At 42.0% G+C, this 72089-nt stretch overlaps 2 protein-coding genes and 1 non-coding gene across 3 annotated transcripts; 1 reads left to right on the top strand and 2 right to left on the bottom strand.

Annotated features, from left to right (window-relative positions):
* Positions 1–29932: 29932 nt before the first annotated feature.
* On the bottom strand, positions 29933–40729 carry LOC139381538 (hydroxycarboxylic acid receptor 2-like). Its single transcript, XM_071125160.1, has 3 exons — positions 40647–40729; positions 37415–37529; positions 29933–32421 (listed from the first exon to the last, which is right to left on the bottom strand). Exon 3 carries the CDS (start codon positions 32320–32322, stop codon positions 31315–31317), a length of 1008 nt encoding a protein of 335 aa, XP_070981261.1. The 5' UTR covers positions 32323–32421; positions 37415–37529; positions 40647–40729; the 3' UTR covers positions 29933–31314.
* A 9895-nt stretch (positions 40730–50624) lies between these two features.
* Positions 50625–62777, bottom strand: LOC139381905 (3-hydroxyanthranilate 3,4-dioxygenase). The gene is made up of 10 exons (XM_071125764.1): positions 62511–62777; positions 62131–62209; positions 61045–61128; positions 60749–60855; positions 59166–59255; positions 59019–59062; positions 52380–52525; positions 51992–52060; positions 51742–51824; positions 50625–51514 (listed from the first exon to the last, which is right to left on the bottom strand). Exons 1-10 carry the CDS (start codon positions 62597–62599, stop codon positions 51442–51444), a joined length of 864 nt encoding a protein of 287 aa, XP_070981865.1. The 5' UTR covers positions 62600–62777; the 3' UTR covers positions 50625–51441.
* Positions 62778–71037: 8260 nt separating this feature from the next.
* On the top strand, positions 71038–71131 carry trnai-uau (transfer RNA isoleucine (anticodon UAU)). Its single transcript has 2 exons — positions 71038–71075; positions 71096–71131. It is a non-coding gene; the product is annotated as a tRNA-Ile (tRNA).
* Positions 71132–72089: the final 958 nt, after the last annotated feature.

Below are 72089 nucleotides of genomic sequence, written 5' to 3'. Positions count from 1 at the left end.
TGATACTATCAATAACATTATTCCAGTTAGAATACCCAACTTGGGCCAAGGCCTTGTCTGCATTAGCATTGGACCCAACACACAACTTTAGATATGGGAAACGAAATCCCATATGCCAGCCACTTTCTTCCTCTGAACCAGGTGGAGGTGGAGGCCGCTGTGGAGCCATTATCCTGATGGTTCTAAAACTTAGGGGGCTCAAATTTGAACTGAGAGGGCTAAGCCCCCTTTAGCCCCCTTCTAGAGCTGGTCCGTTTATTGACACGAGGGGGGGGGGGGGAGAGATATAGTACCTTGTTTGAGTGTGTATTGATGGGGACAAAGTAGTAACATGTTGGCTAATCACTGATTACTGTGTGTTCTACAGACTAATCCTGCTGCTGTTGCTGACCTTGACATCAGCTTTAGTAGTACAGAGCCTGTAGACCCATTGGATGAACGCTTTCTGCTGTGAATAAGCTCAAGCGCCACATCATCTGACATTGAAACAAGCCAGGACAGCCAATGGTATTTATGAAACCACAATACCCTCTTTGAAGCAACAAAATCACCAATAAACTAAACTGTCTACAAGAGAAGTGCTCCTCAAACTTTTTAAACCCTTGCAGTCAGTTCTTTGTCATGGGGGAGAGGGGCTGTTGGTGTACTCTTCTAGCATATTCACTCAAATGTTTGGTTGTGTTTGTTTACTCAACAGCACAACTGTAGGTGCTCGTACACAGCAATACATGACTAGACTGTTTATAAGTCAAGTCCCTCCAAACTTTTCACATCTCAATGCTCAATTGACTCTGAGTTAGAGGTCTCCTAAATAATGTCACAGGTCTGAGCTTTCCTCGGGTTTAGCATGCTTCTTCTGTATTCACTGAACACATTTTTCGCAGTGGAAAATGTGGACGCCCCAAAAGTCAGTCCATGTTTCAGTGCAGGAAGCATGGTCGGCATACCACAAAGAATTGGCGCTGTACAACGTGACGGTCGGTAGTAGGCTACAGTACTTCGCCACTTAGCTAAAGAATCCCTGTGTTGTGCGGGCACACGGGAGACCGGGATCAATTACCAGACGGAGAGGAAGGAGTAGGCTGTCCTTGTAAATAAGAATTTGTTCTTAGAGTTGAAGTTGGAAGTTTACATACACCTTAGCCATATACATTTAAACTCAGTTTTTCACAATTCATGAAATTTAATCTGAGTAAAGATTCCCTGTTTTAAATCAGTTAGGATTACCACTTTATTTTAAGAATGTGAAATGTCAGAATAATAGTAGAGAGAATGACTTATTTCAGCTTTCATTCATTCATCACATTACCAGTGGGACAGAATTTTACATACACAATTAGTATTTGGTAGTTTTGCCTTTAAATTGTTAAATTTGGGTCAAATGTTTCAGTTGGCCTTCCACAAGCTTCCCACAATAAGTTGGGTGAATTTTGGTCCACTCCTCCTGACAGAGCTGGTGTAACTGAGTCAGGTTTGTAGCCCTTCTTGCTCCCACACATTTTTTCAGGTCTGCCCACATATTTTCTATAGGTTTGAGGGCTTTGTGATGGCCACTCCAATACCTTGACTTTGTTGTCCTTAAGCCATTTTGCCTCCATTTTGGAAGTATGCTTGGGGTCATTGTCAATTTGGAAGACCCATTTGCGACCAAGCTTTAACTCCTGACAGATGTCTTGAGATGTTGCTTCAATATAGCCACGTCATTTTCCTGGCTTATGAAGCCATCTATTTTGTGAAGTACACCTGTCTCTCCTGCAGCAAAGCACCAACACATCATGATGCTGCCACCCCTGTGCTTCACGGTTGGGATGGTGTTCTTCGGCTTGCAAGCGTCCCCCTTTTTCCTCCAAACATAACGATGGTCATTATGGCCAAACAGTTCTATTTTTGTTTCATCAGACCAGAGGACATTTCTCCAAAAAGTATGATCTTTGTCCCCGTGTGCAGTTGCAAACCGAGGTTTGGCTTTTTTATGGGGGGTTTGGAGCAGAGGCTTCTTCCTTGCTGATCAGCCTTTCAGGTTATGTCAATATAGGACTCGTTTTACTGTGGATATAGATACTTTTGTACCGGTTTCCTCCAGCATCTTCACAATGTCCTTTGCTGTTGTTCTGGGATTGATTTTCAGTTTTTGCACCAAAGTACATTCATCTCTAGGAGACAGAACGCTTCACCTTCCTGAGCGGTATGACGGCTGCGTGGTCCCATGGCGTTTATAGTTGCTTAGTATTGTTTGTACAGATGAACGTGGTACCTTCAGGAGTTTGGAAATTGATCCCAAGGATGAACCAGACTTGTCGAGGTCTACAATTGAGGTCTTGACTGATTTCTTTTGATTTTCCCATGATGTCAAGCAAAGAGGCACTGAGTTTGAAGGCAGGCCTTGAAATACATCCACAGGTGCACCTCCAATTGACTCAAATTATGTCCGTTAGCCAATCAGAAGCTTGTAGCCCTTCTTACATCAGCTGATATCTCAAAGTGCTGTACAAAAACCCAGCCTAAAACCCCAAACAGCAAGCAATGCAGGTGTAGAAGCACGGTGGCTAGGAAACTCTCTAGAAAGGCCAAAACCTAGGAAGAAACATTTAGAGGAACCAGTCTATGAGGGGTGGCCAGTCCTCTTCTGGCTGTGCCGGGTGGAGATTATAACAGAACATGGCCAAGATGTTCAAATGTTCATAAATGACCAGCATGGTCAAATAATAATAATCACAGTAGTTGTCGAGGGGGCAACAGGTCAGCACCTCAGGAGTAAATGTCAGTTGGCTTTTCATAGCCGATCATTGAGAGTATCTAAACCTCTCCTGCTGTCTATAGAGAGTTGAAAACAGCAGATCTGAGACAGGTAGCACGTCCGGTGAACAGGTCAGGGTTCCATAGCCGCAGGCAGAACAGTTGAAACTGGAGCAGCAGCACGACCAGGTGGACTGGGGACAGCAAGGAGTCATTATGCCAGGTAGTCCTGAGGCATGGTCCTAGGGCTCAGGTCCTCAGAGAGAGAGAGAGAAAGAAAGAAAGAGAGAAAGAAAGAGAGAATTAGAGAGAGCATACTTAAATTCACACAGGACACGGAATAAAACAGGAGAACCACTGAGGATACAACAGACTGACCCTAGCCCCCCGACACAAATCCATGACATAATTTTCTGGAATTTTCCAAGCTGTTTAAAGGCACAGTCAACTTAGTGTATGTGAACTTCTGACCCACTGGAATTATTATACAGTGAATTATATGTGAAATAATCTGTCTGTAAACAATTGTTGGAAAAAATACTTGTGTCAGGCACAAAGTAGATGTCCTAGCTGACTTGCCAAAACTATAGTTTGTTAACAAGAGATTCGTGGAGTGGTTAAAAAATGTGTTTTAATGACTCCAACCTAAGTGTATGTAAACTTCCGAATTCAACTGTAACTGACTTGCCTAGTTAAATAAAGGTCACACTAAGAGCATAACATTTCTACACCCTAATTGTATAATTCAATACCCAAACAGAGATCCAGTGAAAATAAAAAATCTCATTGATTTATCAAGACCAGTCCCCATGCTTGTCTCAGAGTAGCGCAAAACAGTGCTAAAATAGTTGTAGGCTATTGTTTCAAATCCTATTGCTTCTTACTTCAATATGCTCTTTAAATAAATGAGACCTACTCTACATTTTACAGCACATTACTCAACACTAGTGAGACTCATGTCACCTACGGTAGGCCTACAGTATATAGAAAAATATGACGTGACTCTCCGGCAATAATTATATATAGAGGATTGGAGGATTCTAAGTTAAAACCAAAAGCCGCCTCATGGGTCTCCCGGTGGCGGCCGGCACGGGTATCTGTAGCAAAGCATTTTGCATTGCGGTGACATAGACAGCTGCAACACTGGGGAGGCCCCATCCACAAAGTATTAAAATACAGAGAGGAGTTGGTAAAGGTATATTGTCCTGCTAATAGCCCATAATGTGCTAGGTCAGGATAACCAAAACATTTCTTTAATTAAGACTATCAGAAAGAATGTTTGGTACTTATTTATTTTGATCCAAAGCAATGAATGAGTGAGTCACTCAGCTTTATGTATGTGCCAGGCTATATGACTGTGCCATCAACTTGATAATGTATAACAGTATTTTGGAGGTTATTTCGTTTTCAATTTTTTTTTACGTGAGTGATTGTAACCTGAATAAAGGCCAAAATAATATTTGTAAAGGCCAAAACATATATTTCTGTTTTTAGAGGGAGAGAAACGCTGGGCCAATTTTGTGCTGCCCTAGGGGCCTCCCAATCACGGTCGGATGTGATACAACAAAAAGTATTATTATTATTATTATGTAATATTTGTTGTCTTTTCTGGTAGATTAAACTGAAATTGCAACCAATCACGGCCTGTTGTGATACAGCCAACCTAACTAAGAAATACATTTGATGATAGAATTCTCCCCCTTACCTTCCTTCTAGGCAAGTCTATTGTCTAGCTACCTGCTAGTAGCCATAATGGCGCTGTACAACGTGACCGTATGTTTGAAAGAGTATTTTCCAGTCAGCAACAATTTGTTTACCTTCATTAAACGACTTTGTTGCAATATTTCTGTAATTCAGTGGTATTTATTCCCATAGTAATTCGTTATGGATCCATAACTAAATCAACATCGGCATTGTGAAAGAGTATTTTTATCATTATTTTATTAATGAAAGCATAAAGAAGCCATTATTAGTTATATTGTTTTAGTTTGAATGTGCAGACAGGCGCTAAGAACAGCGGGAACATTTCCGTAGTCAGCGCCATTATTAGTGCAATGCCCCTTAAAGTGTTGCTCTGTGCTACCCAGTGTGGCAGGGTGGGGGTCCACCCCCCTCCCCCTTCCTCCTCCTCCCTTCCCCTTGGGCTAGGTCCGTCTTCTGTGCGCGGCTCTGAAGCCCATCTCGTGCCCCCTGCCCTCGTGCCTTGAACCTCGCAGGCTTTCAGTGGATACAGCTGGAGAACTGCAAGGCAGTCCCATTGTGCACCACTCGGGAGCCATGACCAATATGACCAATTAATATTGTCCTGCTAATAACAGGGTTAATAATATATCTGTGAGAATATCCAAGGGACTTTTATATAATTCTAAATTAATAATAATTCTAATTTTTTGTTTAGAAAATAACAATATTTTGGAGATGATTTTGTTTTCAAATAACGTAAAATGAGTGAGAAATAGACCATTCTTGAACATGGAGTGAGATATTGTTACTAATTTGTAAATAAAGCCAGTTTTTTGTTTAGAATTATTTATTTTTGTTTTTAGAGGGAGAGAAACCAAAAACCTACAGTCATCTCATGGGTCTCCCAGTCAAGCCCAGCAAAGGTATTAAACCAGTGTCTGTTGCAACAGACAGCTATGCAGTGTCTTAGACTGTTGCTCCACTCAGGCACTGTACATCATGACCAGTCGGGAGAGGACTAAAGTACTACAGTAAGAGCAAAATAATCGTAACAAAATAAAATAATAAAAACCTTAGTGTAACAACAGTTTTAGTAAGTAATAGTAGGTAAGCCGTTCATTGTCAGATAGAGACACAGTAGGACCCAAAAGCATAATCAGTGCTCTAACTCCCCCTTGCGCTGGTCTGGAGCAATGAAGTGGCGACACAGGGTAACGTACTAAACCACAAATGACCTCTAATTCCCGCATCATAATCACATCATTTTTAGTGGAGCAACCACTGTAAGCTAAAAGAGTATTAGAAATGACACACTATGTTAACATATTTCCCTCCCCCATATTTCCCTTATTGTGACAGTCTAAAAAGACGGATGTGTCACGTGTGCTCCCTCTACAGGTCACCAGGCTGCTCATTGTGGCGCACACCTGTCACCATCGTTACGCGCACCTGCACGTCATCAGACTCACCTGGACTCCATCACTTCCCTAATTACCTTCCCTATATATGTCACTCCCTTTGGTTCCTTCCCCAGGTGTCATTGTTTCAGTTTCTTATCTGTGTGCTGTTAGTGTTTCTTGTTTTGTATTATGTTGCATTTATTTATTAAAACACTCACTCCCTGAACCTGCTTCCTGACTCTCAGCGCACATCGTTACAGGATGTCAATTATTTACATGTAATATAATGCCTTATGCCAAAATACTGAGTGGAGGAATTTAGAACATGCTGCCGTCACGTCAGGTTACAACGATCACAACAACAGGGTCAAAGTTGAATGTCTCTTTTACCTTCCAGGAAAAATCCATACTATTTAAAATTCTGAGCACACTTGCAAGTCTCTACTTGGGCTCATGTCCTGGTCAACCTGGTCTCCAGCAGCTCCAGGTCTTGACGGTCCTCCATCGGGAGAATGAGATCATCAGGCAAGGTCAAAGCTCCAACCGACCCATTGGCCTGTTGATAGGCTAACAAGTTATACATCTTGTTATCCATCTCAAGCGTTGGATCATCCTCTGCTCCAATACGCTGCAGCAAAAGTGTGTTACCCAGACATATAGGGAGAGAGAGAGAAGTTAATCACCGTCACACTTCTGAAAACAATTACAGCACTGATGTTTAAGGATACACCAAAAATAGATGTGCAAGCTATGTTCTTACCTGATTGCCCACTTGCAGCAAAGGTCCTTAGTATGGTAGCAACCTGCACCACTTTTTCACTCAGTGATCTGAAACCACCTGGACCTATAGGACAAAAGGAGCAGTTAATCACTGCCACACTCCTGAAAACAATTATAGATGTGCAAATTATGTTCTTACCTGCTGGCCCACTCCTTAGCACCTTAACTTCTTCCCTCAGGGCTCTGTTTTCCTACTGGACTCTGCATTTCTGTCCTGTCTTCCTTCAGTGATTTGTTTTCCTGCCGGAGTCTTTGGATTTGTTCCCAGAAAAAATAAAAATAAATGTAAAAGGTTAAAAGTTAACCTTGTGGAAAATTACAGGTTCCTTCTTAATTGTTTTATTTTGTTATTTTATTTAACCTTTATTTAACTAGGCAAGTCAGTTAATTAAGAACAAATTCTTATTTACAACGACGGCCTACAAAAAGGCCTCCTGCAGGGACAAGGGGCCTGGGATTAAGAAAATACAAAAATAAATACAATATAAATATAGGACAAAACACACATCACAACAAGAGAGACATAACACTGCATAAAGAGAGACCTAAGACAACAACATAACAAGGCATAAAAACATGACAACACAGCATGGTAGCAATACAACATGACAACAACATGGTAGCAACACAACATGGTAGCAGCACAAAAACATGGTACAAACAGTATTGGGCAAAGTCAACAGCACAAAGGTCAAGAAGGTAGAGACAACAATACATCGTACAAAGTAGCCACAACTGTCAGTAAGAGTGTCCATGATTGAGTCTTTGAATGAAGAGATGGAGATAAAACTGTCAAGTGTGAGTGTTTTTTGCAGCTTGTTCCAGTCGCTAGCTTCAGCGAACTGAAAAGAGGAGCGAGCTTAATACAATTACATACTGTGCAAAACAGGACAGCATAGTCTCATCTGGGCACATGCTGCTGTGGTGAATATGATGCTGGAAATATGATGCATGTCCTAGTTGAAAGATATTACATTAATAAAGGGCCTTGTTTCTCCTGTGAAATTCCTTCAGTATTTAGCAGGACAGAATACATCCTCCAATGGATTTATTCATTAATAATGCCTCACGTCTTTTCCAGGTGCTGTCTGGTGGTGTACACACGATGGCTAAATTATTTATTTTGTACTTTTTCCTGAGGCTGAGTGGTGGCCAATAGCAGGTGTCATCTTTGATCCATACTGCATATGGTTCGTTCTTTTCAACCAGGACCTGAACTACGGCATACTTCATGATCTAAAGGCAGGAGAGAAAGAGTGAGAACTAAGCATAAAAAGCACTTGCAATTGAAAAATAATAATTTACACTTCAATCACACAATACGCAGGGAAACCCTAAGATATTTAGCTTGTGAGAGGCGAACAGAAACAAACAGGGCTATGCCATGTCTACAAGTGTCTCAATGGAGAGAACAAAATAATGATTAATTGTTTGCGATTTATAATGACATGGGCTTTGTCATTGAGAGAGAGAGAGAGAGAGAGAGAGAGAGAGAGAGAGAGAGATAATGAGCAGATGGGCTTCCGCATTTTTCATCATTTTTTACAAAAATATAGATTTAGAGTTAGATAAACTTGACTTTCTCCGCAAGGACATGTGCAGGATACTACCCTCCACAACACAACCTTCACTCCAAATTAAAATTCCAAACCTACAACCTGATTTTGGACAAAATTACCTGGAAGGATTCCTACTACAATAAATATTTATTTCCACGGTCTATACAGCAAATGCACTGGCAAACTAACGACCAGCAAAAAAAAGCACAATAGACCTGACCACACCACCAACCTAGAACTGAGTGAGTAAAGTTTAGTCTGAAGCTACTTTTAAAGCTAATAAGAAAAATAAATTACAGTGATAAATGTGACTTTATGAGGACTAAATGGCTACCAAGCTTGCTAGGACAGAACAGTTTTGGCTGCAACTTCAATTAGCACGGAGGTGTGAAGTGAGAGGTGTTAAAGCCCTTGAGCCAAACAATGGCAGGACAGTTTTACAGCCTCCCCCACCCAAATGCAGAGGCCTTTGAAGCCCCTTCCCTCTGTGTAGAGGTCATTACAAGACAGTACCCCTTGGTTTCATCTCTATTTTGAACTGATAAGCAGCCACGCCACTTAAATTGTAAATTGCCCCAATAAGAAACAATATTGTTTCTTTAATCATATCAGAAGGTATCCTCCTTGCAGTCTCCAAAATACAACAGCCACAGGACAACTTTGTTTGGACGTCGCAAAGGACCATTCACCGAAACTGAAGAGAAATAGTTAGCTAACGACCTCATTTTCCATGTGGAAAAAAACATTGGCCAGAGACTTGCTAGCTAGGTTTGAGAGCCTAGCTGGGATTTTCTACAAGGGATCTGCATCTGTAAAAAGCTTCTCCCAAGTGGGTGTGACACCTACTCCCATTGTCTGCTATACTGCTGCTTGAATTCCACCTGGCGATCTGTTCACCATCTGCCCTGGCCTGTCTCCCCCTGTCTTGTACAGGTACCCCCGTCACACTCCCCCCTCTCTCCCAAGGTTTTGCTCTCCTCCAGCACAAACGCACTATTGGGACTTGTGACTTTGAACTTACAATGGCTTACAAAAGTCGTTATATATATTTTATTGTGCTTTATGTTATTTTGCCTTGACTCCTGCGTGCTTTCTTGACTATGAACTTGCTTGTTTACCCGACCGTGGGACAGACTATGTTTGTTCCCACATTTGGGACTCTTACTCTATTGGTTACATGGACTCTTGGCATTCAATCCTATTCTAACCACCTCTTGACGGCATTGTATTCATGTCCCCTGATGAAATTGCTGTACAATATGATTTTGTTGCCATCTGATGCATATTCAAATGCCAAAAAGAAATCAACCCTGCAGAGCTTTCCTTGTCCTCTGCCATGGCCTGATTGTATTACTGCTGATGTTATCTGGAAATGTACATCCTGGCCCATCTACTGTTGCTATCCCCAATACTGACTTGTGCTCTGATATCTGCTTCACTAATTTCTGCTCTCGTAAAAGCCTGGGGTTTCTGCACATTAACACTAGAAGCTTATTACCTACAATTGATCAATTGAAAGTGTGGGTTTACAGCTCCAATCCAGATGTATTGGTCATTACTAAGATGTAGTTAAGAAAGAGTGTTTTGAACACTGATGTTAACATTTCTGGTTATAACCTTTTTTGGCAAGACAGACCTTCCAAAGTTGGTGGAGTGGCAATCTTTACCAAAGAACACCTTCAGTGCTCGGTTGTCTCCACCAATTCTGTCCCCAAACAATTTTATTTGCTGGTTTTAAGCATTAACCTCTTGCGACGAGCAAACCCGTATCCGGGAGCGTAATCATAGCCTCAAACGCATTAGCATAACGCAGCGGACATAAACTTTTCCTATTCATGAAAATCGCAAATGAAATGAAATAAAAATATTCAAACACAAGCTTAGCATTTTGTTAACAACACTGTCATCTCAGATTTTCAAAATATGCGTTACAGCCAACACTAGACAAGCATTTGTGTTAGTTTATCATGGCATAATGCTATGCTAGGCTCTGCTGGCAGCAGGCAACATTTTCACGAAAATAAGAAAAGCAACCAAATTATATAATTTACATTTGAAGAACTTCAGATGTTTTCACTCAGGAGACTCCCAGTTAGATAGCAAATGTTCCTTTTTTCCCAAAATATTATTTTTGTAGGCGAAATAGCTCCCGTTTCTTCATCATGCTTGGCTGAGAAATCGACCGGAAAATGCTGCAACTATAACGCCAAACTTTTTTCTAAATTTTCTCCATAATATCGACAGAAACATGGCAAACGTTGTTTAGGATCCATCCTCAAGGTGTTTTTAACATATATATTCGATAATATATCCATCGAGGCAATTGGTTTCTCATAAGAAGCGATTGGAAAAATGGCTACCTCAGTATTTTACGCGGGAGACACCATGTGACCACATGCTATATATGGTCCCTTACAGCCATTCTTCAATGGAAATGCCTAAAAAGACGTCACAGTGCTGTAGACACCTTGAGGAATACGTGGAAAACGTAAGCTCATTCGTAGCTCATTCACAGCCATATAAGGAGTCATTGGCATGAGGCGGTTTCAAAAAATACGGCACATCTGTTGGGGATTAATCAGAATTAGTTGGGTAACATAGATAAGATGTTTTATTTTCATGATATGCTTATGAGTTATTTCTCATAAGAATGTATTTTGTTGTACTGTAGTGGTGGTCATTTGCAATTATCTGTTCTCTGTCAAGACTAAGTTGCTTGGTCCGCAGAGAGGGGAGAGGTCAAGGTGTCATCATGTGTAAACATATATTTTAAACCATGTGAAGGGATGATTAATGGGGAACCAATTATCCCTTGGCTCCACTGTGTCTGTGTGCCAGTCACTCCCTACTTTTCCCATCGGGGAGAGGAGGATGGCAGTGTCTAGAACCATTCTATGTTCCCTCTCTCGTTGCCTCTATCTTGACCTAAAGGCTCACTTTCCTCTCCGTGAGCTTGTCCAGAATTGGTTATAATTAGGATGGGGTGTCTAAAATGACAATTTGATATATTTCATAGGGTGGGGGTAATGTCTTGGTACCATTTTGTACCAAGGATGAGATAAGAGCTTTGTTTAGGAGACCAAACTGAACGATAAGTTATAGCCAATTCTGCCTGGCTAGGGGATATTCCTCTCTGAAGTAAAGTCTTTCTTTGTGTAAGTTCCTAAGACATGTGGTTTGTCATGTCAACTAGGGGGGGTGGATCTTTGCTATAAAGGATCCCAGTTGCCATTATGTTGACCACTCTCAACTTTTCATTAGAGATACTGAACTGTTGAAAGTCAAAATGCTATTGCAAAAGCTTAATTATTATTAAAGGTGAAGATTAAGCATAACTCTGACTAGTGTGTGATTTGCTCTCTCATCATTTGGTAATTAAGGAAATTTCCACGACACTTCCTGGTTGGATTTTTATCTGGGTTTCACCTGTAACATCAGTTCTGTGGCACTCACAGACAATATCTTTGCAGTTTTGGAAACGTCAGAGTGTCTTCTTTCCAAAGCTGTCAATTATATGCATAGTCGAGCATCCTTTCGTGACAAAATCTCTAGTTTAAAACGGGAACGTTTTTCATCCAAAAATTAAAATAGCGCCCCCTAAATCCAAGAGGTTAAACTTTAAATATCTGTCATGTTCTGACCTTTATTTCCTTTGTTTTGTCTTTATTTAGTACGGTCAGGGCGTGAGTTGGGGTGGGCAGTCTATGTTTGGTTTCTGTTTCGGCCTAGTATGGTTCTCAATCAAAGGCAGGTGTCGTTAGTTGTCTCTAATTGAGAGTCATACTTAGGTAGCCTGGGTTTCACTGTTGGTTTGTGGCTGTTTGTTTCCGTGTGTGTGTTTGTCGGTTTTTGTAGATTTCACGTGATCGTTTATTGGTTTTGTTCGAGTGTTCATTTGTCTTGAATAAATCATCATGAACCCTTACCATGCTGCATCTTGGTCCGATCCTTACTCCTCTTCAGACGAAGAGGAATTCTTCCGTTACAGAAACACCCACCAACCAAGGACCAAGCAGCGTGGTAAAGGACAGCAGCAGCAGCAGCAGCAGGAGAGGCAGCGATATTTGGAGAAATGGACTTGGGAGGAGATTTTGGACGGCAAAGGACCCTGGGAACAGCCAGGGGAATATCGCCGCCCCAAAGCAGAGCTGGAGGCAGCGACAGCAGAGAGGCTGCATTATGAGGAGCTTGCACGGTAGAGCGGCTGGAAGCCCGAGAGGCAGCCCCAAAAATGTCTTGGGGGGGGCACACGGGGAGTGTGGGGAAGGCAGGTAGGAGACCTGCGCCAGAGTTTCCCGTCTGTCCTGAGCTGCTAGAGTCTCCCGTCTGTCCTGAGCTGTCAGAGCCGCCAGTCTGTCCTGAGCCGTCAGAGCCACCAGTCTGTCCTGAGCCGTCAGTCAGCCAGGAGCTGTGTTGGTCATTACTGAGATGTAGTTAAGAAAGAGTGTTTTGAACACTGATGTTAACATTTCTGGTTTTAACCTTTTTTTGGCAAGACAGATCTTCCAAAGTTGGTGGTGGCAATCAATATCTCATTGTTGACTGATGTTGGGTGTTATCATCCTCCATCAGCACCGGCCTGTACCCTAAATGCCCTAAGCTCTCACCAGGGCCATTACCCTAGGTCTGATTTTATCCTACAAGACTGGGACATGCTTAAACCACCTGATCAAGTCCTAAAGCAACTGGACTCCCTAAATATTTCTCAGCTTATTACCAATCCCACAAGGTATGACTCCAAACACCCAGAAAAAGCTACTCCTTGATGTTATCCTAACAAATAATGTATTTTCTGTAATGGCCTTAGTGATCACTGTTTTACAGTATTCGTAATGACTGCTCAGTGAAACGACCTGTCCCGATTCATCATAGACACTTGCTAAAAAACTTTAATGAGCAAGCCTTCCTTCATGACCTGGCCTCTGTAAACTGGTATAGATTCAGCTTGATCCCTGCTGTTGAAGACGCTTTGACCTTATTTTTGATATTTTCAGTGGTATTAATAACAAACACGCCCCATAAAGAAAATGAGAATAAAAAACAGGTTCAGCCCCTGGTTCGACCGTGATCTGGCAGAGTTACTCCACCTCAAGAATTCCATTTGACGAAAGGCTCGGCACACGGATACTCAGGCTGACTGGCTCTCGTTCAGGCAATTGAGAAATAAGTGAACTCAGGCTATCCGGAAGGCCAAAGCTAGTTACTTTGTGGAGCAGTTCTCTCTCTGTGGGTCTAACCCCAAGAAGTTTTGGAAAACGGTTAAAGACCTGGAGAATAAACCCTCCTCCTCACAGCTGCCCATGTCCCTTAATGTTGATGATGTGGTTGTTACTGACAAGGAGCACATGGCTGAGCTCTTTAATCACCACTTCATTAAATCAGGATTCCTATTTGACTCAGCCATGCCTCCTTGCCCGTCCAACATTTTCTCATCTCCCACCCCTTCTAATGCGACTAGCCCAGATGCGCCTAGCCCCAATGCGCCACCCTAAAGGGTGCTAAAGGAGATCCTTAAACTTGACCCCCAAAAAACGTCCGGGTCAAAAGATTTAGACCCTTTGTTCTTTAACTTTGCAGTCCCTATCAATGCCAAGCCTATCTCTGAACTTTTGAACCTGTCTCTTCTATCTGCAGTACACTGCAGTTATTCTGCAATTTCTGTGTCCAAAATACCACAGTTGACTACAGCTACTGCACTTTTACAGAAATATTTTTTTGTAAGGGGCAAGCTAGCTATGTAAGTCAGCTTGCAAGGACAAAAGCAGATAATAAGCTAGCCAACTTAACAACACAAGCTGCTAGCTAGCAAGCTAACATACAGCCACACTAATGTTAGCAAACCATCTAATGTTAGCAAACTAGCTAGCTAACTAATTCTGCTAGCAAGGACAAAAGAGCACCGACATAATTTAGCAAACGTAGTAAATTTAGTAGACATGCCAATGTTACCTAAGTTAGTAGTTCGAGTTTACCCTCCATTATCTGTGGTCACAGTTCAAAAGGCTGAAATCAGCCCAATTAAATAGCTATGGGTTCCTAAAGTTCAGCAGTGCAGGCTATTCATTGAAATTCACATTGCAAGTTGCAACATTGGCTGTGGCTTCGATTTGAACATAGTTTGAAGCAATAAACAGGCCATGGAATTAAATGTACATTGGAATGTAGTCTGTGTATTAATACAATAGACTAGAACTGGCTTCATTACCACAGATAATTCACCCTTAATGACAGTGATCAACACTTTGTTTGAAGTGGTTTAGGGGGTGGCGTCTCTTTAACAAAGCAACTGGAATAGTTTCTAGGAATAGTTATATAGACTAGTATATAAAATGAATGACACAAATATGGGCTATTAATGCCCTAAACTGTAAATTATTAGGTCTGTCACTTTTGTGTCATCCTCAACAATTTTTTATGCATTGTTTCCTTGTGTGTGGTTATTTTGCTTTTTAAAAATAAATCACATTTTAATAATAAAAATGTGTAAGCTAAGATTTATAGATCGCAACAAAAACAGCTTGCAGCCTCTGGCTGGCTGTGGTTAGCTGGAAGGTGGCTGGCCGAATTTGAGATTAGATAAATTCCTGCATATTGTCTTTCAAATGAACTCAAATCAAATGTAATTTGGCACATGCGCCGAATACCACACCGTGAAATGCTTACTTACAAGCCCTTAACCAACAATGCAATTTTAACAAAAAATAGTTAAGAACATGTTTACTAAATAAACTAAAATGAGGCTATATACAAGGGGGTACCGGTACCGAGTCAATGTGTGGGGGTACAGGTTAGTCGAGGTAATTTGTACATGTAGGTAGGGGTAAAGTGACTATACATAGATAATAACAATGAGTAGCAGCAGTGTAAAAACAAAGGGTCAGGATGGCTTGCCTACGGCGTATAGCTGTCATCTGAGTGGAGGCTAAATGCCAGAGATACAAAAACGTCCTGCAGAGGGTTTGTAGTGGTCCTCTGAATGAGGGCTACCCGCCAGAGATGCAAATCACATCTTGAGCGGCAAACTCCACTCTCCTGCTGGCAGTAGGAATTTATTGCCTTTGGTGTAGCGAGTGGGGGGACATTTTTTGCTGTCTGGGTTGTAGCTAATTATTTAGCTATCTCGGATAGACAGTGCACGGTAACATAGCTCCCGTGAACCTGTAAACCATTTTGAAAAGCCTGCCTTTGAGGGTGGGAATGTCTTGGCAGATAGGAACATAGGTGAGACATATCTACTCACTGCTATCGTGATCGTGCAATTGGAAAAACACAAAGGCCACAGTATCTGCTGCAAAACATGGCATCTTTAGATCAGACAGTAAGCTCAAACAACCAATGACGTTATTGGTTGAACTCTCCCGGGTTAAAATTCTGAAATACCGCTATAGTGTATAATTATGTCTGAAACACGCTCTCATCACTCATAATGATGTAGGAAGACTGGACAAACACCACAAATAGTGTCTAGTGGTTCCCTTTAAGTTATTGAGTTCCCTATCAAAAAATCAACCATGTGAGAGGTGATTTTATAATCTCAATACATGTATAGCTTTAAAGCACAGGCACTAAGGGGAAATGTTGTGTGACTGAAGAATTGCTATTCAGGGGACTTGAAATGTGCCTCGGTGCAGATAAATAATAAACCAACATTTGGCTTTGGATCATTAAAACCAGGGCCTAAGAGGTTTCCCTAGCCTCGGGCTCCAGCATTCAAGGAGAGGTTCTTCATAATCTGTGAAGTATAGAGTCAGAAAATTCCAAGAATATGGATCCCAAGAATACCGCGTCTGGCTCGCGAGACTAAGTCTTCATTAACTGTGCTGCTCTATCACCAGTGGTTAATGGTCATGGATCATTCTTGGGAGAGAGCTGGTACCCTGTCCGAGGTAGACGGCTATTACTGGTCAGTCCTGTTTACTTATCTGTAACAGTGGTGGCTTGGTGAACTGTGCTCAGGTGATGATGAGTAACCTTGGTGATCTGTAAACTGCCGTTAACTCCCAGAGCAAACATGTAGACTTTAGCTCAGTGGGCTAATATAGTCTTCTGGCTCATATTTGACTTGGGTTCAATACCAGGTTGGTTAGAAATCCATACTCAAACCAGCCAAAGAGCGAGACTGCCTCTGGTTGAAGTGTACAGGCACTGTTTATGAGAGCTTGGCTTTTATCAGTGTTTCTTAATCCTGGTCCTGGGGATGCAAAGGGGGACACATTTTGAGGTGTGTAGTGCTGGGGCAAAAATGTGCAACCCTTTTAAAATAACATGTGTAGTAAACCTAAGTTATCACTTGCTGTCTGTCATTTCTCCACAGTAAGATAATCAGTTCACCAACCTATTTCACTGCAAGTTGGTGGCTCCTTAATTGGTGAGAATGGGCTTGTGGTAATGGCTGAAGCGGAATAGGTGGAAATATGTTTCCATCCCAACTGTGAAGCACGGGGGTGGCAGCATCATGTTGGGGGGGTGCTTTGCTGCATTCCGTTTACTCCATTCCAGCCATTATTATGAGCCATCCTCCCCTCATCAGCCTCTGTGTTCTATACAGTTGAAGTCGGTGGTTTACATACACCTTAGCCAAATACATTTAAACTCAGTTTTCACAATTCCTGACATTTAATCATAGTAAAAATTCCCTGTTTTAGGTCAGTTACGATCACCACTTTTTTTAAGAATGTGAAATGTCCAAATATTTCTTTCATCACATTCTCAGTGGGTCAGAGGTTTACATACACTCAATTAGTATTTGGTAGCATTGTCTTTAAATTGTTTAACTTGGGTCAAACATTTCAGGTAGCCTTGCACAAGCTTCCCACAGTAAGTTGGGTGAATTTTGGCCCACTGAGAAGGTTTGTAGGCCTCCTTGCTCTTACACGCTTTTTCAGTTCTGTCAACAAATATTCCATAGCATTGAGGTCAGGGCTTTGTGATGGCCACTCAAATACCTTGACTTGTTGTCCTTAAGCCAATCTGCCACACCTTTGTAAGCATGCTTGGGGTCATTGTCCATTTGGAAGACCAGATTGCGACCAACTTTAACTTCCTGACTGATGTCTTGAGATGTTGCTTCAATAAATCCACAACATTTTCCCACCTCATGATGCCATCTATTTTCTATTTTGTGAAGTGTACCAGTCCCTCCTGCAGCAAAGCAGCCCCCCAACATGATGCTGCCACCCCCGTGCTTCACAGTTGGGATGGTGTCCTTCGGCTTGCAAGCCTCCCCCTTTTTCCTCCAAACATAACGATGGTCATTATGGCCAAACAGTTCTATTTTTGTTTCATCAGACCAGAGGACATTTCTCCAAAAGGTACGATCTTTGTCCCCATATGCAGTTGCAAACTGTAGTCTGGCTTTTTTACGGAGCAGTGGAGCAGTGGCTTCTTTCTTGCTGAGCGGCTTTCAGGTTATGTCGATATAGGACTCATTTTACTGTGGATATAGGTACTTTTGTACCTGCTTCCACCTGCATCTTCACAAGGTCCTTTGCTGTTGTTTTGGGATTGATTTGCACTTTTCGCAAAAATGTCCGTTCATCTCTAGGAGACAGAACGCGTCTCCTTCCTGAGCAGTATGACGGCTGCGTGGTCCCATGGTGTTTATACTTGCATACTATTGTTTGTACAGATGAACGTGGTACCTTCAGGAGTTTGGAAATTGCTCCCAAGGATGAACCAGACTTGTGGAGGTCTACAATTTTTTTCTGAGGTCTTGACTGATTTCTTTTGATTTTCCCATGATGTCAAGCAAAGAGGCACTGAGTTTGAAGGTAGGCCATGAAATACATCCACAGGCACACCGCCAATTGACTCAAATTATGTCAATTAGCCTATCAGAAGCTTCTATAGCCTATAGAAGCTTCATTTTCTGGAATTTTCCAAGCTGTTTAAAGGCACAGTCAACTTAGTGTATGTGAACTTCTGTACCACTAGAATTGTGATACTGTGAGTTGTAAGTGAAATAAACTGTCTGTAAACAATTGTTGGAAATATTATTTGTGTCATGGACAAAGTAGATGTCCTTACCAACTTGCCAAAGCTATAGTTTGTTACCAAGAAATTTGTGGAGTGGTTGAAAAACAAGTTTTAATGACTGCAACCTAAGTGTATGTAAACGTCCGACTTCAACCTTATATATTTTGCACATCTCTTGGGTTCCACACTGGTACTTCAATTTACAACAGTTTATTTCAGGCATACGTTTACTATACTATACTACCATGTCATACTGCTGTACCAACAGAAAAAGGTTGGTGAGCAAAACCCTCTTTGAATGTCGTACAAATCACAGTGATGGCATACATTTCCATGCGGGCACTTTGGCATCCCCAGGCAGATAGGCAGTGAATCAGGTTAAATTTACCGCTGTGCCCGGATGAACAAGAAGGGGAAGACAAACAAGCCAAGGTCAGGAGAGAGCAGAGCAGGCCTGTTTGATGAGGCTGTACCTGGTCAATCATTACTTACTGATTAGACACAGTGTAAAACTGATCTCGACCTGGCTGCTGTAGCTCTGCCTGACAGAGAGAGAGAGGCAAAGGCAAATATTTGTGTGTGGGGGTGGGTGTACGTGTGTGTGGATCTGTCTGCCCAGCATGGGAGGCATCAGAAATTCCCTTACCTGCTGTGCGAAGAGATGAGAATTCTGTATGTCTCTGGTTCCAAGATCATCTTCAGTTCAATAATTTATCCAGGTCTTTGAACTTGTTTTTATCTTGTCTAATGCCAGGAATACACTACACGATTTTGCCATGAGTTCACCATGATTAGTACGTCAGGACTTGCTTAGCTTGAGCTGGTCAAGGATGCACCAATGATGGTTGTTCCATTTCCAGACCCCTGTCGAATGGGAATGGAGAATGTTGGGGGGTCAGTGGGGGGCGGGCGGTTTTCGGGGGACAGTGGGGTGGTCTTGGATGGTTGGGTGCGGCGGGTGGCCTGGTGGTTGAGAGCATTGAACCGGTAGCCTTGAGGTCCCTGGTTTGGGTCTCTGTGTCAACTGGGTGGGGGATCTGTTGATGTGCCCTGGTTGCGCCTGTGGGTTGCTCTGGATGGGAGCATTTGTTAAATGACTGGAATGTAGTGTAAATGTTGATGGCTTCACTACAGGTGGAATCTATGTTTTAAAATAAAATAAAAAATATAATAATGAAAATCACAGTAAAAAAAGTGAGCACCCACGTCCTGGGGTTGAGGATGGATGGAATGAAAGATTTGGGACAAGGAAATCGAGAAATATCAGCACATCCAAGTAGTGTATGCCCAGTTGTTAATGTTGACCAGGAGCACATTGCACCCTGTCCCTGACCTCTGAAGTTTAAATATGAAATACATGACAGAATAACCCTCTTTGTGAACTCACATGCATAAAAAACACACAGACACACATGCTCAAACAAACACATATGAATGTAGTAAACACATGCAGACATGCACCCTTTCTGGTAATCTTTCTGAATGTACAGTAAGCTGACTTCTGTGCACGGTATTCTCATTCTTATTTAGGCTAACAAGAACGACGTCTGTGCTCAGCTCATGTATCTTACATGAACGTAACGTTCAGCAGCAGTTTTCAGCCATTTTAATTAATGTACTTATGTCAGCGAGAACCATACTGTTATTCCACTTCGTTTTTTTTTCTTCTTTCCAAAAAAGGCTTTGTAACTTACTTTGATTGGTTTAAGCTAGAACGGCTGACGCAAGAACATACCTTTTTCTAGTTCGTTTTGGAGATGACAGTATCTTTAGTAGATACTGTTATATCTACAGTAGCTTAGCTGTAGAAGACCGCACGTCTGCACGGTTTTACATTGTACATCACTCAGACGTTTAATGACGTGCCACTCATTCTGACAACCCATTCATACGTCCAGCACACTGGCGTAAACCATATCAACATACAGTACGACGTACAGCACATCGTACCATACAAAACAGATACAGTATATATGCTACAGTCTAGCTATGTGAAACCAGAGAAAAGAGTCAAGATCCAAATCAAATTTTATTGGTCATATACACATGGTTAGCAGATTTTATTGTGAATGTAGCAAAATGCTTGTGCTTATAGTTCCGACAGTGCAGATATATTTAACAAGTAATATCTAACAATTCCCAACAAATAGCTAATACACACAAATCTAAGTAAAGCAATGGAATAAGAAGATATGAATATATGGATGAGCACTGCCAGAGTGCATAGGCTAAGATGCAATAGATAGTATAGAATACAGTATACAGTGCCTTGCGAAAGTATTCGGCCCCCTTGAACTTTGCGACCTTTTGCCACATTTCAGGCTTCAAACATAAAGATATAAAACTGTATTTTTTTGTGAAGAATCAACAACAAGTGGGACACAATCATGAAGTGGAATGACATTTATTGGATATTTCAAACTTTTTTAACAAATCAAAAACGGAAAAATTGGGAGTGCAAAATTATTCAGCCCCCTTAAGTTAATACTTTGTAGCGCCACCTTTTGCTGCGATTACAGCTGTAAGTCGCTTGGGGTATGTCTCTATCAGTTTTGCACATCGAGAGACTGAATTTTTTTTCCCATTCCTCCTTGCAAAACAGCTCGAGCTCAGTGAGGTTGGATGTGAACAGCAGTTTTCAGTTCTTTCCACAGATTCTCGATTGGATTCAGGTCTGGACTTTGACTTGGCCATTCTAACACCTGGATATGTTTATTTTTGAACCATTCCATTGTAGATTTTGCTTTATGTTTTGGATCATTGTCTTGTTGGAAGACAAATCTCCGTCCCAGTCTCAGGTCTTTTGCAGACTCCATCAGGTTTTCTTCCAGAATGGTCCTGTATTTGGCTCCATCCATCTTCCCATCAATTTTAACCATCTTCCCTGTCCCTGCTGAAGAAAAGCAGGCCCAAACCATGATGCTGCCACCACCATGTTTGACAGTGGGGATGGTGTGTTCAGCTGTGTTGCTTTTACGCCAAACATAACGTTTTGCATTGTTGCCAAAAAGTTCAATTTTGGTTTCATCTGACCAGAGCACCTTCTTCCACATGTTTGGTGTGTCTCCCAGGTGGCTTGTGGCAAACTTTAAACAACACTTTTATGGATATCTTTAAGAAATGGCTTTCTTCTTGCCACTCTTCCATAAAGGCCAGATTTGTGCAATATACGACTGATTGTTGTCCTATGGACAGAGTCTCCCACCTCAGCTGTAGATCTCTGCAGTTCATCCAGAGTGATCATGGGCCTCTTGGCTGCATCTCTGATCAGTCTTCTCCTTGTATGAGCTGAAAGTTTAGAGGGACGGCCAGGTCTTGGTAGATTTGCAGTGGTCTGATACTCCTTCCATTTCAAAATTATCGCTTGCACAGTGCTCCTTGGGATGTTTAAAGCTTGTGAAATCTTTTTGTATCCAAATCCGGCTTTAAACTTCTTCACAACAGTATCTCGGACCTGCCTGGTGTGTTCCTTGTTCTTCATGATGCTCTCTGCGCTTTTGACGGACCTCTGAGACTATCACAGTGCAGGTGCATTTATACGGAGACTTGATTACACACAGGTGGATTGTATTTATCATCATTAGTCATTTTGGTCAACATTGGATCATTCAGAGATCCTCACTGAACTTCTGGAGAGAGTTTGCTGCACTGAAAGTAAAGGGCCTGAATAATTTTGCACGCCCAATTTTTCGGTTTTTGATTTGTTAAAAAAGTTTGAAATATCCAATAAATGTCGTTCCACTTCATGATTGTGTCCCACTTGTTGTTGATTCTTCACAAAAAAATACAGTTTTATATCTTTATGTTTGAAGCCTGAAATGTGGCAAAAGGTTGCAAAGTTCAAGGGGGCCGAATACTTTCGCAAGGCACTGTATACATATTAAATGAGTAATGCAAGATATGTAAACATGATTCAATTGGAATTATTAAAGTAACTAGTGTTCCATTTATTAAAATGGCCAATGATTTCAAGTCTGTATGTAGGCTGCAGCCTCTCTGTGCTAGTGATGGCTGTTTAACAGTCTGATGGTCTTGAGATAGAAGCTATTTTTCAGTCTCTCTGCCCCAGGTTTGATGCACTTGTGCTGACCTCGCCTTCTGGATTGTAGCGGGGTGAACAGGCAGTGGCTCAGGTGGTTGTTGTCCTTGATGATCTTTTTGGCCTTCCTGTGACATCGGGTGCTGTAGGTGTTGTGGAGAGCAGGTAGTTTGCTCCCAGTGATGCATTGTGCAGACCGCACCATCCTCTAGAGAGCCCTGCAGTTGTGGGCGTGGCAGTTGCCGTACCAGGCGGTGATACAGCCCAACAGGATGTTCTCAATTGTGTATTTGTATATGTTTGTGAGGGTTTAAGGTGACAAGCCAAATTTCTTCAGCCTCCTGAGGTTGAAGAGGCGCTGTTGGGCCTTCTTAACCACACTGTCTGTGTAGGTGGATGATTTCAGTTTATGAGTGATGTGTACACAGAGGAACTTAAAACTTTCCGCCTTCTCCGCTGCTGTCCCATCGATGTGGATAGGGGGGTTCCCCCTCTGCTGTTTCCTGAAGTCCACAATCATCTCCTTTGTTGTGTTGAAGTTGAGTGAGAGGTTATTTTCCTGACACCACACTCCGAGAGCCCTCACTTCCTCCCTCTAGGCTGTCTTATTGTTGTTGGTAATCAAGCCTACTACTGTTGTGTCGTCTGCAAACTTGATGAATGAGTTGGAGGCGTGCATGGCCATGTAGTGATGGGTGAACAGGGAGTACAGGAGGGGGCTGAGCACGCACCCTTGTAGGGCCCCTGTGTTGACGATCAGCGAAGTGGAGATGTTGTTTCCTACATTCCCCACCTGGGGGCGGCCCATCAGGAAGTCCAGGACCCAATTGCACAGGGCGGGGTTGAGATCCAGGGCCTCAAGCTGAGTGAATGCTGAGCTATAGTCAATTAACAGCTTTCTTACATAGGTATTCCTCTTGTCCAGATGGGATAGGGCAGTGTGCAGTGTGATGGCGAGACGTCGGTGTCCTCGACATGGCTGGTTTTCCTTTTGTAGTCTGTGATTGTCTATAAACCCTGCCACATACGTCTCGTGTCTGAGCCGTTGAATTGCGACTCCACTTTGTCTCAATATTGCCGTTTTGCCTGTTTGATTGCCTTGCGGAGGGAATAACTACTCTGTTTGTATTCTGCCATATTCCCTGTCACCTTGCCTTGATTAAATGCAGTGCTTCGTGCTTTCAGTTTTGCGTGAATGCTGCCATCTATCCATGGTTTCTGGTTAGGGTAGGTTTTAATAGTCACAGTGGGTACAGCATCTCCTATACACTTCTTGATAAACTCAGTGACCGTCTCGGTGTACATGTCCATATTATACCCAGAAGCTGCCTGGAACATATACCAGTGCGCGTGATCAAAACAATCTTGAAGCGTGGATTCCGATTGGTCAGACCAGCTTTGAATAGTCCTTAGCACGGGTGCTTCCTGTTTGAGTATCTGCCTATAGGAAGGGAGGAGCAAAATGGAGCTGTGATCAAATTTTCTGGAAGGAGGGCGGGGGAGGGCCTTGCATGCATCACGGAAGATATTTATTTTATTTTTATTTCACCTTCATTTAACCAGGTAGGCTAGTTGAGAACAAGTTCTCATTTAGAGTTAGAGTAACAATGGCCCAGTGTTTTTCCAGTGTGAGAGTTACAGTCTATAGGCAGATTGAATTTAGCTAGCCATTTCATCAAATTTGCTTTGTTAAATCCCCAGCTACAATACAAGCAGCCTCAGGATATATGGTTTGCATGAAGTTCCTTGAGGGCCATCGTGGTATCAGATTGAGGGGGGATGTTGGGACATTAAAACTATGAAATAACACATATTGAATCAAAAAAGTGTTAAACAAATAAACATATATTTTAGATTTTTCAAAGTAGCCACCCTTTGCCTTTATGACAGCTTTGCACACTCTTGGCATTCTCTCAACCAGCTTCACCTGGAATGCTTTTCCAAAAGTCTTGAATGAGTTCTCACATATGCTGAGCACTTGATGACTTATTTTCCTTCACTATGTGGTCCAACTCATCCAAATCATCTCAATTGAGTTGAGGTCAGGTGATTGTGGAGGCCAAGTCATCTGATGCAGCACTCCATCACTCTCCTTCTTGGTCAAATAGCCCTTACACAGACTGGAGGTTTGTTGGGTCATTGTCCTGTTGAAAAACAAATGATAGTCCCACAAAGCGCAAACCAGACCGGATGGCGTATTGCTGCAGAATGCTGTGGTAGCCATGCTGGGTAGTCATGCCTTGAATTTTAAATAAATCACTGACTGTGTCACCAGCAAAGCACACCCACACCATCACACCTCCTCCTCCATGCTTCATGGTGGTAACCACACATGCAGAGATCATCCGTTTACCTTCTCTGCGTTTCACAAAAACACTGCGATTGGAACCAAAAATCTCAAATTTGGGCTCATCAAACCAAAGGACAGATTTCCACCGGTCTAATGTCCATCGCTCGTGTTTCTTAGTCCAAGCAAATCTCGTCTTCTTATTGGTGTCCTTTGGTAGTGGTTTCTTTGTCACAATTCGACCATGAAGGCCTGATTCACACAGTCTCCTCTGAACAGTTGATGTTGAGATGTGTCTGTTACTTGTGAACTCTGTGAAGCATTTATTTTGGCTGCCATTTCTGAGGCTGGTAACTGAACTTATCCTCTACAGCAGAGGTAACTCTGGGTCTTCCTTTCCTGTGGCGGACCTCATGAGAGCCAGTTTCATCATAGCGCTTGATTGTTTTTGTGAATGCACTTGAAGAAACTTTCAAAGTTCTTGAAATTTTCCATATTGATCTTCATGTCTTAAAGTAATGATGGACTGTCATTTCTCTTTGCTTATTTGAGCTCTTCTTGCCATAATATGGACTTGGTCTTTTACCAAATAGGGCCATCTTCTGTATACCACCCCTACCTTGTCACAACACAACTGATTGTCTCAAACGCATTAAGAAGGAAAACAAATCCACTATTTCACTTTTAACAAGACACATGTTAATTGAAATGCATTCCAGGTGATTATGAAGCTGGTTGAGAGAATTCCAAGAGTGGCTACTTTGAAGAAACTCAAATAAAACATATATTTTGATATGTTTAACACTTTTTTGGTTACTACATGATTCCATATGTGTTATTTCATAGGTTTGAGGTCTTCTCTAATATCCAACGACGTAGAAAAAAAACCCTTGAATGAGTCGGTTTGTCCAATCTTTTGACTAGTACTGTAAGTATAGACTGATTAAGTGATGTCTGCTAAATGAACAAGTTAATGTGTAAAGCCAAAAAGCCTTGGCTATTAAGCACAGATAAATAAATAAAATCAAAAAAGGTTTAACGTATTTTCCAGACCTGAGCTATTTAATGTATGTATTTTATTTATTACATTTACTTGTGGAATTGTCACGATCGTCGTAAGAAGCGGACCAAAGCGCAGCGTGGTGTGAATACATCATTTAATAGATGACGAAAAACACGAAGTAAACTGTACAAAAACAATAAACAAATAACGACCGTGACGCTATCATAAGAACTGTGCTGACACAAGCAACTAACATAGACAATCACCCAGAAACAAACAGTGAAACCCAGGCTACCTAAGTATGATTCTCAATCAGAGACAACTAATGACACCTGCCTCTGATTGAGAACCATACTAAGCCGAAACATAGAAATCCCAAAATCATAGGAAAACAAACATAGACTGCCCACCCCAACTCACGCCCTGACCATACTAAATAACGACAAAACAAAGGAAATAAAAGGTCAGAACGTGACAGTACCCCCCCCCCCCACCAAAGGTGCGGACTCCGACCGCAAAACCTGAACCTAATAGGGGAGGGTCTGGGTGGGCGTCTGTCCGCGGTGGCGGCTCTGGCGCGGGACGTGGACCGCACTTCAACACAGTCTTTCTCCGCCTCATTGTCCGCCTCCGTGGCATCCTAAACACGGCGACCCTCGCCGCCGACCTTGGACTGGGGACCCTAGAAATGGGTCCCGAATGGACGGGAGATTCCGGCAGCGCCGGGGTGAAGGATGACTCCGGCAGCGCCGGACAGGCAGGAGGCTCCGGCAGCGCTGGACAGGCGGGAGGCTCCGGTGGCGCCGGACAGGCGGGAGGCTCCGGCAGCGCTGGAGACTCTGGCAGCTCTGGACAGGCGGGAGACTCCGGCAGCGCTGGAGAGGAGGTAGGCTCTGGCGGCGCTGGAGAGGAGGAAGGCTCTAGTGGCGCTGGAGAGACGAGGCACACTGTAGGCATGGCACTGGTGGTACTGGGCCGAGGAGACGCACCTCAGGGCGAGTGCGTGGAGGAGAAACAGGGAGTACTGGGCTCTGGACACACACAGGATGCCTGGTGCGGGGGGCTGCCACCGGAGGGCTGGTGCGTGGAGGTGGCACTGGATAGACTGGCCCGAGAAGGCGTACTGGAGGTCTCGAGCACTGAACCTGCCCAACCTTACCTGGTTGAATGCTCGCCGTAGCCCGCCCAGTGCGGCAAGGTGGAATAGCCCGCACTGGGCTGTGCAGGCGAACCGGGGACACCATGCGTAAGGCTGGTGCCATGTATGCCGGCCCAAGGAGACGCACTGGAGACCAGATGCGTAGAGCAGACTTCATGGCACCTGGCTCGATGCTCAACCTAGCCCAGCCGATACGAGGAGCTGGGATGTACCGCACCGGGCTATGCACCCGCACTGGGGACACCGTGCGCTCCACAGCATAACACCGTGCCTGACCAGTACGACACCCTCTCTCACTCCGGTGGGCACGGGAAGCTGGTGCAGGACTCTTACCTGCCTTGGCCACACTCCCAGTGTGCCTCCCCCCAAGACATTTTGGTAGCTGCCTCTCGGGCTTCCTTGCCAGCCGTGTTCCCTCGTTTCGCCGGTTCCTCTCTCCGGCTGCCTCTGCTCTCCTAGCTGCCTCCACCTGTTCCCAAGGGAGGCGATCCTTTTCCGCCAGGATCTCCTCCCATGTGTAGCAACCCTTGCCGTCCAAAACGTCCTCCCATGTCCATTCCTCCTTCTTGCGCTGCTCCTGCTGCCGCTGCCTGTCACCACGCCACTTGGTCCTTGGTTGGTGGGTGATTGCATATGTGAGTTGCTTGTGTCAGCACAGTTCTCATTATATCCTCACGGTCGTTATTTCGTTTATTGTTTTGTTTAGTTTCTATTGAGTGTTCAGTGCTTTATTTTATTAAAAAATCATCATGAACACATACCACGCTGCATTTTGGTCCGCTTCATACGACGATTGTGACAGGAATGTTACCAAATAAATAATAACAATAGCAATAAGCATCTGGTGGTAGAGAGTCAGGCTGAGAATGGAGTGAAAGTGTACTGTACTGTGCAACAAGGCTGTTGGCCAGGTGTAAATTGTTTAGCAGCCTTTCCAATAAATTGGAAATCAAAAGAATCCATCCACCCTTGATGAGCTATCAGCAGGACAATAGTCTCTTGCCAAGTTTATGGACTTTACATGTATTAATGGGTGTTTGCGAGGAATGTCGCTTTGCATGTCCCACCAAATGCGCTGTTTTCTAACCACATCTGGATTGATCCATAATAAATTATTATGGGAATAAATATCACTGAATTACAAAAAGATTGAAATAAAGTAGGCTAATGCAATTGAAGGCATCAAATGGTTCCTTACTGAAACACCCAAAGTCATCCAATTGTTATAATAGGATTTGAAGCAATAGCCCACGTCGACAACTATTTCACCACCACTTCGCGCTGAAAGAGAGACCATCTGTGAAACATTTTGTGTTGTTTGGCAAATCTAGGCTCTTTAACAACCTTGGAATATGCTCTTTCAGATAGGGTATAGCAATCAAAACGTCTGGCCTGCATGGATCTCTGTAGGATTATTTGGAAAAGTAGGCAAGGACCAACAAGCTCCATAAAGACGCCCTCAAAGATGCCCAAACTCGCATCAATGGCAACAATTTCCATTGGATTTCATTTGTGAGAAACAGTGGTTTAATTGACCCTGGTCAGTCAATAGGCCACTCTTCCCTTTGCCAGCCTCTAGCTGACTCGACGGTTAACCAATCAACTTCTAGTGAATCTGTTTTCATTTTAACATGTTACTTTCTGTGATGTGCTAGATACCTTGCTTAACATTGATGTAAAAAAAAATCCACTGGGGTTGATCTGCTTGATCCTTTTTTTATGCAGCTCTCTGAATCCCTGATTGCTGAATCATTAATAACCCATATTTTTAACCTGATGATTATATCTGGTACTATCCCCAAGGTTTGGATGGTGGCCCATGTACTCCACCTTCCCAAAAGTGATGACCCTTGTGACCTAAATAATTATTACCTTATTTCTAAACTTTACTGCCTAGCTTAAATATTAGAATCCTAAGTAATTCTCAGCTAAGATCTTTCTTATCTTTGAAATGTATTCTTAATGTGCATTGTTCAGGTTTTAGAGCAGGTCATACACCATACTATCTCTGCTGCATCCCTAGTTATAAATGATGTGATTGCATTGTGCTGCCCTCTTTATTGATCTGTCAAAGGCTTTCGATACTGTTGATCACTCATTGCAAAATCAGAGGCTGTCCTCAATTGGCGTAGACCAGCTTGCTGGTTTAAAAATTACTTGACAGATAGAACTCAATGTCTATCTGCTGCTGATGTAAAAAATCAGGTCTCCTGGATATTACAAAAGGTGTCCTGTATGGGTTGATTTTGGGTCCTGTACGTTTTACTGTTTCCAATCACAATATCGACTTGTCTGTAAAGAAATTGTAACCTGCACTTGTATGCTGATGATACTGTTGTGTATGCTATTGCCCCCACGGCCGAACCAGGCTCTATCTGAACTAGAGTCTGCATTCATTGTATAATAGAACACTTTATTGACCTGAAATGAGTATTGAACGCAGGTAAAACTAAGTATATGTTGTTCTCTAAAGGGCATAAAAGTAACGGATGTCTTAAGCACATGTACTTTGGATGGTTTCCATATTGCTCATGTCCCTGCTTAGACATATCTGGGCATCTGGATTAGATGAAAAGCTGTTTTTTAAAAAGCATGTTGATGAGTCAGTCAAGAAGCTGAGCATAAAAATGGGCTTCTTCTATCGAAAAAAGGTCCTGCCTCTCGCTAAATAGTAGAAAGGAGATTATTCAGTCGACATTCCCATCGGTCCTAGACTATGGCGACATCACCTGGATGAACACAGCTGCCACTTCAATAAAGCCATTAGATGCAGTTTATTGTAGCGCACTGCTTTTCATTGCGGGTGACAATTTTAGTGCTCATCACTGCATTCTCTACCAGAAAGTTGGTTGGCCCTCTTTGATGTCATGTATTGATCCGAAAATGGTATCACAGTGAAATGTATAACTGTAAATGTTCTACAGTAGTTTTACAGTGCAGTAACTAACACATGTACTGTAATTCTATTTTCTAACAAACATCCTTGTGTAGGTTTAACATGTTAATATGTTACATTCACTGATAAATTTAACTCCCACTACGTTGAACAATTCTGCAGTTCTGTGCATGGTGGTCCTCAAGAGCCTTTGATGGTGATCTGGTGGTCCCCGGAAAGGAAACGGTTTATAACCACTGCATTAAAATCCAAGCCTTTGGTTTTTGTGTCTATTAAAGACACACAGACAGTGTGCATGATCACAGTGGATTGTATTTGTTCTCTTGTTAAAGAGTTAGACGACAGCCTCCCAAATCCCCTGTATATTAGCTTTGGAGATATTTGAGCAAAAAAAAATCCTCTGTGAGTAATAATGGAAACTTGAGAGAAAGACATTTAATACCTCTGTTTGCACTGCCGTGTATCGTCCCAGTAAGCCACATGTCAGAGTCACATGTTGGCACAGCAGTGGTAGCTCAGCGGTAATTACACCTACAGCCATTGATTGAGTTCCCTTGCTGCTACCAGGTGCTGTGCAACAAAGGATGACATGCAGCACTTTTGTGTGGATAATGTGAGTCTTTGAAGAGAAGAGTCTCTCTCCCCCAGCAGCAATCAAGAGTTCCCCTTCATCTGTGGCTTCTGTGGCTTTGACAGGCTTCATCTGTGGCTTCATATGTATTTTACATAACATTCAGGATAATCTTTATTGTCATTTCATTCATCACAAATGAACAAAATATCTAGATTGAAAAATATACACTCAGTGTACAAAACATTAGGAACACCTTCCTAATATTGCGTTGTATCCCTTTTGCCCTCAGAACAGCCTCAATTTGGAGCATGGACTCTACAAGGTGTTGAAAGCGTTCGACAGGGATGCTGGCCCATGTTGACTGCAATACTTCCCTCAGCTGTGTCAAGTTGACTAGATGTCCTTTGGGTGGTGGACAATTCTTGATACACACGGGGAAACTGTTGAGCGTGAAAAACCCAGCAGCGTTGCAGTTCTTGACACACTCAAACCAGTGCGCCTAGCACCTAACACCATACCCCATTCAAAGGCACTTAAATCTTTTGTCTTGCCCATTTACCCTCTGAATCGCCACATACCCAATCCATGTCTCAATTGTCTCAAGGCTTAACAATCCTGTCTCAATTGTCTCAAGACGTACAAATCCTGCCTCCTCACCTTCATTTACTCTGATTGAAATTCATTTAACAGGTGACATCAATAAGGGATCATAGCTTTCACCTTGATTCACCTGGTCAGTCTATGTAATGGAAAGAACATGTTTTGTACACAGTGTACGGTATACTCTAAGCACAAACATCACATACAAATATATATTTTATAAAGAACTGAGTAACACATACACTTGATTAAACATCTTGCTGTATGAACACTGTATTTGGTAAAAATGATGGTGTGTTTGACAGACATATTAGTAAATCAAGACAAAAACATAATGTCATTCTACAACATCACATGGTTGTGAAAATAATGTCAAATTCAGATGGAATGATTGCATTCTTTTTCCTATCTTTGTTTCACACTAACTGGTATTCAGCCATTTCAAGTACGTATCCCACATAGCTACGAAATGTTTCTGAATATAACATATGGATTGTTAATTACAGCTGTAAAATTCCACTGTCTAGTCTCCATTCAATTCACTGCCATGAGTGTGTTCTCCTTATTAGGACCTTCTAGAAGGTGGGGCCTGTCTCTGGAGGAAAGGGTCAGAGTTGCCTCCCTCACCCATCGCTGGCCATGCTTCCCCGTCGACTCAGCCTCAACTCCACCAGGCCCATCTTATTGATGGAGCTCTTGAGGGAGTTCTGGAACATGGAGCTGGATAAGCAGTAGATGACCGGGTCCAGGGCGCTGTTAAGGTAGGTGAAGCCAATGGACAGGCTGAAAAGCTGGCCTGCCATTTTGTAGGATTCACAGTCCCAAGGTCTGAACTTCTTGATATAGAGCGAAACCAGGCCTGTGGCGATGCCAGGAAAGAAACACAGCACAAACACAGCCACAATTAGCCCCACCACCCGGATGGCCCGCCGCACCTTCTTCTCTTTGTCCAGCTGCCGTTGGCGCAGGATGCAGGCGATCCTGGCTGAGCAGAACAGCAGGAGCAGCAGAGGCAGGAAGAACTCCCCGATGAACACCATGTAGTGCAGCAGGATCGCCGGGGGAATCACGCTGTAGGTGCTGAAGCTGCGGCACAGGGAGATGTTGGCATGTTCATTTAGGAGGTTGGTGGCCAGCAGGGGGACCCGCAGGGAGATCACTACCGCCCAGATGCCCCCTGCCACCTTTCCCGCCTGGGTAGACGTCATGTGGTTGATGCGGTGGTGCGGATGGACCACCTTGAAGTAGCGGTCGAAGGCCACGCTAGTCATGAAGGCAATGCTTGCCGAACGGTTGACAGCCAGCATGAAGAGGTTGATCCGGCACCAGGCGTCGCCAAACACCCAGTGTTCCCCACGGAGCAGGTTGTCAATGCGGAAGGGCAGGCAGATGAGCAGCATAAAGTCAGCCAGGACCAGGTTGAAGAGGAACAGAGTGTTGACCCTCCAGATCTTCAGACGGCAAGTGAAGATCCACAGGGCCACTACGTTGCCTGGCAGGCCCAGTAGGAGCTCTATAATCAGGACAGGAGGCAATATGTCGGCCACCAGATCCTGAGTGGATAGGCAGTGCAAGGACTGGTTCTCTCTGCCAGTAGAGTTATCGTGTGCAACTGTACTCATTTCAGCCATCTTTGATTGAGTATGATTTAGTTTCCAGGAAACTTTAGATGTTGCCGTTTTTTCACAAAATCCACCTCTTCCTCTTTTCAAAGCATCTCAGGGGAATATCTGTAGAAACAAGGAAAATGTGAGAAAATGAAGTACATTTTTAACTGGGTCATGCTTTCAAGACAGACACACAGACAAATGTATTTTCTAAGAAATGTCTGTTCATTTTTATTTCTTAATTTAACTTTTATTTAACTAGGCAAGTCAGCCAAACCCGGCCAAACCCAGGCAAATTGCAGGCAGCCCTATGGGACTCCCAATCACAGCCGATGTGATTCAGCCTGGATTCAAACCAGGGATTGTAGCCTCTTGCACTGAGATGCAGTTCCTTAAACCGCAGCGCCATTCGGGGATCCCTTATTTGGTAAAATAAATAAATAAATAATGCATTCCCATGGGAAAGAGCTCAGCAAAACTAGCCTGGTTGAGCCGCGACCCACGTGACTATACGAGCTGAAGTAGAGAAGCTGGTGTTAGCAAGACTACAACAAAACACTACTACAGTATTATTCTAAATAGCTTTTTTCCATCATCAATCTACACACAATGCCCCATTATGACAAAGCAAGAACAGGTTTTTATAAATTTTTTGCAAATGTATTTAAAATAAAAAACTGAAATATCACATTTACATAATTGTTCAGACCCCGAGTTGCTGCACAGCTATTTTCAGGTCTCTACAGAGATGCTCGTTCGGGTTCAAGTCTGGACTCTGGCTGGATCACTCAAGGAAATTCAGAGACTTGTCCCGAAGCCACAAACCACAAGTCATTGTCCTGTTGGAAGGTGAATCTTCGCACCAGTCTGAGGTCCTGAGTGCTCTGGATCATCTTTCCCTCGATCCTGTCTAGTTTCCCAGTCCCTGCTGCTAAAAAAACATCCTCACAGCATGATGCTGCCACCCCCATGCTTCACCATAGGGATGGTGCCAGGTTTTCTCCAGGCGTGACGCTTGGCATTCAGGCCAAAGAGTTCAATCTTGGTTTCATCAGACTTGAGAATCTTGGTTCTCATGGTCTGAGAGTCCTTTAGGTGCCTTTTGGCAAACACCAGAGGGCTGTCATGTGCCTTTTACTGAGGAGTAGCTGCCATCTGGCCACTCTACCATAAAAGCCTGATTGGTGGAGTGCTGCAGAGATGGTTATCTTTCTTGAAGGTTCCATCACCAAAGAGAAACTCTGGAGCTCTGTCAGAGTGACCGTAGGGTTCTTGGTGACCTCCCTGGCCAGCTCTAGGAGTCTTGGTGTTTCCAAACTTCTTCCACTTAAGAATGATGGAGGCAACTGTGTACTTGTGGACCTCCAATGCTGCAGAAATGTTTTGGTACCCTTCCGCAGATCTGTGCGGCGACATAATCCTGTCTCGGAGCTCTACAGACAGTTCCTTCGACCTCATGACTTGTTTTTTGCTCTGACAGGCACTGTCAACTGTAGGACTTTATATAGACAGGTTCGTTTATATTTTAACCAGAGCTTGAGCATGTATAACTATTCCCCCCCCAAGGTCAATACTTTGTTGAATCACCTTTTGCAGCATTTACAGCTGCAAGTCTCTTGGGGTATGTCTCTAAAAATGTAAGTAATGTCAATAACAATAGAAAAATCTATATACAGTGTGTGCGAATGGAGTAAGGAGGTAAGGCAATAAATAGGCCATAGTAGCGAAGTAATTGAAATTTAGCAAATTAACACTGGAGTGATAGATGTGCAGATGATGATGTGCAAGTAGAAATACTGGTGTGCAAAATAGCAAAACAAGTAAATAAAAACAATATGGGGATGAGGTAGGTAGTTGGATGGGCTATTTACAGATGGGCTGTGTACAGCTGCAGCGATCGGTGAGCTGCTCAGATGGCTGATGCTTAAAGTTAGTGAGGGAGATATAAGTCTCCAACTATGGCGATTTTTTTCAATTCGTTCCAGTCATTGGCAGCAGAGAACTGAAAGGAAAGGCGGCCAAAGGGGGTTGGCTTTGGGGATGACCAGTGAGATATACTTTGGCGGCCAAAGGAGGTGTTGATTGGGAGAGCTAGCTAAGACAACAACAGTAAGACAATAACAGCTAATCAGCTAAGAAAACAACAGGTAAAATGGCAATGAATGGGCAGAGAGGGTCAGTTAACTACACACAGGGACTGAGTTTGAGGCTGGGGCCAACAGATAAACAAAATATACAAAATGGAGTAGCGTGATTAATGAACAGTCCAGCAGGCTACTACGCTAACAAGCGGGAGACACGGAGTTCTTTAAAATAGCAGGCTGGGGATAGCAGAAGTGTCCTCACCGACGTCCAGCAAAGGCCGGTTGAGGGCACAACGTACGGAATTACATCGGCAGACCAGTCGTGATGGATCGGCAGGGCTCCGTGTCGACAAAGGGTCCAGGCCAATTGGCAAAAGAGGTATTGTAGCTGGAGTAATTTCATTTGCTAGCCGGGAGATGCTAAAACTGTATTTTTTTTGTGAAGAATCAACAACAAGTGGGACACAATCATGAAGTGGAACGACATGCATTGGATATTTCAAACTTTTTTAACAAATCAAAAACTGAAAAATTGGGCGTGCAAAATTATTCAGCCCCCTTAAGTTAATACTTTGTAGCGCCACCTTTTGCTGCGATTACAGCTGTAAGTAGCTTGGGGTATGTCTCTATCAGTTTTGCACATCGAGAGACTGACATTTTTTCCCATTCCTCCTTGCAAAAGAGCTTGAGCTCAGTGAGGTTGGATGGAGAGCATTTGTGAACAGCAGTTTTAAGTTCTTTCCACAGATTCTCGATTGGATTCAGGTCTGGACTTTGACTTGGCCATTCTAACACCTGGATATGTTTATTTTTGAACCATTCCATTGTAGATTTTGCTTTATGTTTTGGATCATTGTCTTGTTGGAAGACAAATCTCTGTCCCAGTCTCAGGTCTTTTGCAGACTCCATCAGGTTTTCTTCCAGAATGGTCCTGTATTTGGCTCCATCCATCTTCCCATCAATTTTAACCATCTTCCCTGTCCCTGCTGAAGAAAAGCAGGCCCAAACCATGATGCTGCCACCACCATGTTTGACAGTGGGGATGGTGTGTTCAGCTGTGTTGCTTTTACGCCAAACATAACGTTTTGCATTGTTGCCAAAAAGTTCAATTTTTGTTTCATCTGACCAGAGCACCTTCTTCCACATGTTTGGTGTGTCTCCCAGGTGGCTTGTGGCAAACTTTGAACGACACTTTTTATGGATATCTTTAAGAAATGGCTTTCTTCTTGCCACTCTTCCATAAAGGCCAGATTTGTGCAATATACGACTGATTGTTGTCCTATGGACAGAGTCTCCCACCTCAGCTGGAGATCTCTGCAGTTCATCCAGAGTGATCATGGGCCTCTTGGCTGCATCTCTGATCAGTCTTCTCCTTGTATGAGCTGAAAGTTTAGAGGGACGGCCAGGTCTTGGTAGATTTGCAGTGGTCTGATACTCCTTCCATTTCAATATTATCGCTTGCACAGTGCTCCTTGGGATGATAAAAGCTTGGGATATCTTTTTGTATCCAAATACGGCTTTAAACTTCTTCACAACAGTATCTCGGACCTGCCTGGTGTGTTCCTTGTTCTTCATGATGCTCTCTGCGCTTTTAACGGACCTCTGAGACTATCACAGTGCAGGTGCATTTATACGGAGACTTGATTACACACAGGTGGATTGTATTTATCATCATTAGTCATTTAGGTCAAAATTGGATCATTCAGAGATCCTCACTGAACTTCTGGAGAGAGTTTGCTGCACTGAAAGTAAAGGGGCTGAATAATTTTGCACGCCCAATTTTTCAGTTTTTGATTTGTTAAAAAAGTTTGAAATATCCAATAAATGTCGTTCCACTTCATGATTGTGTCCCACTTGTTGTTGATTCTTCACAAAAAAATACAGTTTTATATCTTTGTTTGAAGCCTGAAATGTGGCAAAAGGTCGCAAAGTTCAAGGGGGCCGAATACTTTCGCAAGGCACTGTATATACTGTATTCTATTCGACTGTATTTTAGTCAATGCACTCCAACATTGCTTGTCCTAATATTTATATATTTCTTAATTCCATTATTTTACTTTTAGATGTGTTTGTATTGTTGTGAATTGTTAGATACTACTGCACTGTTGGAGCTAGGAACACAAGCATTTCACTAAACACCCGCAATAACATCTGCTAAATATGTGTATGTGACCAATAACATTTTATTTGATTTAAATAGTGACTTCCCATTTTTCCAATTAAACAATGTTCTGTTTTAAATTCAAATATTACACACCCTTTCACTTCTTTGTATATCCCAGCCTCACTTGCCATGCATTCAGAAACACACAGTGTAGAATTAAACAATGTGTGTTCTAAGCTCAAAATGGACTCCTCCCTTCAGTGCATGTTCACTGGAAATGCTTGCTACGTTTGCTTTTAAACACTGTATTTCTCATGAACAGCTGATGAATTTGCCTTTTGATGTAGAATAAGCCTTTGATGAGAAACATGACACAGACATGAGAAACAACATTTAGAAACAACATACAGTTATAAATATATTGTTACGTTCCCCACAAGGAAAACCTAAAATGTCGCTCAAACAGAAGGGGAAACTGACAGAGTCGCTGACCAACAACCAAAATTAAACAGGTGGGGCTTTAAGCAGGGTTCTGAAAGACATTGGATCCTAAAAGACAACCATCATGAGCGGCCACTACATTTGCCCAAGAAGAGGCAAAAAAAATAAACACAACAAACTTAAAGACAGGAATCAAACCAACAAGTTGGAGCAAAACAAAATCTGGGGAAATCAGATAAAGGATTTGTTTGTCTAGAAATCAAAATAGGGAAAGCCAACTAAAGGTCAACTAAAGACAACTGCTAGCTAATATTGCAAGTTATAGCATTGTAATAGTGTATGAGTCAGTTGTCTAAGGAGGACATTAAACTCAACCATCTAGTTACCGGTCGTGTCGTGGCATCCCTTTCACCCACACACCTCACAAGTGTAATCACAACAATGTTATAACATTTTAACATGTTTAGAATATGTATCCACTACTCACCAGTTGAGGCATGCATTTGGGGTCAGTGTGACAACAATTGGGTTTGAAAGGCAGTCTATGCTCCCCTCAACATATTTTATCTCCTCTCCTGTGTGTCTCCACTGTTCAGGCGTTTCTGTTGGTTTCAAGAGGAACTTATTTAGATTGACTTTGAGAATGACTTCCTCTGAGGACTGGCCAGAGCCAGTGTGACATCACAAACAACAAGATCTCTGAGGTAATTCAGGAAGTTTTGCAATCAACCTTCATTTCAATGTCCTCTTCCTACACCGCTTTATCTTTGTCATTGTTTTGACATGCAACTGCTTGTTCACAGCAATAGGGGATTTTGTTCCAAACACCAGTGAATCATGATATAGACGTAATATGAGATACGAGAAGGTGAAATGTGCTGGCCTTATAAGAAGAAAACTAGGCATACATCTGGGGGGCGACTTTTTGCTGAGGCACACAGTTCCGCTTTTACCCAAGAGTCATCAAATCAAATCAAATCAAACTTGATTTGTCACATGCGCCGAATACAACAAGTGAAACAACCGTGAAATGCTTACTTACAAGCCTTTAATCAACAGTGCAGTTCAATAAGAGTTAAGAAAATATTTACCAAATTAAGTAAAAAAATAAAAAAATAACATAATAACATAACAATAACGAGGCTATGTACAAGGGGGCACCAGTACCAAGTCAGTGTTTAGGGGTACAGGTTAGTTGAGGTAATTTGTACATGTAGGTAGGGATGAAGTGACTATAAATAGATAATAAACAGCGAGTAGCAGCAGTGTACAAAACAATGTAAATAGTCCGGTGGCCATTTGATTAATTGTTCAAGCAGTCTTATGGCTTGGGGGTAGAAGCTGTTGAGGAACCTTTTGGTCCTTGACTTGGCGCTCCGGTACTGCTTGACTTGCGATAGCAGAGAAAACAGACTTGGGTGACTGGAGTCTCTCACAATTTTATAGGCTTTCATCTGACACCGCCTATTATATAGTTTGTGGATGGCAGGAAGCTTGGCCCCAGTGATGTATTGGGCCGTATGCACTACCCTCTGTAGCGCCTTACGGTCAGATGCCGAGCAGTTGCCATACCAGGTGGTCACGCAACTGGTCAGGATGCCCTCGATGGTGCAGCTGTAGAACTTTTTGAGGAACTGGGGATCCATGCCAAATCTTGAGGTCTCCTGAGGGGAAAAAGGTTTTGTCGTGCCCTCTTCACAACTGTCTTGGTGTGTTTGGACCATGATAGTTTGTTGGTGATGTGGACACCAGGGAACTTGAAACTTTCGACCCGCTCCACTACAGCCCCTTCGATGTTAATGGGAGCCTGTTCAGCCCGCCTTTTCCTGATCAGCTCCTTTGTCTTGCTCACATTGAGGGAGAGGTTGTTGTCCTGAGACCAAACTGCGAGTTCTCTGATCTCCTCCCTATAGGCTGTCTCAGCATTGTCTGTGATCAGGCCTCCCACTGTTTTATTGTCAGCAAACGTAATGATGGTGTTGGAGTCGTGTTTAGCGACGCAGTCGTGGTTGAACAAGGAGTACAGGAGGTGGCTAAGTACACACCCGTGAGGGGCCCCAGTGTTGAGGATCAGCGTGGCAGTTGTTGCCTACCCTTATCACCTGGGGGGTGGCCCATTAGGAATTCCAGGATCCAGTTGCAGAGGGAGGTGTTTAATCCCGGGATCCTAAGTTTAATGATGAGCTTCGGGGGCTCTATGGTGTTGAACGCTGAGCTGTAGTTAATGAACAGCATTCTCACATAGGTGTTCCTTTTGTCCAGATGGGAAAGGGCAATCTATGATTGAGATTGCGTCATCTGTGGATCTTTTAAGGTGGTATGCGAATTGGAGTGGGTCTAAGGTATCCGGGAGGATGCTGTTGATGTGAGCCATGACCAGCCTTTCAAATCTCTTCATGGCTACCGACATGAGTGCTATGGAGCGGTAATCATTTAGTTAGTTACCTTTGCTTCTTTGGGCACAGGGACTATGGTGGTCTGCTTGAAACATGTAGTTATTACAGACTCGGTAAGGGAGAGGTTGAAAATGTCAGTGAAGACACTTGCCAGTTGGTCCGCGCATGCTTGGAGTACACGTCCTGGTAATCCGTCTGGCCCCGCAGCTTTGTGAATGTTGACCCATTTAAAGATCTTGCTCACATCGGCTACCGAGAGCATTATCATGCAGTCATCCAGAACAGCTGGTGCTCTCGTGCATGCTTCAGTGTTGCTTGCCTTGACGCAAGCATGAAAGGCATTTAGCTCATCAGGTAGGCTCGCGTCACTGGGCAGCTTGCATCTGGGTTTCCCTTTGTAGTCCGTAATAGTTTCCAAGCCCTAACCACATCCGACGAGCGTCATAGTCGGTGTAGTAGGATTCAATATTAATCCTGTATTGAAGCCTTGCTTGTTTGATGGTTCGTCTGAGGGCATAGCCGGATTTCTTATAAGCCTCCGGATTAGTGTCCTGTCCTTGAAAGCGGAAGCTCTAGCCTTTAGCTCAATGCGGATGTTGCCTGTAATCCATGGCTTCTGGTTGGGATATGTACGTACGGTCACTATGGGGACGACATCATCAATGTACTTATTGATGAAGCTAATGACTGAGGTGATATACTCCTCAACGCCAATGGATGAATCCCAGAACATATTCCAGTCTGTGCTAGAAAAACAGTCCTGTTGCGTAGCATCCGCTTCATCTGACCACTTCTGTCTTGAGCGAGTCACCGTATTGAGCGAGTCACTGGTACTTCCTGGAAAGCTTTGTATGCATCTCTGTGTATGGAGTAAAGGTGGTCTAGAGCTTTTTTCCCTCTGGTTGCACATGTGAAATGCTTGTAAAAATGTGGTAAAATTGATTTTAGTTTGCCTACATTAAAGTCCCCGGCCACTAGGAGCGCCGCTTCTGGATGAGCATTTTTTGTTTGCTTATGGCCTTAAAGAGTTGAGTGTGGTGTTAGTGCCAGAATTGGTCTGTGGTGGTAAATAGACGGCTATGAATAAAATAGATGAGAACTCTCTTGGTAAATAGTGTGGTCTACAACTTATCACAAGGTACTCTGCCTCAGGCAAGCAATACCTCGAGACTTCTTTAAAATTAAACATTGGCAGCTGTTATTGACAAAAAGGACAACACAGTCAAATTATTGGAGTGGCCATCACTAAGCCCTGACCTCAATCAAATGGAACATTTGTGGGCAGAACTGAAAAAGCATTTGCGAGCAAGGAGGTCTACAAACCTGACTCAGTTACACCAGTTCTGTCAGGAGGAATGGGCCAAAATTCACCCAACTCTTTGTGGGAAGCTTGTGGAAGGCTACCTGAAACGTTTGACCCAAGTTAAACAATTTAAAGGCAATGCTACCAAATACTAATTTAGTGTATGTAAACTTCTGACCCACTGGGAATGTGATGAAAGAAATAAAAGCTGAAATAAATAATTCTCTCTATTTTTCTGACATTTCACGTTCTTAAAATAAAGTGGTGATCCTAACTGACATAAGACAGGGAATTTTTACTAGGATTAAATGTCAGGAATTGTGAAAAACTGAGTTTAAATGTATTTAGCTATATATACATTCCAAATACATATATACATATATACAGTATATGTACAGATGAAATCGTAAGTTTACATACACTTAGGTTGGAGTCATTAAAACTCATTTTTCAACCACTCCACAAATTTCTTGTTAACCAACTATAGTTTTGGCAAGTCGGGTAGGACATCTACTTTGTGCATGACACAATTCATTTTTCCATCAATTGTTTACAGACAGATTATTTTACTTATAATTCACTGTATCATAATTCCGGTGGGTTAGGAGTTTACATACACTATGTTGACTGTGCCTTTAAATAGCTTGGAAAATTCCAGAAAATTATGTCATGGCTTTAGAAGCTTCTGATAGGATTATTGGGACCATGGGACCACGCAGCCGTCATACCACTCAGGAAGGAGACGCGTTCTGTCTCCTAGAGCAAAAAGTGCAAATCAATCCCAGAACATGTATTTTGCTAAGGTGTATGTAAACTTCCGACTTCAACTGTATATGTATATATGTACAGTACCAGTCAAAAGTTTGGACACACCTACTCATTCCAGGGTTTGAGTCGGTGTGTCCAAACTTTTGGCTAGTACTGTATATTTACGCTACTGGTCAAAAGTTTTAGAACACCTACTCATTCAAGGGTTTTTCTTTATTTGTACTATATTCTATATTGTAGAATAATAGTGAAGACATCAAAACTATGAAATAACACATATGGAATCAAGTAGTAACCAAAAAAGTGCTAAACAAATCAAAATATATTTTCTATTTCAGATTCTTCAAATAGCCACCCTTTGCCTTGGTGACAGCCTTGCACAATCTTGGCATTCTCTCAAACTTTGAATGGAATATCAGAGAGGCGTTCAATAGGAAAACATGTGTTGAAGTTGTGTTTCCCGTTTGAGTCAGCAGGTGTTTCCCCTTTGAGTCACAGCTTCAACATTCATTGCACTTGGTAAGGAGCGTCAAAAGATTGGCAAATAATTGTATTTTTTACCAATATAAGACATGCGACATACATACAATCAAACATGGGTGGTGCTACAAATACAGTAGTAAGCATATGTTTAACTATATACTGTATAACTGCAGTGGTAGAATGTTTTTAGAGTGTATTCTTACAACCATTTAGCAAACTTTACTCGGTGTAAGAGTCACACTGGATGTAAGGGTTAAATACAAGTCGAGAAGTAAGTTGATGATGCAACAAGTGGAAAAAAAACTATGTTCTAAACACAAGTGGAAATGATTTGGAAATAATAAGGGTGGTATACATTTCCTTCTCAATCTGTCTTTGAATGTTTTGGGATCTTTTTTATATTGTAATATTGCACAACTAAATGGTTAGTAGGTTTCACAAATAATTGGTCCAGTAGCCGAGCTGTAAATGAAAATGAAAATATGCGGAGAGAATCATATCAATCCGTCCCACTTGGACATGGTAATGAATCATAACGGCAACAGATTATTAAGAAAGAAGCATAAATGTGACAGAGATTAATAGAGTTGTCTCCTGATATGCACTGGCATGTGTCTACCATGACTATGTGCACTAACCCCATACCATACAGATATATGGAGAAGTCAAGAAAATGTATTTTGTGAAAATGATTAACTGCTCTGTGTTGCATAATACCATAACTGTCCACATCACTAAGGAACCTGGGGTTAACATGGTCCACACACACCCACACAGTTGTAAAGAGGGCACGACAGCACTTCTTCCCCCTCAGGTGGCTGAAAAGATTTTGGGATGGGCCCTCAGATCGTTCTACAGCTGCACCATTGAAAGCATCTTGGCTGGCTTCATCGCTGCTTGGTACGGCAACTACGAGGCATTTAACCACAAGGCGCTACAGAGAGTGGTGAGTATGCCCCAGTACATCATTGGGGCCAAGCTCCCTGCTATCCAGGACCTCTATCAAATCAAATCAAATGTAATTTGTCACGTGCGCTGAATACAACAGTTGTAGATCTTACAGTGAGATACTTACTTACAAGCCCTAACCAACAATGAAAAAGTATACAGTTAAATAAAAATAAATAACAATAACAATTAAAAGTAACAAATAATTAAAGAGCAGCAGTAAAATAGCATTAGCGATTCTATGTACAGGGGGTACTAGTACAGAGTCAATGTGCAGGGGCACAAGTTAGTCGAGGTAATTGATGTAATATGTACATGTTTTTAGAGTTATTAAAGTGACTATACATAGATAATAACAGAGAGTAGCAGCAGTGTAAAGAGGGCGGAATGCAAATATTCTGGTTAGTCATTTGATTAGATGTTCAGGAGACTTATGGCTTGGGGGTAGAAGCTGTTTAGAAGCCTCTTGGACCTAGACTTGGTGCTCCGGTACCGCTTGCCATGTGGTAGCAGATAGAACAATCTATGACTAGGGTGGCTGGAGTCTTTGACAATTTTTAGGGCCTTCCTCTGACACCGCCTGGTATAGAGGTCCTGGATGGCAGGAAGCTTGGCCCAGTGATATACTGGGCCGTATGCACTACCCTCTATAGTGCCTTGCGGTCGGAGGCCGAGCAGTTGACATACCAGGCAGTGTCAGAGGGATGCCCAAAATATTGTCAATTTACTCCAGCCATCCAAGCCATAGACTGTTCTCTCTGATACCGCACAGCAAGAGGTACTAGTAAGTCTGGAACCAACAAGACACTGAACAGCTTCTACCACCAATCAATAAACCAGACTGCTTAATTAATAGCCTATCAAATGGCTTCACAGTCTACCTGCATTGACCCTTTTTTGATCTAACTCTCTTGCACTGACTCTATGCGCACAATTGTCTCTACCCCCACTCACACATGTAATGGTTACACTGACACCCTAACAAACACACACACTACATACACCCACACACACACAAAACATGCGTTCACATGCATAGCCGTGGGAAGATGTTTGGGGGTGTGTGTTGCATATATCGGTCTGCTAATACAGGACTAGTAAAGGACCAGTGCACTACTTTTGTGAAGAAAAAAGTCATATATTATTCATAAATACAACAACAACAACAAAAAATTCTGGGGATGCAGCAGCACTCTCAGCACCCCTACTTCCTGTGTTTATGCATGCATGCATACTGATGCCACACACACACACACTTTCACAATCACCACATACGCTGTTGCTACAGCTCATTCTATTATCTATCTTTTCTGTTGCCCTGTCAATTTACCCCTACCTATATGTACATAGCTACCACTATTACGTCGTACCCCTGCACATCGACCCGGTTCTGGTGCTACCTGTATATAGCCATGTTATTTTTGATGAACAGTCTGGACTGTTCTCACGTTGAACAGTCCAGACTGTTCAAAGGACAGTACCATCAAACCAGACAGGCAAATTCAGGGCAGCTAAGACAACCCAAGTCAAGGACAAATTACCTTAAATCTACAGTTTTATATAGAGCCATAGCTGAATGGAACGCTTTACCAATCCATATTTCTCAGGATAAAAAGTAAATCTACCTTCAAGATAGACCTTATGACTGGACAGGAAATAGAAAGCATCAACTGAATGTTAAATGTCAGGTATTTTAATTGTCTGTATTGTCTACTTGTTGAATGTTTGTGAAGTCTTGGTTTGTAATGCCTTGTTAATTGGTGTTGGACCCCAGGAAGATTAGCTAACGTTACGGCGTTAGCTAATGGGGATCCTAATAGAAATGACAAAAATGACAAATCAGTACCATAGACAGCCACATGATATTTAGCAACATTGATTGCAGTAAATAGTTTTTGGTATCTTTAAGTTTTGTTTTCAGTGTATTAAACTCAGCATATATAGCCTTGTTGATTTGATGATGTTTAAATGTTTAAGTTGAAATGGTGCTGGAATGGCAGAGGCAGATCTCCTGTTGTCTTTGGGCTGACTTACGGTACCTCCATGGTTCTAAATCAGTAGTTGTTTAGTAAACTGTCAAAAACATTAACTTGCTTGACCATGCTACAGGTTATATAACTATTTGTTAGACACAATATTTGCTTTCTGGTTTTGTGATGTATTTTTTACTGGCTTGGCTTCCCCAGAGATTTTACCCACGCAAAGCTACTGCCTCTATCCCATAATATGCACAGCATACGTAGAAACACAATACACCATGTCATTGACAGCATGCTCACAGATCCCCTTAATTCCATCGTTTTAAGTAAGCATGGTAATAAACTGTTACTTTAACTCTACCTACATACTCTACCTGTACATATTACCTCAATTACCTCGACTAACCGGTGCCCCCGCACATTGACTCTGTACGGTACCCCCTTTATAAAACCTCGCTATTGTTATTTTACTGCTGTTCTTTAAGTGTTATTCATTTTTACTTAACACTTATTTTTTGTTCAAACTGCATTGTTGGTTAAGGGCTTATAAGTAAGCATTTCACTGTAAGGTTCTACACCTGTTGTATATGGCGCATGTGACAAATACAATTTGATTTGATTTGAAACTGTCAACATGGTAAGGTTTAAAAAATCATCCTAAAATGTGATATTTCCACTTTCAAATGTCAGACTTGATTTGCCCTAATGAAAAATGTATCAACCAAAACCCTTACCATTTTTTTTAAAGAATCCAGATAATAATTCACGTTTCCTGTTTCTGCATGATTCTTTTCCTGCTGTGAAAGTCAAATGAAGATAACAGATCTGTATCTTACATATATCCGGTTGGGGCTTTACACTCGGGGGTTAACTTGGTCTTAATTAAATTAATATAGTGCAGCATTGCATCAATGTTATATGTGTCACGACTCCCTCCGAAGTTGGCTCCCCCCGCCTGTTCGGGTGGTGCTTGGCGGTGGTCGTCACCGGCCTACTAGCCTCCACCGATCCCTTTTTCTTTTTGGTTAGTTTTGTCTCATTAGTTACACCTGCTCTTATTTTGTGTGTGTTGATTTGCTTCCCTATTTAGCGTATGGAACCCACCCCTTTGTTGTGCGGGATTATTTTGATGTTCACGTTTCTGTCGTTGGTGTTGTTTGTGCTCTGGACCGTGTTACCCGTTGTTTTGGGTTGGTCAGTGTTTTGCGCCCTGCTTGTTTGGGGATTTAATTTTGGTGCCGCATTAAAGTGCATCTTTCCTCTGGACCTCTCTGCTCTCTGCGCCTGATTCCTCTCTACACACCTAGTCAGCCGTGACAATATGGAAGATAACAAAAGTCATGCCTCAATGTGGGGTTCACAGTAAGGGAAGTATCACAGGAAGTAAACTGAGTGTACAAAACATTAAGAACACCTTTAATATTGCGTTGCACCCCCACCCCCTTTTGCACTCATTCATTGGGGCATGGACTCTACAAGGTGTCGACAAGCGTTACACAGAGATGCTGGCTCATGTTAACTCCAATGCTTCCCACATTTGTGTAAAGTTGACCGGATGTTCTTTGTGCGGTGGACCATTATAAATACACACGGGAAACTGATGAGCAGGGTTCCCCAAATTTCGGCCCGCGGGTGGTTTTATTTGGCCCCCCAAGTTTTCTGAGAACAAAATGTAAATTCGTGTTGAAAAAACTATTTTCTTTTCATTGTTGGTCATAAGACTGTAAAAACACGAGGAAATCAGACACAATTGATTTTAATTTTGGAAATCAGTTCACAAATATTCGCATAATAGAGAGACATGCAGTTGAAGTCGGAAGTTTACATACACCTCAGCCAAATACATTTAAACTCAGTTTTTCACAACTCCTGACATTTAACCTGATGAGGAGTTAGGGATCCCTTTTGGGAACATCCCCTCCCACGTTCAGCTGGAACGTGGCGCATGGAACGCAAAAATATTCTTAGAAATATTTAACCTTCACACATTAACAAGTCCAATACCTCAAATGAAAGATAAACACCTTGTTCATCTACCCAGCATGTCAGATTTTTTAAATGTTTTACGGCGAAAACACACCACATATTTATATTAGACCACCACCGAAACGAAGACAAGAGGCAGCCATTTTGTCCCAGAAAATATAAAATTATAAAAGCAGGATTAAAAAATAAATCATTCACTAACCTTTTGAAAATCTTCATCAGATGACAGTAATAGGACATGTTACACAGTACATCTTTTTTTTTTTCAATAATATGCCATTTATATCCATAAATGTCCATTTACATTGAATTCATGTTCAGAAAATACTCAAAAATGTCCGCAGAAAATATAGGTAGCGTCGCAAGATAACGTAAATAGACATCATAAACTTTGACTAAATATACATGTTCTACATATAGTTAGAAAGATACACTGCTTCTTAATGCAATCGCTTTGTTACATTTCTTTTTAACGTTACAGAAATCGCTCACTATTCAATATTCTGAGACGGCGCTCAGATATAAGCTATATTTCTCCGCTATGTTGGAGTCAACAGAAACACAGATTTCAGCATAAATATTCCCTTACCTTTGATGGTCTTCGTTCAGAATGTACTGGAAGGGTTCATACTTACCCAAAACATCATTTGGTTTCAAGTCTTGTGTCTTTGTATTAGCTACTGCTAACAATATCAGCTGAAATGCACCCAAAATGTCCTCTGGTCCGGAAAAGTTGCGCATCAAAACTTCAAAATTACATATTATATGTCGACTAAACAGGTCCAACTAAGTGCAGAATCAAGCTTTAGGATGTTGTAAACATACAAAACAATTTTCAATTCAACCGGTCATTGTTATTCGTCATCCGGAGTGCTGGAACAAAGGAATGGCTGAGACAAATTCGCGCCCTAACGCACAGGTATTTTCTCGCGGCACTCACTCAATTCACTCCCATAGGGCCAATTCTCGCGGGATTTGAACGATTAAACGCTCTACTGAATGAGGACATCTAGTGGAAGACATAGAAAGTGTCCCCAGATCCATAGCTGGTTGGGAAGGGTGGGGGCGATCACGTCAAAGTTGCCCCAACTTTCATGACCACAAAACTAGTTTGGAAGAATGCCTGCCCTGTGAGTTCTGCTATACTTACAGACATAATTCCAACGGTTTTAGAAGCTTTAGAGTGTTTTCTATCCAATAATAATTATTATATGCATATATTAGCACTTTTTGACAGATTTTTTTTCAGTTTACTATGGGCACGCAATTCCTCCAAAGGGGGCAGTATTCTGCCTAGCCTTAATATTAGTAATACTAGTAAATATTTCCTGTCTTAGGTCAGTTAGGATCACCACTTTATTTTAAGAATGTGAAATGTCAGAATAATAGTAGAGAGAATGATTTATTTCAGCTTTTATTTCTTTCATCACATTCCCAGTGGGTCAGAAGTTTGCATACACTCAATTAGTATTTGGTAGCATTGCCTTTAAATTGTTTAACTTGGGTCAAATGTTTCAGGTAGCCTTCCACAAGCTTCCGACAATAAGTTTAGAGAATGTTTGCCCATTCCTCCTGACAGAGCTGGTGTAACTGAGTCAGGTTTGTAGGCCTCCTTGCTTACACACGCTTGTTCAGTTCTGCCCACACATTTTCTATAGGATTGAGGTCAGGGCTTTGTGATGGCCACTCCAATACCTTGACTTTGTTGTCCTTAAGCCATTTTGCCACGACTTTGGAAGTATGCTTGGGGTCATTGTCCATTTGGAAGACCCATTTGCGACCAATGTCTTGAAATGTTGCTTCAATATATCCACATAATTTTCCCCTCTCATGATGCCATCTATTTTGTGAAGTGCACCAGTCCCTCCTGCAGCAAAGCACCTACACAACATGATGCTGCCACCCCCATTCTTCACGGTAGGGATGTTGATTTTCGGCTTGCAAGCCTCCCCTTTCTCCTCCAAACATAATGATGGTCATTATGGCCAAACAGTTCTAATTTTGTTTCATCAGACTAGAGGACATTTCTCCAAAAAGTACGATCTTTGTCCCCATGTGCAGTTGCAAACCGTAGTCTGGCTTTTTTTATGACGGTTTTGGAGCAGTGGCTTCTTCCTTGCTGAGTGGCCTTGCAGGTTATGTCGATATAGGACTCGTTTTACTGTGGATATAGATTCTTTTGTACCTGTTTCCTCCAGCATCTTCACAAGGTCCTTTGCTGTTGTTCTCGGATAGATGGCATCATGGAAGTTGTTCCTGATTTGATTTGACTCTGTGCATTTATCACACATCATTGACTGTACTGTCCTTTGAACTGTCTGGACAGGTGCTAACATTTTTGATGGTGTGCGACAAGTGTTCATCTTGTCCTCTTGTGACAGAGGCTGATGAGAGTAACCCATCATCCCCTGTCCCCTCAATCCCGCCTCTTTGTTTACGCCCTGCACGGCTGCCTGTGTGAGATGGGCTGTACCACTTTATGTGACTGGTGGAAGACTTAGGACAGGAGGCTGGCAGGACACACCAGCCTTTGGGCCCACCCCATCTATTCCTTGGCCATCTTCTTCATGGAGGGCCAGCATGCCAGGCTGTTGGCCCAGCGCCAACTGTAGCACCAGCTGTAATTTACAAATATATATAGACCGCCACCCCTTGTCTTACCAGAGGCTGCTGTTCAATCTTACCGATACAGTGTATAACCCGCCAGCTGTATGTTATTCATGTCGTCGTTCAGCCACGACTCTGTGAAACATAAGATATTACAGTTTTATTGTCCCGTTGGTAGGATATACATGCTTGTGGTTCGTCCACTTTATTGTCCAGCGATTGTACGTTGGCCAATAGTACCTACGGCAAGGCAGATTAGCCACTCGTGCCTGCCCTCACAAGGCACCCCGATCACCTTCTGCGATACGTCTGTCTCCTTCTCCTGCGAATGACGGGGATGAGGGCTTGTTCTGGTGTGTCTGGAGTAAATCCCTCTCGTCCGACTCGTTAAAGAAAAATTCTTCATCCAGTTCAAGGTGATTAATCGCTGTTCTAATGTCCAGAAGCTCTTCTCGGTCAGAAGACACGGTAGCAGCAACTTTATTTACAAAATAAGCTAAAAACAATGCAAAAAAATGTCAGCCATCCCCTCCGGCGCCATCTTCAGCAGGTGTAAATTTGTCAGTTATTGTGCACTCTGTCACAATCAGAAGAGAGTGCTCTGAAATCGGAGTAGATAGCCAGAGAGAATTTACCAGCTACGTCTATCAACAGTTGTCACAGTGACATCTGGAACAAACATTATTTTGAAATGGTTACTTGCATAGTGGAGTCTTTTGTTAAGACATGTAGCTATCTAGCTAAACAATGAACCATAATCCCAACTCATGACGTTTCTACCGTGCATGAATCAGGTTCAATGTTAGCTAGCTACCTTTAGCCTATAACTAGCAAAGCAAATGTCTCTGCGATACGAATAATATTATTACACATATCATACACGTAACATTAACTAGCGAGCTAGACAGCTAACGTTAGCAGGCTAGATAACACTACACTTTAACTGGAAATGAAATCAACTTTCTGACAAAATTTGAAATGTGTAATATCTGAAAATGTAGCTAGCTAGACTATCTTACCCATATACATGGATGGACGCTTCTCCCTCTCTGTCACGGATGTCATGGTTGCCCTTAGTTTGAAGATATAATCCCCTTAGCTATCGTACTCTAATTCCACTGATTTCAAAACTTGGTCCTCTAGAAAGTGGTGAGCAACACTTATGCAGTTCTACTACAGGAAATCTTTAAAAAAAAGCTGTGTTAGAATTTACAGATGGCATACACGTTTGTTGTTAAGGCACATTAAAGTTTATATGTTCCAGAAGGCATTTCTGCCAAAAAAAATGCATTTTGATTAAAAAAAGTTTACATTCAAATTGATCTCCTGTGAATTAGTGACGCGCAACATATAACTAGTTTCCTGAAATGAGTTACAAATGTACAATTCAGTTTCAATTAAATTCAGTTTCAAAATAATTCCGAAAGTATACTGCAACTTAATCAAGTTTATTATTTAAATTACGTTTGTGAAGATGTTCTATTATAATTTGTTCTGAAAATAACAAATAGTTTTACTCCCTGTTTTACTCTACCTCTCTATATCTCTATATCATCGACTGCATCCTTATGAAATACATGTATCACTAGCCACTTTAACTATGCCACTTTGTTTACATACTCACCTCATGTATATACTGTACTCGACACCATCTACTGTATCCTGCCTATGCTGCTCTGTACCATCACTCATTCATATATCCTTATGTACATATTCTTTATCCCCTTACACTGTGTATAAGACAGTAGTTTTGGTATTGTTAGTTAGATTACTTGTTGGTTATTACTGCATTGTCGGAACTAGAAGCACAAGCATTTCGCTACACTCGCATTAACATCTGCTAACCATGTGCATGTGACAAATCAAATTTGATTTGATTTTATTTGATTTGATATCTGATCTTTGAGTTCATTGCAGAGTTATTCTTCAACATAATTTATGACAGGGTTATAATCATGCTCTCTGTAGCAAAAGAGCATACAATCTCTTTTGCTGACCCTCCTTTTTCCTTGTGTGTCACAGAAGAGAGTGGGGTCATCAGAGGTCATGCACGCTTTCTCTCTGGGTTCTGAGCAACAAACAGGGAAACGCTCCCCTCAGCCCGACTCCATTGGTACCTGCAGCATAGAAATCAGACAAATACAAAGTCAAACAGATTCCTCTATCGAACCACAAAATAACAGCATCTACTGTATCTGACAGACAGTTGCCTAACTTCTCTTTGTGTTGCTTGAATTCAACATTTTTCCTCAAAGGCCATTTCTTGGGGTCATTCACAAACATGCACACATCCCCTCAATCGTCTTTTTCCTTCTCTTATTATCATACTCATCATCCCACTCACTGGCTGTGTCCAGGAATGAGTAGACTGTCTCCTGTGGATAGAGGGAACTCTTGGCCATCCAGAGTCACATGGGAGGATCCCTCCTGATAGAGGAAGAGAGGGTGAGTGTGAGACAAAGTGCAAATAGACAGAGGGAAGCAGATAGATGTAAAGGAAGAGAGAGAAATAGCACAAATTGAAATAAATACTGAAGGCATGATAACATGAAAGAAATGCAAATACTCTAATAGAGCAGTAATAGCAGACATACCTGCTGCCATATCCAGACATCAGTTTCTCGTTCACAAGCCTCTGTCTGCCCGGGCCCATACAGGAGGGTCTGTCACAGAGTAGTAGAAGAAACATCATTATAGTCACCATCATCATCATCCTCACCACCACCACCTCCATCATCATCTATACACTCACTAAACTGATAAACCAGTCCTAATTTAATTATAGCTCACTTCCCTCCTACTACAACAATGAGCAGCATAATCAACACACAAATGAGCCACATGTATTCAACTTTCAATATTAGCGAGTCATGAGTTTGATTCAGTGGGGCGCTCAGTCTAGACTGATCGCTTTGAAAGGTCTCAATCGATGTGAAAGGTCAGAAAAATAACAAAGTCATAATTGGGATATGTCAGGGTCACCTCTGTCTCAAACTGGGCCCCAAACATGTCTATGGGGCGTCCACTGGCCAGTGAGGGTTGCTGTTTGTCCACCCAGTCTCTAAAGTGGAAGGGGGTCATCACATGCATGGTGTTCATGGGGAAGGGAGGCTGTCTGAAGACCTCATCTAGACAAACAGAGGCAGGAATGCATCTCAGTGCGATACAGTATGCACAACGATAGCACAAAAAATGATAACACATAGGACAGGGATGGGTGTAGCGGAAGAATCAGAATTAGTTAGTTAACATAGATAATTAAGACGTCTTATCTTCATAATATGCTTATATGATATGCTTGTTATTAGAATATATCCCTTTGGACTCTGGGTTTGGCAGTTGCACTTCCTCCCTCAGCTGGGGCTCAGTCACCTGAGGCCCAGAGAGGGGTGAAGTCAGGCTTGTCTTTCACATGTCTCTGGTGCTATGCAGAATATCAGAAAGAGAAGAGGACAGGAGGGAACATTGTCTTCGTATGTAAACATGTTTTACATATTCTAAACCGTGTGAAGTGATGGTGTGATTAACGGGAAACTAATTACTTGTCTCCACAATGTCTGTGCAGCAGTCACTCCCTCCTTTGGCCTTGGGGGAGATAATGTCTGAGACAAGATGTGTGGGATAGTGTCTGGAACCATTGTATGTCATCTCTGATGTTGCACCTATCCTGGGGTAGGTGACCTAGAGGCTCACTCCCCTCAGTGAGCTCGTCAAGGCGTGTTGTCAAGAAGGGGTTTTGCATGAGATGGGAGTATCTGGAGTTGACAATTTATTTATGCCATAGAATGAATTGGTGTTTCTGTGCTATGAAGTACCGGGAACGGGATCGGAGCCTCGTCTTAGGAGCCAGACTGAACAATAAGAACAGTCATCATAGCAAATGCTATCTGGCTGCGGGATACTCCTTTCTCAAATATCAAGTTTCACCTTGTGAACCATTCCATACATCTGTTGTTTTTCATGAAGACTAAAAGGGTGTATCTTTTCTATAAAATATATTTGTATTCTTCGTATGTCAGAGCTACTCGCCACAACACTTGGATGTTTTGAGCCGACCAGCCTGATCATTATGGGAGCAATTACTCTATGCTTTCCTTATTAATAATATTTGAATAAAGTAATATCATGATTGGTAATTGACCTTGTCTCTCATCATTATTGATTAGAATTTCCACAACATGGGCAACAGTTGGCAAACTTTTGTAGGCCTGCGGACCAATTTCACACACTCCAAAAATATACAGTACCAGTCAAAAGTTTGGACATCAAAACTATGAAATAACACATATGGAATCATATAGTAACCAAAAAAGTGGGCAAACATTTTATATTTGAGATTCTTCAAAGTAGCCACACATTGCCTTCATGAAAGCTTTGCACACTCTTGGCATTCTCTCAACCAGTTTTTCCAATAGTCTTGAAGGAGTTCCCACATATGCTGAGCACTTGATGGCTGTTTTTCCTTCAATCTGCGGTCCAACTCATCCCAAACCATCTAAATTGGGTTGAGGTTGGGTGATTGTGAAGACCAGGTCATCTGATGCATCATTACATCATTATCCTTCTTAGTCAAATAGCCATTGCACAGCCTGGAGGTGTGATGAGTCATTGTCCTGTTGAATAACAAATGATAGTCCCACTAAGCGCAAACCAGATGGGATGGTTAAGCGTGCCTTGAACTCTAAATAAATCACTGACTGTGTCACCAGCAAAGCACCCCACACCTCCTCCTCCATGCTTCACAGTGGGAACCACACATGCAGAGATCATCTGTTCACCTACTCTGCATCTCACAAAGACACGGCGGTTGGAATAAAAAATCTCAAATGTGGACTCATCAGACCAAAGGATAGATTTTGACCAGTCTAATGTGCATTATTCCAAGCAAGTCTCTGCTTCTTATTGGTGTCCTTTAGTTGTGGTTTCTTTGTAGCAATTCGACCATGAAGGTCTGATTCATGATTCACAGGCTCCTCTGAACAATTGATGTTGAGATCTGCCTGTTACTTCAACTCTGTTAAGAATTTATTTGGGCTGCAATTTCTGAGGATGGTAACTCCAATGAACTTATCCTCTAAACAGAGGTAACTCAGGCTCTTCCTTTCCTGTGGCAGTCCTCATGAGAGCCAGTTTCATCATAGCGCTTGATGGTTTTTGCGATTGCACTTGAAACTTTCTTGACATTTTCCGGATTGACTGACCTTCATGCAGTATTTTGACAAACGTGCCAAAAGTAAGCTGCCTGTTACTCAGGCCCAGAAGCTAGGATATGCAAGCATTGGATAAACAACACTCTGAAGTTTCTAAAACTGTTAAAATATGGTCTGTGGGTATAACAGAACTGATTTGGCAGGCGAAACCCCGAGGACAATCCATCCAGGGATTTTTTTTTTTTAGGTCATTGCAATTTCAATGCTTTTCTATGGGAAAGTCTATTATTTAGGACCCAGATTGCAGTTCCTATGGTTTCTACTAGATGTCAACAGTCTATATAAATTGTTTCATGCTTGTTTTTTGAAAAATTAAGAAGTATTCGTATTCTTTCTAAGTGTCACTCAGAAGGACTCTAGTCTTTTGGCACGCGTGAATGAGTGCGCGTTCCTCGTTCTTTTTCTCCGATATTGAACACTGTATATTCCGTCTTAAATTTTATTGATTATTTACATATTAGGGTACCTGAGGTTGGATTAGAAATGTTGTTTGACATTTTTAGACGAAGCCACTCCTGCGTTGTCTTGGCTGTGTGCTTCGGGACGTTGTCCAGTTGGAAGGTGAACCTCCACCCCAGTCTGAGGTCCTGGGCTCTCTGGAGCAGGTTTTTATGAAAGCTCTCTGTACTTTGCTCCGTTCATATTTCCCTCGATCCTGACTAGTCTTGTAGTCCCTGCCGCTGAATAACATCCCCACAGCATGATGCCGCCGCCACCACCATGCTTCACCATAGGGATTGTGCCAGTCAGGAACCATTACACACAGTCAGCTAACTTTTTCAAGCAGAAATGTGCATCCTGTAGCTCTTGAAGTGTGCCAAATCGTTATGGCACACTTTAAAGTCCATGGAGAACAAGAGCACCTCCTCCCAGCTGCCCACTGCACTGAGGCTAGGTAACACGTTCACCACCGATAAATCCATGATAATCGAACATTTCAATAAGCATTTCTCTACGGCTAGCCATGCTTTTCTCCTGGCTACCCCAGGAGAAAAGATAGCAGATGGCAGATGTCCTGAAAGAGCTGCAAAACCTGAACCCTTACAAATCAGCTGGGCAAGACAATCTGGACCTTCTCTTTCTAAAATGATCAGCCGCCATTGTTGCAACCCCTATTACCAGTCTGTTCAACCTCTCTTTCGCATCGTCCGAGATCCCTAAAGATTGGAAAGCTATGATGCTGCGGTCATCATCAAAAAGCGTTGACACTCAAGACCCAAACTGTTATAGATCTATATCCATCCTGCCCTGCCTTTCTAAAGTCTTCAAAAGCCATGTTAATAAACAGATCAATGACCATTTCGAATCCCACCGTACCTTCTCCGCTGTGCAATCTGGTTTCCGAGCTGGTCATGGGTGCACCTCATCCACTTTCAAGGTACTAAACGATATCATAACCGCCACCGATAAAAGACAGTACTGTGCAGCCATCATTCATCGACCTGGACAAGACTTTCGACTCTGTCAATCACCGTATTCTTATCGGCAGACTCCATGGGGGTGCCACAGGGTTTAATTCTCGGGCCGACTCTTTTCTCTGTATATATCAACGATGTCGTTCTTGCTGCGGGTAATTCCCTGATCCACCTCTACGGCACCATTCTCTATACATCTGCCCCTTCTTTGGACACTGTGTTAACTAACCTCCAAACTAGCTTCAATGCCATACAACACTCCTTCCGTGGCCTCCAACTGCTCTTTAACGCTAGTAAAACCAAATGCAGGCTTTTCAACCGATCGCTGCCCGTAGTGACTAGCATCACTACTCTGGACAGTTCTGACCTAGAATACATGGACAACTATAAATACCTAGGTGTCTGACTAGACTGTAAACTCTCCTTCCAGACTCCTATTAAACATCTCCAATCCAAAATCAAATCTAGAATAGGCTTACTATGTCGCAACAAAGCCTCCTTCACTCACGCCACCAAACTTACCCTAGTAAAACTGACTATCATCCAATCCTCGACTTCGGTGAAGTCATCTATAAAATAGCTTACAATACTCTACTCAGCAAATTGGATGTAGTCGATCACAGTGCCATCTGTTTTGTTACCAAAGCCCCTTATACCACCCACCACTGCGACCTGAATGCTCTAGTCAGCTGGCCCTCGCTACATATTCGTCGCCAGACACATTGGCTACAGGTCATCTATAAGTCTATGCTAGGTAAAGCTCTGCCTTATTTCAGCTCATTGGTCACGATAACAACACCCACCCATAGCACGCTCTCCAGCAGGTATATCTCCCTGGTCATCCCGAAAGCCAACACCTCCTTTGGCCGCCTTTCCTTCCAGTTCTCTGCTGCCAGTGACTGGAACGAATTGCAAAAATTGCTGAAGCTGGAGACTTCCATTTCCCTCACTAACTTTAAACAGCAGCTATCTGAGCAGCTAAATGATCGCTGCAGCTGTACATAGTCCATCTGTAAATAGCCCACCCACTCTACCTACCTCATCCCCATATTGTTTTTATTTACTTTGCTGCTCTTTTGCACACAAGTATCACTACTTACACACCATCATCTGATCATCATCATCTGCGCATCTATCACTCTGTCACGTCCTGGTCAAAGTATTTTGTGTTTATCTTCATTTATTTGGTCAGGCCAGGGTGTGGCATGTTTTTTTTTATTTGGTGTGTTGGTATTGGGATTGTAGCTTAGTGGGGTATTCTATTTAAGTCTATGGCTGTCTGAAGTGGTTCTCAATCAGAGGCAGGTGTTTATCGTTGTCTCTGATTGGGAACCATATTTAGGCAGCCATATTCGTTTAGTGTTTCGTGGGTGATTGTCCTTAGTGTCCTCTGTGTTGGTTTGCACCAGTTTAGGCTGGTTCGGTTTTCACATTACGTTTATTGTTTTTGTACAGTTCATGTTTCATCATTGTTAAATAAACATGGATCGCAATAGCCACGCTGCATTTTGGTCCGACTCTACTTCAACCGAAGAAAGCCGTTACACACTCCAGTGTTTAATCTGCTAAATTGTAACTTTACTACTATGGCCTATTTACCTCCTCATGCCATTTGCACACACTATATATAGACTTTCTTTTTTTCTATTGTGTTATTGACTGTATGCTTGTTTATTCCATGTGTAACTCTGTGTTGTTTTTTCTGTCGCACTAGTTTGCTTTATCTTGGCCAGGTCGCAGTTGTAAATGAAAACTTGTTCTCAACTAGCTTACCTGGTTAAATAAAGGTGAAATAAAAACATCACCGGAAACAACGTCGCCTATGGGCACAAACCCTCCGTTGCTGGACCAGACAGGACTGGCAAAAAGTGCTCTTCACTGACGAGTTACGTTTTTTTCTCACCAGGGGTGATGGTCGGATTTGCGTTTATCGTCGAAGGAATGAGCGTTACACCGAGGCCTGTACGCTGGAGCGGAATCGATTTGGAGGTTGAGGGTCCGTCATTGTCTGGGGCGGTGTGTCACAGCATCATCGGACTGAGCTTGTTGTCATTGCAGACAATCTCAACGCTGTGCGTTACAGGGAAGACATCCTCCTCCCTCATGTGGTACCCATCCTGCAGGCTCATCCTGACATGACCCTCCAGCATGACAATGTCACCAGCCATATTGCTCGTTCTGTGCGTGATTCCTGCAAGACAGGAATGTCAGTGTTCTGCCATGCCAGCGAAGAGCCCGCATCTCAAGCCCATTGAGCACATCTGGAACCTGTTGGATTGGAGGGTGAGGGATAGGTGCTTGGTGGAAGAGTGGAGTAACATCTCACAGCAAGAACTGGCAAATCTGGTTCTGTCCATGATGAGGAGATGCACTGCAGTACTTAATGCAGCTGGTGGCCACACCAGATACTTTTGATTTTGACCCCCCTTTGTTCAGGGACACATTATTCCATTTCTGTTAGTCACATGTCTGTGGAACTTGTTCAGTTTATGTCTCAGTTGTTGAGTCTTGTTATGTTCATACAAATATTTACATGTTAAGTTTGCTGAAAATAAACGCACTTGACAGTGAGAGGACGTTTCGTTTTTTTGCTGAGTTTATTTTTTTGATTATTTATTATAATTTTTTTAAATTTGGGGGAGGACTCAGTTGGGGTCTTAACTGAGTAGAATTCAGTAGAATTGCATGAAATGAGTTATAAAAATGCCAAATCTTCTCTCCCCCCATGGCGTACTCAGATCCATGAGCCACTGTGGCCGTTTATGATGAGTTACGTTTTTTTGTGGTCCCCATCCCCATGAAAGTTGCCCAGGGCTCTCGGATAGTGGGATACACCAGCACAGCAAAATATCTACAGACCCGACGTAAAACCACACAAAAATAAAAGGTGGGCAAATCAGGACATAATGCATTTTCAGTCAGTAGTGTGCCAAACTGATGTCAACCTACTGAAGCTCAACATTCCCATTGTGTAATTTTGTGAGATGGGGACTCACCTGGGTTTGGTTTGCCTGTTCTGTGCTGCTCCGACGCAAAGAACCTGAGAAACACAGCATCAGCTGAGTATAACACTGCTGAGCACTAATGTCCATTGGAAAGTGTTATGTTTCATGCCAGACTAAAATCAATTATATAAGTCTCACTCTTGAATCAGTGGCACCAGCTGGGTCCCCAGGTTTTCACAGTTAAACCATCTCTCAAAAAGGATGTCTGAAGTGTTGTCCACATAGTACCTGAAACCAAAAAGAGCCATGCTTTCATACTCTTTCTCTCTCACCCCTCTCGCCCTCTTTCGTGCTCTCTCTTGTAAGGGGGTCAAGGAGAAGGGGACGTGAGGCACGCACAGTTGAAGTCAGAAGTTTACATACACTTAGGTTGGAGTCATTAAAACGTGTTTTTCAACCACACCACACATTTCTTGTTAACAAACTATAGTTTTGACAAGTCGGTTAGGACATCTACTTTGTGCATGAGACAAGTAATTTTCCAACAATTGTTTACAGACAGATTATTTCACTTATAATTCACTGTATCACAATTCCAGTGGGTCAGAAGTTCACATACACTAAATTGACTGTGCCTTTAAACAGCTTGGGAAATTCCAGAAAATTATATCATGGCTTTAAGTTTCTGATAGGCTAATTGACATCATTTGAGTCAATTGGAGGTGTAACTGTTGATGAATTTAAAGGCCTACCTTCAAACCCAGTGCCTCTTTGCTTGACATCATGGGAAAATCAAAAGAAATCAGCCAAGGCCTCAGAAAATAATTTGTAGACCTCCGCGAGTTTGGTTCATCCTTTGGAGCAATGTCCAAATGGCTGAAGGTACCACGTTCATCTATACAAACAATAGTATGCAAGTAAAAACACCATGGGACCACGCAGCCATCATACCGCTCAGGAAGGAGACGCGTTCTGTCTCCTAGAGATGAATGTACTTTGCTGCAAAAAGTGCAAATCAATCCCAGTACAACAGCAAAGTACCTTGTGAAGATGCTGAAGGAAACAGGAACAAAAGTATCTATATCCACAGTAAAATGAGTCCTATATTGACATAACTGCTCCAAAACCACCATAAAAAAGCCAGACTACTGTTTGCAACTGCACATGTACTTTTTGGAGATGTACTTTTTGGAGAAATGTCCTCTGGTCTGATGAAACAAAAATAGAACTGTTTGACCATAATGTAGGAAAAAGGGGGACGCTTGCAAGCCGAAGAACACCATCCCAACCGTGAGGCACTGGGGTGGCAGCATCATGTGTGGGGGTGCTTTGCTGCAGGAGCGACTAGTGCACTTCACAAAATAGATGGCCTCATGAGAAAGGAAAATGATGTGGATATATTGAAGCAACATCTCAAGACATCTGTCGGGAAGTTAAAGATTGGTCGCAAATGGGTCTTCCAAATGGACAATGACCCCAAGCATACTTCCAAAGTTGTGGCAAAATGGCTTAAGGACAACAAAGTCAATGCATTGGAGTGGCCATCTCAAGGCCCTGACCTCAATCCCATAGAACATTTGTATGCAGAACTGAAAAGTGTGGGTTAGGGTTAGACAGGGAATGTTTACTAGGATTAAATGTCAGGAATTGTGACAAACGGAGTTTAAATGTATTTGGCTAAGGTGTATGTAAACTTCCGACTTCAACTGTAGCTGGATAAAGAATGTGTAAGACGAGTGAGACATAGGTAAAGGATAAGATGACATGGTGGATGGTGGTACCTTAAACAGTCGGTCTCTGACTGAAGCCTCCTTCTCTCCACCACCAGCCCCACAGTGTTAGCCTGTCTCTGGGGGGAGTGGGCGATCCGAGCTGGAAGCAGAAACATCTGAGGACCACAGAAGGACACAGAAGGACACAGAAGGACACAGAGGACACAGAAGGACACAGAAGGACATGGGGTGTGTATGACACAAACACTAATGTAACAAATCTGCATAGCTTGATATGTCACTGTCACTTATGTTAAACAGTGGGCTTAGTAAGAGAACCGTGGAATGATTGCCATTTCTCTCACCTCTCCCTCGCGGATACGCACATCCTTATGTTTGCCATTCTCAACCAACTTCAAACACATGTCCCCTTTCACCTGGTAAAAGAGCTGCATAAAAATAAGACAGGAAGAGGATATGACAGTGAAAAGTACGGACTAGAAAAGGTACAGATACAAGATATGGAGGATGTCTTCAGCTTCAAATCACAGCCAATAGTCCTCACTATGATATTAATGTGTTTATGCTGACCTCCAGTGGCTAGATTATGTTATTGAAAATGCAATTACAATCCTTTGCTTTGTGCTGTTATGTCACCCTTTACATAGTAAGAGATAAGGTTGTAGATGATTTGTGAAGCTTATATGTCGTACTTATGAAGACTTTATGTATGCTATATAAAGCCTTTATAAATGGTAGTTTGTTTAAAGTGGGACATTCTCGTGCTAACAAAATATTTTAAAAAAGAGAAACACATGAACAGGAATTTACTTTGGGCTTCAACTAGACAAATAGCCAGAGCAAATAGTGTTGACCGAAAGGTGACAGTGCAACATTCTTGTGGAATTTGTCCCTATGATGGTAGGAAGAACTGACTGAGTTTATGTGACAGTATGGAAATGGAACATTTAGACACAGAACAAAAAGACTAAACGACTGGGTCGCGTCTCTGGCAACTGAACCAATAGAACGAACGACCAGCCTGCTTGGGTAGCAACCTTAGATTTGTGTCGGGACTATATCTTGTGGAAAAAAACAACGTTTTTAATGAAAATATGTCAATCATAATTTGAATATGTTGGTGACCCATTGTATGAAAGTGATAATGCCCTCGAAGCCGGTGTTTGGAGGATATACTCAACTTTATCTCGGGCCTAACAACACCAGTGCCAATAAATCCTCCGAACACTGGCTTCTTGGGCATTATCGCAGAGGGCCAGGTGACTGCTAACTAAATAGCATGGTAGTGTCCTTGCATTTGTTGCTTACTTTCAGATAGGGACATTGCATATCTCGTAGGTTTTGAATACCATTTTCTGAACTATGAACGGTCACACAAACTCCACGGCATTTAGCCAATGTGATAGGTGAATAGTGGCATTTTCTCTCACCTCCTCCCCTTCCTCTATGTGGTAGTCCTTTCTGCTGTTGGGACCTCCAACAAACATGATGTTCAGCTGTGACAAATGCCTTGCGGAGAGAAATAATATAAGCATTCACTATGCTCAAAATGCATTATCTTTGTCAATCTTTGCCAACATAGTGTCAATTATTACTATTGGACTAGTAATAGATAGTCAGGGGGTAAACAGTACTTGTTACAGCTCAACATGATAATAACTAAATTACTACATTTGTGAAGCATCTATGATGTATGCTGTATAAAGCCTTTATAGTTCATTTGGTGATTCAGCACAAATCTAGTGACACCAGAGTGTTCAACTAAAACTGAAACTATGTGTGAATGAAACCAGCCCAGGCTGCTACTCACATGAGTTTATTGCACACCGGTGGCAAAAAAGCCTTCTCATTCTCTGCAATCCATTTGTCCACGTTCACAACAAGGGGTTTCCCACTCATTATTGCAAACCGATGTCAAAATTGTCACTGTGAAAATTGTGTGCTGAATCACTTAGTTCTGTGTGTTTTCTCTCCTGTTTCAGAGCCTGATTGAGTTGAAGTCCATTGGATAGCTAGGGGAGGAGTCCAGCATGACGGTGAAAGGTTGCTTACATTTCCACAATAATTAAACTAGTGGGGTTGGGTGTGGGCGGTCATATAATAAAAAGAGGAAACACAGTAAAGTGATGAGGGGACGAGGAGGGGTGCACGCGTATGAGGAAGCAGGAATCATGTGAGAATGAGCACAGCAGTCTCTGTAGCGTCATAGAATGAACATGAACAAACAATGCATTTGATTAAAAGATACAATGAAATAAGTTGTATTTTTGTTTTTTATCATGTTTCATAAACATACAGTACCAGTCAAAAGTTTGGACGCATCTACTCATTCCGAGATTTTTCTTTATTTTTTACTATTTTCTACATTGTAGGATAATCAAAACTGTGAAGTAACACATATGGAATCATGTAGTAACCCAAAAAATATTGAACAAACCAAATATATTTTATAGTTGAGATTCTTCAAAGTAGCCACCCTTTGCCTTGATGACAGCTTTGTACATGCTTGGCATTCTCTCAACCAGGTTCATGAGGAATGCATTTCACTGAACAGATGTGCCTTGTTAAAAGTTAATTTGTGGAACTTATTTCCTTCTTAATGTGTTTGAGCCAATCAGTTGTGTTGTGACAAGGTACGGGTGGTATACAGAAGAAGGCCCTATTTGGTAAAAGACAAAGTCCATATTATGGCAAGAACAGATCAAAAAAGCAAAGAGAAACGACAGTCAATCATTACTGTAAGACATGAAGGTCAGTCAATTGGAACATTTCAAGAACTTTGAAAATTTCTTCAAGTGCATTCGCAAAAAACATCAAGCCCTATGATGAAACTGGCTCTCATGAGGACAGCCACAGGAAAGGTTACTTTGTCTGCAGAGGATATGTTTATTAGAGGTACCAGCCTGAGAAATTGCAGCCCAAATAAATGCTTCACAGAGTTCAAGAAACAGACACATCTCAACAACAACTGTTCTGAGGAGACTGCGTGAATCAGGCCTTCATGGTCGAATTGCTGCAAAGAAACCACTACTAAAGGACACCAATAATAATAAGAGACTTGCTTGGGCCAAGAAACACGAGCAATGGACATTTGACCGGTGGAAATCTGTCCTTTGGTCTGATGAGTCCAAATTAGATTTTTTTGGTTCCAACCGCCGTGTCTTTGTGAGACGCAGAGTAGGTGAATGGATTATCTTCGCAAGTGTGGTTCCCACCATAAAGCATGGAGGAGGAGGTGTGATGGTTTGGGGGTGCTTTGCTGGTGACGTTGTCAGTGATTTATTTAGAATTCAAGGCACACTTAGCCAGCATGGCTACCACAGCATTCTGCAGTGATATGCCATTCCACAAGGTTTGCATTTAGTAGGAATCTCATTTGTTTTTCAACAGGACAATGACCCAAAACACACCTACCTCCAGGCTGTGTAAGGGCTATTTGACCTAGAAGGAGAGTGATGGAATGCTGCATCAGATGACCTGGCCTACACAACCACCTGACCTCAACCCACTTGAGATGGTTATAGATGAGTTGGACCACAGCGAGAAGGAAAAGCAGCCAACAAATCTCAGCATATGTGGGAACTCCTTCAAGACTATTGGCAAAGCATTCCAGTTGACTACCTCATGAAGCTGGTTGAGAGAATGCCAAGAGGGTACAATACTATCATCAAGGCCAAGGATGGCTACTTTGAAGAATGTAAAATATGAAATATATTTTGATTTGTATAACACTTGTTTGGTTATTGCATGATTACATATGTGTTATTTCATCATTTAATGTCTTCACTATTATTCTACAATCTAGAAAATAGTAAAAATAAAGAAAAACCTTTGAATGAGTAGGTGTCCAAACTTTTGACTGGTACTGTGTATGAATTGACTGTGTGTTTGTATGTTCATACCGATAGCCTACTGTTTAATTGGCTGAAGTCACCCCCTTAAAATCCCCTTACTTTACCACATTATCTCAAGGTTCATAAGGACATACTATCCTGCTATCTGTTCTCACTGCCTGGGTCCAGAGTTACAACACACAACTTAGGTTGATGACATCAGAGGTCAGAGGTTAGGTTTCCTCACTGCACTCTTTAAGATGACTAGGTGCAACCTCCTCTGCCCACCTCCACTGGTAACTAAGAAATACACAATATACTGTGCTGTACTCTTCTTAATGTTCTCTTGTACTTTCTCAAACACTAGCATTTACTGTAAAATATTTTACTGTATTCTTACATATACATTGCAATCTCACTGGCTCTGTCAAGGAATGAGCAGACTTTCTCCTGAAGACTGAGGAGACTCTTGGCTAGAGTCAAGAGGACAATGTGAGAGGTATAAAGAGAAAATGTGAGCAAAGTTGGCGTAACAGCTAAGTAGCTGAGGAATGGTTATAAGATACATGCGTGGGGAAGACACATACCACCTGCATATCCAGACATCCGTTTCTCTTCTGATCCCCTCAGTCTCTCCTGGCCCAGAGAGAAGGGTCTGTCATGGGTAGAGCAGCGCAAAATGGCATCATCATCTTCACACACTCTCCAATAATACACTTCCTGTTTCTCACAGATTGAATGGTAAAGTACTGCATCTAATCAAGCCCCAGGTGGACTAAAGAGCGGTTTATCACAGTTTCCTTCCCCGTTAATGTGTTAATGAGCTCCATCTCTCCACACTACATCCCCTCTCTGTCGATATCCTGGAGCTTGGCAGGAGTCACAGTCTGTTGGGAGCTCAGTCTAGACATGTAATTGTTGCTGAAATCAGGTTTGTTCTTGTTAGCCTGCCTCCTTGGAGAGGAAGGTCATCTGACAGATTTATATCGGAAACCTATGGTAAAAATGGCCAATAGCTACAATAGCAGTCAAAAGTTTGGACACACCTACCCATTCAAGGGTTTTACTTATTTTTCCTATTTTATACATTGTACAATAAAACTGAAGACATAAAAACAGTGAAATAACACATATGGAATCATGTAGTAACCCAAAAAGTGTTCAACAAATCAAAATATGTTTTAGATTCTTTAAAGTAGACACCCTTTGCCTTGATGACAGCTTTGCACACTCCTGGCATTCTCTCAACCAGCTTCCAACAGTCTTGAAGGAGTTACCACAAATGTGACCGACCGGCTCAATTCCGTCTTACAATAAGGCCAATAGCCTACAATAAGGAACATTTCCAGTTAAACAGAAAGTGTCCAGATAAATATTAGATGACGCTAAAGAAATGCTATAAACCCATCCACATCTTGCCAAGTGGCTGGGTCTCGACAGAAGGTGTAAATGGTACAGCCAAATGGTTACTTGCATAGTAGCATAATCAGAAATAGAAAGTGTCAATCAAAATATAATAATATACAGTAAGAACAATATCAATATCATTGATAGATTAGTTATATGCATACAATCAGGGGTAAAGTGGTTGAGCAGCAGGATACAAAAATAATAGTAGCAGCAACGTATTAGGAGAGAGTCATTTAAATAGAGGCACTGCAGATAGTGCTGATGACTGGTCTGTCCGAACCATGCATGAACAAGGGAATCTATATTCGGAGAGCATGTTTCTGTCCTGCCCTTGACTTTGGTGCAGGGCATGTGATGTCCATAGCCTCTTCGTCCCAAAACTCCCTGATCTTCTCAAAAAGTTTGTCTTGCTGTGTCCAGTCCAGGCGGTGCTTGTAGACCATCTATGGGAGGACGGATGTCAGCGTTGCGCAGCAGCTGAAACCTGGTCCTGACAAAAAAAAATGAGACGACATTACAACCTTAGACAACATCAGTTCACATCCCATGTTTAGATAAGAAGAATAACCTCATACAATGCAATGAAAATGATATTCACCTAAAGTGCTGGTACTGCTTGAAATGTGGCAGCGGCCTGAAGTACGGAGTCAGGTGTTGTTGCCAGCCATAGCTTTCCACCAGCACCGTATCATCCTCCAGTCCAACCAACTGTGGGATGTTGACCCCAGTCACAGTGCTGTCCTTTACAACACCTGAAATCTCAGACAAAGTGTTCACTCTGGTCTTTCTGAAGCGCTGCTTGACGAGGCCAAAGCACCAGTCGGGGGCAAACTTGGTGATCAGGAAGTGAAGGTCCAGACTGTGGTGGAGCTTGTTCAGCCAGGCACAACACCAGAGCACAAACTCGTTCTTGTTTTGGCCACTGCAGTTGCAAGGAGTTAGAAAGTAGATGGGACCTGGCTGCATAGTGTCAGAAGGATAGTGCATCTGCAAACAACAACACAAATATTAAGATAAGTTAATAAAAATAAAATGTCATGTAAAACGTAACATTTTTTTTTTTATGCATCATTATCAGGTAAGTTTCACTTACCTACAAACGTGCAGAGCAGCAACACAGCATACAGAAACATCCTCTTGGTAACTGGAAGTTAAAATGATAACACACAACCCTCTGGGAAATACAGAAATAACTTCATATCAATAAAAGTAGGTAAATTAAATAATAAAAATGTGTTGTTTATGCTTTACATACCAAGTGATGTCATCGATTTCTTGTAGAGATGCCACACTGCTACTTTTGTCACATGGGATGGCAGCAGCTTTCCACCAAAGTGTTTGTGTCCTGGTAATACTATTGCATTATCCTCTGCGTAGTTGTTGATGAAGTTCACCACTCGCTGCAAGTCCTCACGCTTTAGGTGTAACCTGTGATTGCTTGGGCCAGATCTCTATTTGATGGGAGGCATTAGACCATTCTCCTTGTATGACTGGTGGAGGAGAGTCAGGTGTGTTCTACTGATGCTGAAAGACAAATTCCAGATACAAATATTTTGGCATTATTATACAATAGATAGCCAGGTTTGTTTGTTGGTGATTACGGCTATCTTGATGGGTCATGTAATCATCTTGCGAAGTGAAGTATTTTGTTTAGACATGCTAGCTAAACAATGAACCATAATCCTAATCCATAACATACTAGTGATACAAACCGATTGTCATAGCTGGCTAAAGTTAACCAAATAGGCTCAATGTTAGCTAGCTAACATTCGACTATAACTAGCAATGCAAAATGGCATTCTGAGATAACATTACTACACACATCATAAACGTAATGTTAGCTAGCAAGCCAGCCATTTAATGTCAGCTAGCTAGCTAACAGTAAACTTTAATTTGCAATGAAAACACTGACCGTGACCAATGCCATAAGAATCATCTTAAACTAAAGCCCCCACCCAAACTCTGACCATTTTACTCGCCCTAGCAGAGCTGGTTAGACTGTTTTCATGTTATCCAACGCGTTGGTGACTGTATCTGTGCTCCTGGCAACAATTTAACTACCCTTTTTGCCTACATTTACTGACAATGGCCTTATTGAACTGGCCATATTCGTAAATTCATCAGTTACTCTGCGCTCTGGTACACTCAGACGAGAGTGCTCTGAAACAGTTGTTGCAGTGACTCGCTAATGAATTGGATACTTGCATACTTGATTGACTCTTTTGTAAAAAATGCATAGGCGATACATTTTTTTTTTAAAGCCACGTTAGACAGGATTACATACTGACCAGCTCAAATAGACAGAAGCGAGGTAAATGGCAGACCAATCAATGATGGTTCTGTACTGCTGCTGCTCATTTCATGGCAAAGTTTGCAAATAACAAATAATAGATTAAAGAAAAGTATATACTGTACATCCTCATGATTTACAGTACCAGTCAAAAGTTTGGACACACCTACTCATTCAAGGGTTTTATATGTTGTAGAATAATAATGAAGAAATAAAAACTTTTAAATAACACATATGGAATCATGTAGTAACTTGGTGGTGTGTTTTGGGTAATTTTCCTCTTGAAAAATAAATGATAGTCCCACCAAGCGCAATCATCCATTCACCTACTCTGCATCTCACAAAGATACGGAGGTTGGAACCTAAAATTTCAAATTTGGACTCATCAGACCAAAGGACAGATTTCCACCAGTCTAATGTCCATTGCTCGTGTTTCGTGGCCCAAGCAAGTCTCTTCTTATTATTGGTGTATTCAACCATGAAGGCCTGATTCACGCAGTCTCCTCTGAACAGTTGTTGTTGAGATGTGTCTGTTACTTGAACTCTGTGAAGCATTTATTTGGGCTGCAATTTCTGAGGCTGGTAACTCTAATGAACTTGTCCTCTGCAGCAGAGGCAACTCTGGGTCTTCCTTTCCTGTGGCTGTCCTCATGAAAGCCAGTTTCATCATAGCGCTTGATGGTTTTTAAACACATTAAGAAGGAAAGAAATTCCACAAATTAACTTTTAACAAGACACACCTGTCAATTGAAATACATTCCAGGTGACTACCTCATGAAGCTGGTTGAGAGAATGCCAATAGTGTGCAAAGCTGTCATCAAGGCAAAGGTTGGCTTCTTTGAAGAATACCAAATCTAAAATATTTTTGGGGTTACTTGTATGGACATGTCTGCTCTACTTAAAATTACAACCAACTAATTGCAGCATTACCGCAAAAATGGAAGAGGCAAGTGGAAGCGGAAGAAAGTAAGAAACTTGTCTGTTGACACTGCAGTAATGACCAAAATTGGCTAAAGAAAATTGTGATAAATTAAAAAAGTATACCAGTTTAATTTAAGGAACACAAAATTGATTGCATACATAGATTTCAAAATAGTTGGGAAGAGATTTTTTGCTGTACCTATGCCATGGCACATGGTTTATGAACTGATACACAAAACAACGCTGTATTCAAAACTTTTCTTTTTTTGTTTTTCTATTTAAATTATTATCTAAAATATTTGCAACCAATAGAATGTTATAAACTGTATGTATGGGGGATGCAACCATCCCAGCTCTGCAGATTTTGCTGTGAAGAGAAAAAAACATTAGACCATTTGTTTTGGTACTGTCCGTATGTAGCTTATTTTTGGTAGCAGGTTTAGGAATGGCTGAAGAACTGCAACATTCACCTGGAGCTAAATCTGCAAATAGCACTGCTGGGTTCAATAATATAATAATACTCTTAGCAAAACTGTTTATATTTAATTTACAATATGCAAAATCTATGAGCATAAAAGTTTCAGAACTTTTGTGAAACAGCACAGTTGAAAGATATATGGCAAATATAAATCAAAACTGGACGGTGTTCAGAGATAGATGGGAGGGGTTGAGTAGAGCTGAAGGGTGGGACTAAAAACAAGCAAAAGATAACTACTGTAAAATAATACTTGGTCTGTAAAAATGGATACAGTATGTATAAACTGTAAGTAGAAGCATAAGTGTTGTTGTCCATTAGTTTACTCAAATTAGGGGAGGGATGGTATGGTTTGGAGAAAATAATAAAGGAAAATATCTAGATAAAAAAAATATATATATATATATATATATATATATATATATATATATTTATATATATATATTTTATACAGTATGTATTTACCAAAAATATATGGGAGATTGGAAATTACGTAGACAATTACATTTCAATTTCTAGTAGATACTACTACCACAAAGCAGACTTCCCAAAACAGGCTATTATTGTAATGAAACCGCAGGGAGCAGGTCTCGAACCCTCGACCCTCTAGCCCGAGGTCCGGCGCGATATCGACTGTGCCGCAAAAGCACGCTCATGCGGCAGAGTTGATTTCCGCGTTTATAAATCCAGGGTCGATACATTATTATACAGGTAAAAGTGGCGTCATGTTATTTATTTTTTTTAAGAAAAAGTACACGGTTAGTCAATAGAGAATTATATGGTTTATACAAGGAGATCTTGGTTCATGCTGAGACATCAAAACATCTGTAAAATATACATTTAATATGATTCCTTATTGATACATTTGATCGGTACCAATTCAGACAAACTGAGCATGCGTGAGAAATACATTATGCGGAAGTCTCAATCTGGTACCATGTAACAGCCAGTATTTCACAGATAGCATTAGCAACCTGCTATGGAATGAACACTCATACTACAAGCACAACGTTGATCACTTTCCAGATTAGGTGTCAAATACATACAGGCCAATATGGGACAATACAACTAAGACAGGCAATTATCCGTTGAAGTTGTAAAACACAATACACTCAACAACGGACAGCTATATCAATTCAGTAAGCAGTTCAGGCGAGCTAACGTTAGCTAGCCAGATTAGCTATGTTCAAACAACGCAAACGAGTGATTTGTCAAATCAGTCATTTATCAGAGTTTAGGCAGATCTAGATCAGTTTCTTTGCATGTTACTGTACGTTGCTGACTATGTTGCAACACATAACATACAATATACTGATCTCTATAAATAAATCAGAAACCATAGGAGGAATAGGAGCTAACATCCAGATTAAAGGGTTCATACACTGTATTGCTGAGCCGAAGTAGCGGAGCTCCAGTGGCGCAATCGGTTAGCGCGCGGTACTTATATGACAGTGCATTGTAGAGCTATGCCGAGGTTGTGAGTTCGAGCCTCACCTGGAGCAGTGTTTTTACTAAGAGAGAGCGATATAGGTATGTATTATCCCATTGAAGTTGTATTAACATGGAATACGTTGACCAGCCACGCAGTACCTAAACGATCGTTGTCTGACAATTCGACAGTTCAGCAGCATAGACAAAGAATATACCCTGCATGAATTGTATTTTCTTGTCTCTAGCCTCAATCTAGTACATAATGTAAGCAGAGTACGTTAGTTTAAATCAAGATTCGTATTCACATACAACAATTGGATGAATACGCTACCATTTCTTAGCAACATTTTATCATTCAAATATATTCCTGCTGATTTATGTTGTGCTCTTGCACATGGGTCAAGGGGAGCCTGATGATCACATTCACATCCCTGCCTGCTTCAAAATGAAATCATACAACAAAATACAGTAGCTATTATGCACACTCCCTTGCAACGCACCTCAATGTGTAGGCATTTTTCTTGCCCTTTCCCTCATAAGAGTATTGATATTCTGACCTCTATGTGAAATCTTTTCATGATAGGCTATCAATGTTCTAGTTATTCTGCTTTTGTGTTATGATTTGGTGGGAGGACTTTGCTTATATAAACGTGCAAGTATAGTGTTAGTTTTTAGCTATAAATGTCAGAGTGCATGTTTGTTGTGAACTCATACTGTATTTCATCAACTGAGCTGAAGTAGTTCCCTCTTATTATCTATAGGAGGCAGCATGAGTGACTTGCAGTTTAACTTCACTAGAGGGGTTGGTCTTTGATAATGAACTGCATTTGTTCTTGGACAAGGTGAGAGGGACTGTAGTTGAGATTCTCGGATCTTCCTGTCCGGGTTGGCGCCCCCCTCGGGTTCGTGCCGTGGGGGAGATCTTTGTGGGCTATACTCGGCCTTGTCTCAGGGGAGTAGATTGGTGGTTGAAGATATCCATCTAGTGGTGTGGGGGCTGAGCTTTGGCAAAGTGGGTGGGGTTAGGAT

The sequence above is a fragment of the Oncorhynchus clarkii genome, chromosome 23, assembly GCF_045791955.1.
Source record: "Oncorhynchus clarkii lewisi isolate Uvic-CL-2024 chromosome 23, UVic_Ocla_1.0, whole genome shotgun sequence".
Lineage (NCBI taxonomy): Eukaryota > Metazoa > Chordata > Actinopteri > Salmoniformes > Salmonidae > Oncorhynchus > Oncorhynchus clarkii.
The sequence above is the reverse complement of the archived record's forward strand: the minus strand, read 5'-3'. Positions and strand labels throughout refer to the sequence as shown.

Bases quoted from the DNA above. Each gene is read 5' to 3' on its own strand.
- LOC139381538 (XM_071125160.1), bottom strand. From the start codon at position 32,322: ATGGCTGAAATGAGTACAGTTGCACACGATAACTCTACTGGCAGAGAG.
- LOC139381905 (XM_071125764.1), bottom strand. From the start codon at position 62,599: ATGAGTGGGAAACCCCTTGTTGTGAACGTGGACAAATGGATTGCAGAG. The intron at 60,856-61,044 runs GTGAGAGAAATG...TGTGGTCCTCAG, and splicing joins TGCGTATCCGCGAGGGAGAG to ATGTTTCTGCTTCCAGCTCG. The intron at 51,515-51,741 runs GTGAGTGGGATG...TCTATGCTGCAG, and splicing joins CTCATTCCTGGACACAGCCA to GTACCAATGGAGTCGGGCTG.